Source organism: Narcine bancroftii, chromosome 5 (assembly GCF_036971445.1).
Source record: "Narcine bancroftii isolate sNarBan1 chromosome 5, sNarBan1.hap1, whole genome shotgun sequence".
In the NCBI taxonomy this organism is placed as follows: Eukaryota; Metazoa; Chordata; class Chondrichthyes; order Torpediniformes; family Narcinidae; genus Narcine; species Narcine bancroftii.
In genome coordinates, this window is record NC_091473.1 from 146,280,404 (window position 1) to 146,352,492 (window position 72,089).

The following is a 72,089-nucleotide window of genomic DNA, read 5'->3' on the forward strand; positions in this document are numbered from 1 at the left end:
GAACATGAATGCCACTGCACGCTGGTCAGTGAGGAGGGTGAACCTTCTGCCTGCCAGGTAGTAATGCCAGTGGCGGACCGCTTCCACGATCGCTTGGGCCTCCTTTCAATGGTGGAGTGCCCGAGTTCGGAACCATGGAGGGTTCTTGAGAAGAAGGTGACGGGCCATCCCTCCTGGTTAAGGGTAGCAGCAAGGACCACATCAGAGGCGTCGCACTCTACCTGGAACAGGGAGTCCTCGTCCATGGTATGCATTGTGGCATCTGCGATGTCCTGCCTGATGCGGGTAAAAGCTGCCTGCACCTTGGGTGGAAGGGGAAAATTGGTGGCCTGGGCCAGTGGGTGGACCTTGTCCGAGGAACGGGGAACCCACTGGGAGTAGTAAGAAAAGAGGCCGAGGCATCTGCAGAGGGCCTTGAGCGTGTGTGGGAGGGGTAGTTCCATTAATGGGCACATCTGTTCTGGATCCGGGCAGATGACACTTTGTGCCACAATGTACCCCAGGATGGTGAGGCGGTTCAGCTCCTCAGCTGTTTGGAGAAATCTCTCCAGGTTGCCATCGTGGTCCTGCTAGTCGTGGCTGCAGATGGTGACATTGTCCAGATATAGGAAGGTCGCTCTCAGCTTGTGCTGGTCTACCATGCAGTCCATTTTGCTCTGGAAGACAGAGACCCCGTTAGTGACCCTGAACTGAACTTGGCGGAACTGGTAGAGATGCTTGTCTGCCTCAAAGGTGGTATAGGGCTTATCCCGCTCGTGGATCGGGAACTGATGATAGGCCAATTTCAGGTCGATTGTGGAGAAGGCCCTGTAGCGGGCTATCTCATTGACCATGTTGGCTATTCTGGGTAAGGGGTAGGCATCCAGCTGGGTGTACCGGTTAATGGTCTGACTGTAGTCTATGACCATTCTTGGTTTTCTGTCCCTTTTGACCACCAGGACTTGGGCTCTCCATGGGCTGGTGCTGGGTTCTATGACACCCTCTGCCGGGAGCCGCTTTACTTCCGCTTTAATGAATTCTCTGTCAGCTGCGCAATAGCACCTGCTTCTGGCGGCTGTCAGTTTGCAGTCTGGTGTGAGGTAGGAGAAGAGGGCGGGAGGGGTGATGCTCAGTGTGGAGAGGCCACAGGTGGGCTGGGGGTGGTCGGATGGTGCGCTGTGGAGCATGAGCGGGGGTAGGGCCCCACTGAAAGTGATGGTGATGAAGTAGGTGGCACTGGAAATCTAAGCCTAAGAGGACCGGGGCACAGAGAGTCTGGGCATGACCAGGAGCCTGAACCCATTGTATGTCTCCCTCCCCACCCCAACAGTCAGATTAACGGAGGGTTGTTATGGAGTGGTCCTGGGCAGCAAAATTGATAGCAAAGCTCGTTGGGTAGATTTTAAGTCTGAAAGTTTGGTCCACATTTGGGTGAATGAAGCTCTTGGTGCTGCTGCTATCGAAGTTGACCATTAATAACAACGTCCATCATGGAGCACCCGAGGCCGTGTGGGATTTCTCCCTTCAGTGTAGTGGCCACTAGGACCATCTCAGTGTTCAAGTCGCTACTCCCCGACGGTTGAGGTGAGTGGCAGCCGGTGGCATCCTTTGCAGGTGTGGGGTGCGTCGATTGAGGTGAGTGGTGGTCAGTGGCGTCCGCAGGCTTGGGGTGGTTCGCGAGATAATTCTGGTCAGTGCCCGTGTTGACCACATCGTCATCATCTTCATCCTGTTCTAGGTGGGAGGTAGGGTTGTGCGCTGGATCGGCCCGATAGGCCTAAGATGGTGGTGGTGCACGGCCGACGCAAGATAGCGGCACCTCGTGGGTGCACGTGGCAGTGACATGGCTGGCTCTACCCGTCGGTCATGCTGCCTGCTCTGGGGGTGGTGACATCATCGCACTCACGTAGGAGGAAGTGACATCTTCGCCGGCCTTGGCTGGCGAGGCTTTGGGTATGGCGGCACTCATGACGAGCACGCGGCAGTCGTACCCGTCGGGGCTGGAAGTGGGCTGGTGAGGAAGATGGAAGTCGCTGGGCAACTAATGGCAGCGGGGTAGCGAGGTGATCGTTGAGGGCCGCTGAACTGCTGGTGATCCTCAAGAGGCATACTTTTCCGTATTGGCCTTTCTTGCCACATAGCAAACAGAACTGGTTTCTTACCAGGCAGTTTTGACCCACACCGGGACCCACAGCACTTACATGGGCGTGGGGTCCCTGCGGCAGAGATGCGCTCATCTACTAGCAGTCCCTGAGTCACGGCTGCTGTCCGGGCTGAGGCCTGGGGGAGTCAGGAGTTGAAGGCTTTGGCATGGAGGGCTGCAGCCTCTAGCAGTGGACTACCTCTATAGTTCAGGCCAGAGAGTAGATATTATATTCTAGTAACTTCTGGCGGGCTGCTCTCGAGCACAGATCTCAAACACTGGTGTCCCTGACCAATCTCTCGACTTCCCCTTCGTTCACCCCGGGCTTTGTCAGACACAGATGAGCTAGCTCTCGCAGGGCTCCCCAGGTAGGCATCGGCTGTCTCACCTGGCTGCTGGGCCCAAATACTCAGGAGGTATCTGGCATAGACCATGTTCGTTGGGGGCTTGTACATGGCGTCCATGTAGCCATCGGTTCCAGGTCCTCTGTACAGTCTTTGAGGGCCTGGAAGGCACGGGAACCCAACTTTGTGTGGAGCACCACGAGTTTCTTCCGAACCATGTTTATCACATGACTGCCTCGACCGCGTGCCTCCAGATTTCAAAGTGTGCTTGGGCTTCTGGGTGGCGAGGGTCAATCTCTAGGCTCCCGACGGTTAGGAGCTTTTCCATAGCAGGTCTAAATTTTTAACTGAATAAATTGTGATGCACGGCTGCAGTAGGAAGAAGACACAAAACTCAAGAAAGACTGTACAATGGGCTTTATTCAGTTAAAAGTGTCTGCTACAGTGGTAGCTGAACTGGTGGCTCCCGAGAGACTCTCTCGGGAGGGGCCGGCTCTTGATTATATTGAATTTAAAACTGAATATGAAAATAGGCAGTGAACCTCCTGCAGGTACAGAGATCGCCCCCTGAAGTAGGCTAGTGGTGGATCACCATTATCCCCAGGCAAGCAAGGATAGAGGTCCAGAAGAAGGGGTGAAACACGGAAATCTGCAGATGCTGTGACTGTGGTTAAAAGCACGGAAATGCTGGAGGAAATTAGCAGGTCTCAAGGTGTCTATAGCAGGAAAAGATATATAACCAACATTTCAAACCTGAGCCTTTCTTCATACCTTGAAGAAGGGCTCAGGCCTGAATTGTTGCTTGTATATCTTTACCTGCTATAGACACTTTCATCCATAACCCAAGGCATCATAATGTTGTATGCTTCTATCAAATCTCCCTAAAGCCCTAACCTGTTTAACCTTTCCCTGTATCTTAGCTCCTCAAATCCCAGCAACATTCTGTAAAAACTCTTTTCTACACTCTTTCTATCTTATTGATATCTTTCCTGAAGTTGGGTGACTAAAACTGCACCCCAAACTCAAATTTGGCCTCACCAATGTCTTGTACAACTTTACCAGAACATCCCAGCTCCTGTACTCAGTTCTTTGATTTATGAAGGCCAATATGCCAAAAGCTCTCTTTATGACCCGATTTAACTGTGGCCACCTACTAAACTCCTGATCAGAACTTTAATTTTATTTGTTTACTTGCTCAGTAGAAGTCTCTTGTTATTGATAAACACATCCTCTAGCAAAACCAATCGTTTATCCGACCAAGCAATGGAGAAGCATAATGTTTTCCCATCCAATTTTGCACCATTGTCAAAGGATACAAAATGAAACCAGCTTTAGACACACCACTGTCCTTTTCCCTCCACAGATGCTGTCCGTCCTGCTGAGCTCCACCAGTACCACCCAGCTTTGGCAGTCCCTTGTGCGCCAGCTTTGGAAGTAGGTTGGATGATTCGTGAAACAGCATCTCATTATCTGGAAAATTTGCTTGTGCAGAACCGCCATATCCTTCAGCTTACCAGATCGGTAGGGTTTTTACTGTTGATCACCTCTTCTTGACCTTAGGGTGACCCAACTTCGACTCTACTCTCAGAAGCAGCCACTGGCCTGATCTTATTTTTTTCTGATGACCTAGAAGAGGGCCATTTGGCCCATCTCATCTCTGCTGTCACCCTGTAACCTATCACATCATAGCATGTCACTGGGATCCTTGCGTACTGTGGTGGTACACCGCTAGCCTACTGCAGTGGGCAACCTCTGTACCTGCAGAAGAGCATGGGGACAAGACAACACCTGGCCGGCTGTCAATCAGCCGACCTGAATGGACCAAGCCCCACTCGGTCGGATGTCAATCACCCTCCGGGATATAAACCTAAGTCAGCCCTTCGAAGACACTCTCAAAGTTTACAGCAGCTCTCCTCACAGCTGGCTGTGTGGAAGTTTATGTCGAATAAAGCTTAATGTACAATCTTTTGGTTTTGTGTGTTTGCTTCTGACCAACAGCGCACCACACGTACAAAGACCAGCTCGGCAAAAAACTTCCACCGTGCGTCCATATTCAATCACAGACACGTCCCCTGATTAGTCCACCACCATCCCGTTCCTCTGGGAAGTGGGAGGAAGGTGGAGCACCTGTGGCTAATCCATGCTGGCAACGAAGAGAGCATGCAAACACCACATGGACATCGTCTGAGGTCAGGGTTGAGCCTGGGTAATTGGAGCTGTGAGGCAATGGGACTGGGTCATTCATTCCTGCTCTGCGAATAGTGTCTTCATTGAACATGCAAATGGTTTACCGGAAGGACTGGGTGAGGGGCTGCATTCAGGCTGGTAACGCCCGCCAAGGTTCAACAGCTCCTGAACAATCTCGATCCATCTCTTGACCATACAGTCTCATTCTGGACCCGGTTGGTTTCCAAGAGGGACTTTGATAGTCATAGAATGTAGCCTTGACGTACAGTTGGACCTTAGGGTACATGTTGAAATGGTAACAGGTAGAAAATAGGAGAAAGTGAGGAGGCGTCTGTGGTTCATTGTCCATTCAGGAATCTGATGGTGGGGTGGGGGGAAGAAGCTGTTCTTGTGCCGCTGAGTGCTTGTCTTTAGGCTCCTGTACCTCCTTCCCGATGGTAGCAGAATGAAGAGGGTGCGGCCTGGGTGGTGGGGTCCTTGAGGATAGAGGCTGCTTTCTTAAGATACCGCCTCAGTTAGATATCCTCGATGGAGTGAAGTCCGGTGTCTGTGATGGCACAGGCTGAGTTCACAATTCTCAGGAGTTTTTTTCCCCCTTCTCCGTGCATTGGCCCCTCCAGACAGTGATGCGACAGATAGAAGGAGAGAGGGGGAAAAAGTTAAGGAAACTCTGAGTGACAACAGAGGGTGGTGGTACATGGAATAAGCTGCTTAAGCAAGTGGTAAGGACTATTATAGCATTTAGAACAGTATAGTGGACCGATGCTCTGCTGACCTATGTAAACATACTCCCTCCCTCACACATATAACATCAGTTTCAAATTTCTTGTCAGAGTATACAACCCTGAGATTCCTTTTCTCTGCGGGTGTGGCAAAATTACCACTAATTAGTAGTGCAAAAAATAAACTGTACACAATGTAAACATGCAAACAAATAAACCATATATAACCATATAACCGTTTACAGCGTGGAAACAGAGCATGTTGGCCCTTCGAGTCCGCGTCGGTGTACTTGAGCAATTCCACGGGCTCCCCCTTCCCGCTCTCCGCCCATAAACCTCTAACCCCCTCACATCCACGTACACATCCAACCATTTCTTCAATGACAGAAAGGACCCTACCTCAACTATCTCCTCTGAAAGATCATTCTGTTCTGCGACCACTCTCTGAGTGAAGAAGCATCCTCTAACATTTCTCCTAAAGTTTTGCACCCTTACCCTTATGCCCTCTTGTTCCAACCTCCCCTGCCCTCAGGTGAAAGAGCCTATTCACATTTAGTCTATCTATTCCCTTCATAATTTTAAATACCTCTATCAAATCTACGTTCCAATGAATAATCTTTCTCTGTACTCTAGATGTTGTAAGCCAGGCAACATCCTGGTAAATCTTCTCTGCACCCTCTCCACCTTATCTATATCCTTTCTATAATTTGGAGACCAGAACTGAGCACAGTACTCCAAACCAGGCCTCACCAACGCCTTAAACAGTCGCAGCATCTCTTCCCAGCTCCTATACTCTATGCTATGATTTATGAAGGGCCTTCTTAACCACCCTGTCTACATGGGAACAGATAACGAATGTAAACCAACTGACTGTGCAGAGAGAACAAAAGAAAATCAATAAAGTGCAAGCTGTTAAACCTTCCACTTTGCTTACATGTGCCCATCTAAGATTTTTTTGGAATGCTTCTATTGTACCAGATTCCACCAGCACGCTTGGCAATGTATTCCAGGCACCCACCGCTCTTTGAGTAAAAAACCCTCCCTATATTTCCCTATACTCACTTTAAAGAGATGTCCTGGGAAATTTGTTTCTAGGGGGTGACATGCTGGGGATTGATCCCAATGCCAAAACCCTGCCAGCATGTCATTGTGACCTTTCTGAACAAAGGCTGGAGTTCTGCAAAAGAGAAAGATTAAATCTGGGCATTGCAACCAGTATATTTCCACCTGTTGAAACTTCCACTGAGCTTACAAAAGAGCGATTGAATGAGAAAAGAATTCTGGATTTACATCTTGCCTTTCTATCTGTATCCAATTCTCTTTCACCTCCACGACCAGGCCAAGTACCGGAGTACCTGTGATTAAGAACTGCCGACAGACACTGCTATCTGTGCATTGTCAGCGATCTCCATTCTGTGCACACCCCCCAACTCCCAAATCAAATATTTTCTTGGGAGCACAAGTCATCCTGTGCTTTAGAATGTCTGCAATCTGATTCAAAACTCACCAGCAGTTTGTTCGCATGACACCCTCACAAAGCCAGCGATCAAGACCGGACCGGGGTTAGAATCCCATGCTGTCTGTAAGGAGTTTGTACGTTCTCCCCGTGACTGTGCTTGTTTTCCTCAGGGGCTTCCGGTTTTCTTCCACCCTTCAAAATTAACTGGGGGTTAATTGTGTGTAAGTTGGGCGGCACGGACTCTTGGGCCAAAATGACCTGTTACCGTGCTGTATGTCTAAATTTAAAAATTTTAAATTTTAAACTGAGAAGAAATAACTTAAATTCTCGGTGTGCACCTTTGCCTATTGTCTTCTGAGATAATGAGTTTATGTGTACTAGGATGTTCCCGTGACTTCAGGAACTGAGTTACAGGGAAAGGTTAAACAGGTTAGGACTTTTATCACAGGAGTGTAGATGAATGAGAGGAGATTTGTTGGAGGGATTTAAAATTATGAGGGGGGACAGACAGAGTAAATGTAGATGGGCTTTTTCCACTGAGGGTCGGTGAAATACAAACTAGAGGATATGAGTTAAGGTGAAAGGGGAAAAGTTTAAGGCGAACATAATGGGGAACTTCTCACAGAGAGGGGTGGGAGTGTGGAACGAGCTGCCAGCTGAGGTGGTGAACGCGGGCTCAATTTTAACATTTGAGAAGAATTTGGACGGGCCCATGGATAGGAGAGGGATGGAGGGCTATGGGGAATAGGTGCAGGTCAGTTTTGGCACAGACTAGAAGGGCCGAAGGGGTCTGTTTTCTGTGCTGTAATGTTCTATGGTTCCAAGTGCAGCAAAATTCTTCGTTGCTGCAGCCAAATGTTACTTTGTAAGTAAACAACTACAATAGTCGCTTGAATTAAAAAGAGACCAAAAAGACAAAAGATAGATCGAAAATAAATATTCACAATTATCCCTAGTGCTAAAAAGTGATGTGCAATAGTGCAGACAGTCCTTTTATGCTGTTGCGGTATTCCACGATAAGTGTAACAAGGGGAGGTTCAAGAGCCTGATGAGTGTTGGAAAGAAACTCTTCTTGAACCTAGAGGTGCTGCTCTTCAGGCTTCTGTACCTTCATCCTGAAGGGAGCCCTGAGAAGAAATTGTGACCGGGGGGTGTGGTCCTTTATGATGTTGTCTGCCTTCTTGAGGCCGTACCTCACATGGATGTCTGTAATGGATGGGAGGTCGGATTCTTTCATAGACCTGGTTTTAAATTTAGACATACAGCATGGTAACAGGCCATTTTGGCCCACGATTCCATGCCACCTAATTAACACCACATTAATCTACACCCCTGATACATTTTGAAGGGTGAGAAGAAACCAAAGCCATGCAGACATGGGGAGAATGTACAATCTCCTTACAGACAGCACGGGGCTCAAGTCCTGGTCCAGTCCTGATCACCGGTGCTGTAAAGGCGTTGTGTTAAACACGACGCCATTTGTGCCGCCCGTAGGTTTGCCACCTTCTACAGCCTTCTGCGTTCCTAGGCAATCAAATTCCCAAACCAGGTTGTGATGCAACCAGTCAATGTTCTTTCCACAATGCACCTGTAGAAGTTTGATTGAAGATTCAACGCCATGCCAAAATCACTTGAGATTTCTTCGAAAGTGAAGTCGTTGGTGTGCTGCCTTCTTCAAAGTTGCCTCAGTGCAGTGGCTCCAGGAGGGATCTTCTGAAATATGAACTCCCAGAAACTTGAAGATTTGATCCCTCCACCTCTGTCCCATCAATGTGGAGCATACAAGGTTGAGGGGGGCTTTGATGGAGGGATATAAAATTATTAGGGGGATAGACAGGGTAGATGTGAATAGGCTCTTCCCCTTGAGGGTAGGTGAGATTGGAATGAAGGGTCATGTTAAGGGTTGTGAGCAAAGGTTTAGAAGTAACATGAGAGGAGTCTTCTTCACTCAGAGGGTGGTGGCTGAGTGGAATGAACTTCCGGAAGAGGTGGTTGCAGCAGGGTCAATTTTGTCATTTAAGAAGAGGTTGGATGAGTACATGGATGTGAGATGGTTGGAGGGTTATGGACGGGGAGCAAGCAGGTGGGACTAGAGGAGATCACTTAAATTGGTGAGGACTAGAGGGGCTGAGATGGCCTGTTTCTGTACTGTAATTGTTATATGGTTATATGTTATGTGGCACTTTACTTAAATGTATATTTTCTTTTGGTAAAGTGAGATGAACTCAATCAACGGTTGTATCTATTATGGATATGAAAGGTTTAGAGGGATTTATTTTCCAATCTAGGCAACAAACTGGTAAATCTCCCCTTCATAGCTTCCTCATTCTTCCTACAATGAGGTGACCAGAACTGAATACAATATTTTAAATGTGGTTTCACCAGATTTTCAGACATGAATTGCAAGCTCGATTGCAACATGACATCTCAACACTTAAACTCAATCCCCTGACTAATTAAGCCAAGCATCCCATGGGCATTCTTAGGCATTCTACCAACCTGTGCGGCAACCTTGAGGGATGTATGGAGCTGGACCCCAAGGTCCCTCTACTCCTTCACAGTTAAATATCCACCCATTGACTCTGTACTCAGCCTTCAGCTTTGACTTGCCAGAATGCAACACCTCACAATTATCCAGATTTGACACCTGCCACTTCTCTGCCCAACTCTGCATCCTGTCTTTATCCTTTTGTAACCACCGACACCCTTCAGCTCCATCCACAACTTCTCCAACCTTCGTATCATCCGCAAACTTACTGACCCATCCTTCCACTTCTTCGTCTAGATCATTTATAAAAAAAATTACAAAGGTCAGGGGTCCCAGAACAGATCCCCTGCTGAATGAGGATTTCTCGATTTAAGTTTGGACATACGGAACGGTTACAGGCCATTTTGGCCCATGGGTCTGTGCCGCCCAATTTACACCTAATCAACCTACACCTCCGGTACGTTTTGAACAGTGGGAGGAAACTGGAGCCCACAGGGAAAACTCACGCAGACACGGGGAGAACATACAAACTCCTTATAGTTAGCACAGGATTCGAACCCTAGTCCCGATCGCCAGTGCTGCAAGGGAGTTGTGCTAACTATTGCACCAACCGTGCCACTCCCCCACCACCCCCCTCCGTGACAAGGATTTCTCAAGTTGCTTTGAAACCTATGCACAATGTATTTTGCAGAATACATTGATCTGGGGGTCCAATTATGAGATTTTACTGTGAGTAATATCCAGATTCTCTCTCCTGGAAATGAACAGCAAAGGGTTGCAGCTAATTCGCAGATGTTCATATAAAGCAGACAATCCTATTGTTAAGCAAACAATGAGTAGCCGGAGAATTGGTCAGAAGCGTCCAAGGGTTAGTCAATGTTTTGGATTGGGGTCCTTCATTGGGATTGAATACGTGTCCTCAAATCTTATTTGTAAAAAACATTGGATTTTTCTGCCCTCTGGAACAGTGAATTTCTTCAAGGACTCATTTGTATAAACTGCTGTCAATGTATTGTGAGGTTTTCAACAGCTATTCAGAATCGGAATCAGGATTTATTGTCAGGAACATATAACAAAATTCATTGTCTTGCGGTAGCCTCACAGTGTAAATCTTGTGGTAAAAATAAAAATAAATAAATTCAAGCAAAAATGAAAAAAAGTGTCTGTGGTTCGTTGTCCATTCAGGAATCTGATGGCAGAGGTAAGAAGCTCTCCTTGTGCCGCTGGGCGCTTGTCTTCCCAGTGGTAGCAGTGAGAAGAGGATGTGGCCTGGGTGGTGGGGGTCCTTGATGGAGTGGAGACTGACGTCCGTGATAGGGCAGGCCGAGTTCACAACTCTCAGTAGTTTTTTCTTGTCATGTGCATTGGCCCCTCTGTACCAGACAGTGATGCAACCAATAAGAATGGTCTCCACAGTGCACCTGTAGAAATTTGCAAGAGTCTTTGATGACATACTAAATCTCCTCAAATTCTCCATGAAGCATAGTCGCTGGCGAGCCTTCTTCGTGATCACCTCGACATGGAGGCCACAGGACAGCTCCTCAGAGATGTTGACACCCAAGAATTTGAAGTTCTTAACCTTTCCACTGCTGACCCCTCAATGAGGACTGGTTCATATTCTCCTGATTTCCCCCTCCTGAAGTCCGCAGTCAGCTCCTTGGTTTTGCTAACATTGAGTGTAAGGTCGTTGTGGCACCACTCAACTAGCTGATCTACCTCACTCCTGGTTCGCTTCCTCATTGCCGTCTGTGATTCTGCCAACCACCAAAATGTGCCTGGCCACATAGTCATGGGTGTAGAGTGAGTCGAGCCGTGGTCTAAGCACGCATCCTTGGGGTGCGCCTGTGTTGATCATCAGTGAGGAGGTGACAAAGTTTGAAAACCAACTGATTCAAGTCTTGTTGCCATTGGTGAACAGATAGACTTATGATGTTTTGACTTATGATATTTCTAAGTTATAATGGCCAGAATCCGTACTTTCAATTTAGATTTCTGATGTTACACCGCACTTGCGATAAGCAGTGCAGTGACGTGACCCTCTCACGATGCTGGGCAATTGCAGTATCGTGCGAGTGCAGCACTCAGCAAACGCTGTGACACAATCACATTAGCAGTCTCTGCAGCTTTTGTATAGTGTAAAGGTTTTCAGCGTCCTCTCCCCGGTCGCCTGCACATCCGAGCATCCGCTCCCCGGCCGCCCGCGCATTGGAGCTCCTGACCACGGGTCCTCTCCCCGGCCGCTGTGTACATTACAGTGGTGGTTTTTTCCTAGGGTAAATATTTTTTCAATAAAGATTTTCAATGTCTAATTCCAAAATAATGGTAGAGAGCAGTATTTTTTCGATTTCCGATACTTTTGATTTACGATGGGAGTCCCGGAACCGAACCCCATTGTAAGTCCTGTAGTGTTAGGAAATGGGGCCTGTTTCTTCCCACAAGCGGGTCTCTGACATTGACCAGATGATCAATTAATGTTCAATGAGATATGTATTATCGTGTTCGTGAGGACAACGTGGAGATGCCCCAAAATTCTTCCTTGCTACAACTCTACCCCAGATGTTTCTTTTTACCAAAGACAAACATTATTCACTATTATCTACAATAGGAGAACTGTACAAAGTCTATTCCCACCCTTAGTTTGTATCCATATATTCCCATCATTGTACATTGTTACATCCATTTTCTATTTGGCAGCATTCCCACCACCGTGACACCTTGTCATTGCTCCCCCCTCTGTTGTTTAAGGTACTTCCCCTTGGTCACAGCCCCTCAATGCCCAGTAATGGGAGGGCTCTAGACTGTGGTCCTTGCCCGCAGTGCCCTCATGTTGTCTGCACCGAGCCTCAGTGCATCCCTCAGCACGTACTCCCACAGCCTGGAATGTGCCAATCCGCAGTATTCCCTCACCAACATCCCCGTGCTCTGAAAGACCAATGAACTTTGAGCAGGCGAAAGGATGTCTTTCACCAAGTTGATGGCCTTCCAGCAGTTCTAGAACAGCCCGTAATTCGACTGCTGGAAACGAACCGTGACCAGGATTCTTCCATCCTTCTCCACACACTCATAGTGAATCTGCATTCTGCAAAGAGGTGGGCAACTGTCTCCACTCCACCGCAGACATCTCGGGGACAACATGTGTTGTGGGTGATGATCTTAGTGGGAGGGTTCCTCTCACTACCAACCAGGAATATATACACATGTAAAGAAATATTAAAAAATGAATGTCTATAAATGTTTTGGTATGATTTATTTGGTTATAGGATACTGTTGATCAATCCAGAATGTATTTCTTACTCTAGAATACATTGTGGGAGATGCTGTTTCCCAGCCTAGCAGTTCTGATATTCATGATCCTGCATCTCCTTTCTGAAGGGTCATGGTTCAAAGATCCTGGGGGCCATGTGACAGGGATCATTCATGTATATTTTAAAAACTTTAAAAAGATCGAGCAAATATATCCAAACATATAAGACATTTTCTTATCACACAATATAATATTCATCCACTAAACCCCCAGCCTGACACCCATACCCACGCCCACCCACACACACACCCACACACATACCCATACACCCCCCCACACACACACCTACCTACACACACCCACCCACCCAGACACCCATACCCACACCCACCCACACACACACCCACACACATACCCATACACCCCCACACACCCACACCCACATCCACACACCCACGCACACCCACACACACACCCACACAGACCCACACACCCACACACACCCACACAATATATATATAATAAAAATATTTTCCCCCTTCCTCAGATATTAAATAAACCATAAAGGCAAAGGAAAAATAAACTAAAAATTAAAATTAAAAACTAAAAATTTAATCACGTCGTTTGTACCACAACCTTAATTAAATCTCTTCTTTATTTATCTGTCAGGATGTTTTGTATCTTTATTTTTTTCTTAAGGAGGGGATTAGATCATATTTGTGCCCCTCCGTGCCTCAGGTACAGCTGCCACACTTCAGTGAACGTGTCATACTTCTTTCTCAAGTTATAAGTGATTTTATCCAGGAGGATGCAGCTCTGTATCTCCGTACTCCATCGTGCAATACTGAATTGGGGGTCGGACTTCCACACAACCGCCATACACTCCCTAGCCACCAATGAAGGAATCTTCACAAATTGAATTTGGTGTTTGGATAATCTGAACTGTACTTCTCCAATATCTCCCAGAAGGAACAAATCTTGGTCTGTGGAAACTCCGTAATGTTTTTTAAGATGTCCCCCAGGTCTCTCCAGAAGGATCCATAGCCAGGTGGAGTGGATAAAGGTTCCAATCTCTACACCACATCTGAAATTTCTGACTTTGATTTCTGTAATTTTTGCTGTGTGAGGTACACCTGATGCCGGAAATTGACCTGCACCAGCATGTACCTGGCACTGACAATTTCTGTCATGCTTTATAGACACAAGTCTTCCCACCAATTTTCATTAATCGTTGAACCCACATCCGACTCCCATCTCTCCCTCGACTGGTATAATCCCGGTTTTGGGCCCTCACTTTGGAGTACGAAATACATACTAGAAATAAATGTAAATGCATTGCCCTGTCAAATTAGAATCTCCATGGTGCTACCCTCCGGCAGAATCATTGTTTGTCCTAATTTGTCTTTTTAAAAAGATCTCAACTGTAGGAAGCAGAAGAATTTTCTATTAGATCATCCAAATTTAATTCTCAATTGTTCAAATGACATGAGTTGCCCTTGATCACAACAGTCCTCGATTGACCTGATCCATTTCTGGCATCAGGCATCCAGGATCTTGTTGTCCAGTGTCAGGGGTATTAAATTGTTCTGGAACAAGGGTGTATGTGGAGACAGTCCCACCCTCAGTCCAATACATTGATGTTTTTTTTTGCCATATTTGGTGTATATGTGTAAATATGGGGTTATTTGTCTTTTTGAAAATTAATTTGGTGTTTCATTTATATATAAATTCTCCTGCTAGCCTTTCCCCCTATTGAGTGTAGTCGATCCTTGACAACCTTTTGAGCTCTATTTAAACAATGATCCCAGTGAATCTCGACAATAGAGGAAAAGGTGGCTCTAGGGAGGCTTCATGTAATGAGGTGACCAGAACTGAACACTATATTCCAAGTGTGGTTCAACCAGATTCTTATAGAGCTGCAACATTACCTCGCTGCTCTTGTACTCAATTCCCTGACTAACGAAGGCTAAAGCATCACCATAAACCTTCTTAACTCCCCAAGATCCCACTGTTCCTCCACACTGCTCAGAATCCTGCCATTTACCATTTACTCTTAACCTTCCAGAGTGCATCATTTCACACTTATCTGGATTGAACCCCTTCTGCCAATTTTCACCCAACTCTGCATCTGGTCTGTATCCTGTTGCAACCTTCAACACTGTTCTACACTATCCACGCCACCCTCAACCTTCATTTCTCAGCAAAAGTACTGACTCACCCTTCCACTTCCTTATCTAAGCAATTTATAAAAATTACAAAGAGCAGGGGCTCCTGAACAGACCCTTGCAGAATGTCACTAGTTACCTCCGGCAGAATATCTTTCATCTACTCTCACCTCTGGCTTCTGTGCTGCCAAGTTTCCATGGATCTCCTTGCTCATGACTTTCTGAATGAGCCTACCATGGGAAAGGTTGACAAACATACCAAACATTTTTTTTGGTACAACTTGTACAATTGGTACAAACCTTTCTTCACAGTCAGTGTACCACCAATTTACAATGTGTTAATGTCACACACATTAGGAGGCACATTTTTTGTTTCTTTCAACCCCAAACGTTATTCAGTTAGTGCAAGCAGTACATACCCTTGTCTACATCAGTGGCCTTCAAACTTTTTCATTCCACTCACATACCACTTTGCCATCAGTGATTAGTAAGGGATGGCTTAAGGTGGGATGTGGGTGGGAGGGAAGGTTGAGAATCACTGCTCTAGACTCAATTATTACCGAAATATTTGGCTTGAGAAAAATAGTTATTGGCCCATTTCCTAAGAAGTTCTGAAACCCTGCACATAACGGGTCAATAAGGGATGATTAAAGCAGTGGTCTTCAACCATTTTCTTTCCACCCACATCCCACCTTAAGCAATCCCTTTCTAATCACAGAGCACCGATGGCGTAGGGATCACTTAACGTGGGTTGTGAGTGGAGAGAAAAAGGTTGAAACCCACTCTTTTAATCGTCCCTCATTGGCTCGTTATGTGCACGGTTTCAGAACTCCAAAGGAAATGGGTCAATGACAATTTTTCTCAAGCCAAATATTATGTGCACGGTATTGGACAATGTTCCTGTGTGAAATGTTGACAACTCTAAGGATCTCTTTCTGCATGAAGTTTCCTCAGCATAGCCACCAGTTGTAGTACATGGGTAGTAGCCTACAGGTGTCACCCTCTTCATGCAGATAGACTCGTTGGAATCTCTGTCAAAATATACTTCTACACATCTGTGTGTGTGTGTGTGTGTGTGTGTGTGTGTGTGTGTGTGTGTATGTGTGTGTATACAGTAGTCCCCCCTTATCTGCAGGGGATATGATCCAAGACCCCCAGCAGATGTCTGAAACTGCAGATAGTACCAAACTCTCTATATGGTATGTTTTTTCCTATGCAGACATACCTATGATAAAGTTTAATTTATAAATTAGGCACAGTGAGAGATAACAACAATAACTAATAATAAAAATAGAAGAATTATAGCAATATTCTGTGTACATTCCGTAAATATCTAAGGGTTACTTGAACACAAATACTGCAGCTACCGCAACAGTCGATCTGATAACGGAGACAACTACTAAGTAACTAACGGGCAGGTAGCGTATACTGTGTGGATATGCTGGATAAAGAGATGATTCATGTCCCGGGCAGGATGGTATGAGATTTCATCCCGCTACTCAGAATGGGGTGCAATTTAAACCTTTTATTTCTGGAATTTTCCATTTAATATTTTCAGACTGTGGTTGACTGTGGGTAACATGTACAGAACCACTGTACATGTTTGTGTTTGTGTGTGTGTGAGCATGCACATTGTGTGAAGTTGTGTTTGTGTATGGTTGCGAGAGTTTTTGAGTGCTACTGTGGGGGTGTACTTGTGTGTATATATGTGCTTACATTAATACATGTGCTTGTCTGTGTATGAGGGAGAGTGTGCCTATGTGTGAGTGTATGTGCATGTGAGGGTGTACATTTGTGTATGCAGGTGTGATATTCATGTCCGCGCGTGCGTGCACATGTATGTATATGCGTGTGTGTTGATGTCCGTGCTTGTGTCCGTGCGCGCGCATGTGTATATGCGTAAGTGTGTGTTAATGTGTGTACATGCATGTGCATGTGGACATGTTGGCAGTGCATTGCTCCCTTTTACTCATTTGATAACAGGGTGTCATCTATTCAGCTTTACGACTGAAAATGTGCCTTTGGAGGAGAAAATCTAAGCGCCAGTGTGGTGGTATACCATCGGCCTACTGCAGGGGGCAACCTCTGTACCTGCAAGAGTGTAAGGGGACAGGACAACACCTGGCCGCCTGTCAATCAGTCGGCCTGAAAGGATCAAGCCCCAACCTGTCGGGTGTCAATCACCCTCCGGGATATCAGCCTGCGCTGGCCTCCCGAGGCCTCCCTCAGAGTTGCTGCAGCCTGGCTCTGTGTAAAGCCTGTTGCACAGTCTTTACCTTTGTGTGTGTCTGATTCTGGCTGACAGTGCACCACAGCCAGCATTATGAATCACTTGACTGAACTCCAATCTACCCACCTCGGCATCTATCCATCAGTAAGGCATGATGCTTAGGCTTTCGTTCTGGTAATTAGCTCCAGCCAACTTAAAGCAGCCACCCACACACTTCAAGCCCAATTACATCGGACTCCAACTTTTCCAAAGCAATATTGACTCCAACATCTCAGAATCAGAATTTATTGTCATAAAAAAGTCATGAAATTTGTTGTTTTGTAGCAGCGTCACAGGGCGAACATTCATATAAACCACCTCACAAAATAAATAAAAATAGTGCAGGAAAACGTCATAAAAAAGGCAGTGTCTATGGTTCATTTTTCATTCAGAAATCTAGTGGTGGAGGGGAAGAAGCTGTCCTTGTGCCACTGAGAGCACGAGAAATACGGCAGGGTCTTGGTTCATTGATAGGCTCCTGTACCTTTTTTCCCCAATGGTAGCAGAGTGAATAGGGAGTGGCCTGAGTGGTGGGGGTCCTTGAGGATAGAGGCTGGTTTCTTAAGACACCGCCTCTTGTAGACGACCTCGATGGAGTGAAAACTGGCGCCCTTGATGACACTGGCCGAGGTTGCAACCCTCTGGATCTTTTTTCCTGTCCTGAGCATTGGCACCTACGTACTAGACAGTGATGCCACCAGCCAGAATGCTCCCCGTGGTACAGCTGCAGAAGATTTCGAGAGTCTTTGCTGACATACCGAATCTCCTCAGACACCTCACAAAGTATAGCCGCTGGCGAGCCTTCTTCATGATTGCATTGACATGGAGGCTCCAGGACAGATCCTCAGAGATGTTTGCACCCAGGAATTTGAAGTTCTTCAGCCTCTCCACTGCTGAGCCCTTGATGAGGACTGGGTCACGTTCCCCTCACTTCCTCAATCATCTTGGTTTTGCTAACGTTGAGTGCAAGCCTGTTGTTGTGACAGCACTCAACCTAGCTGATCTATCTCCCTCCTGTACACTTCCTCATTGTCACCCGTGATTCTGCCGACAACTATGGTGTCATTGGTAAATTTGTAGATAGCTTTGGAATTGTGCCTGGCCACACAGTCATGGGTGTAGAGTGAGTAGAGCAGTGGGCATAGGATCCAGTTGTGGTGGGGCCCAGGATTTGGAGCTTGTTGACCAGCATTAAAGGAACATTAGTGTTGTAGTCTATGAAATTCAGCTGTATGAATGAGTTGCCGTATTCTTGGTGATCAAGAGGAATCCGACCGTCGTTCCTCTCCAAGTGTGTCTCCTGAGATCAGGTGCAGCTCTATGGAGTCCAGCAGGGAAGTGTCTGACTTACACCCAAACGTAGGGTTGGACATCACCCAATGCTTCGTGCATTTGCAAGAGAGTCTGGGACTTCTGGTTTACAAGCAAGATGCCAGGTGCATTATGGTGCAGTGTGTTTACTGTAGAGAAGGTACGGCCAAAAGTTGTGGGCCACAGACAGAAAAATAAAAGAAGCCATAGGCCAAACAATATTAAATTTTCAACCAGGTATACTGCAAGGAAAAAGGTTTTTAGACTAGAAACTGCTGTGCTATTGAATAACAATGTGACACTACTGATCAGCTTAACTGTTGATATAACAGTGCTCACATTTTATATTCAGAATTTCTGTATTTGGTGCTCTGAATTTAATTTAAATGAATACAAGTAAACCTCCCATTCAAAAAGCAGTGCAAAGTAAAAGCTGGGGGTAAAATAAGAACAGGAGAAAAGATCAAGAAAGGGACAAGGCCGTCTCCAACATTCCTTCGCAACTCTCAGTGAATGCAGTTCATGGCCCGAGTGTCTGCCTTAATGATAATGATGTAATCTGCGATTCGACAATAGGCTGCTAAAGACAGGGTCTTAAAGTTAACAGATCCCATGCAAATCAAACACACACACTTCCCCTTGACTTCTGTGAAAAAGTATTCATTTTCGCCACTGTGACTGAAATTTACGGCACTCCCTTGCTATTTTCTGTCTTTTCAGTTCCACCGCATTTAATCAACTGAGGTAAACATTTTTTTTTTAACTGAGGTAAATTTCTTTTTGTAATTGAGGTAAGCGTTTTCCATTGATGAGTAACATTGTAACGGTCGGTCGAGTGGTTGTTCAAAATGGCAGCAACATCTAGTGTTAAAAATAAGAAGTGTAATTTATTGTTAGAGATTATATTCTAATGGGCCATGTTCCATTTTATTTTTGAAATTCATTCTGGGCCACTTAAAAGTGGGCCAAGGGCCACAGTTGTCCTGGAGTCTAGTTTGGCCACTCCTGATCTAAATGAATATTTTGTTCACCAGGGAGAGGGGCCTTGATGAATGTGAGGTCAGTGTAGAATGGGCAAGTGTGCAGGAGCAAGTTGAAGTTAAGAAAGGGGGAGTTTTAGAGCACCTTAAAACAAAGATATGGATTTTAGTAGGGTGTTTTACCAGCTTTGTTATGGTCGGTTCATCCAGGAAGTCATGACCCATGGGATCTATGGACAATTAGCTGCATGGATTCAGAATTGTCATGCCTGTCGAAGAAAGAGGGTGGCAGTAGATGGGACTTATTAAGTCCTGGATGTTGGTAACTAGCGATGGAAGTAGTTTGGCCACCACTATTGTAGAGCATCAGGTCAGAGGCCAGCCCACAAATTGGAGGCCATTCCACAGGACCATAAAAGCGGCAGAGAGGATCACTGGGGTTGCTCTCCCTCCAAATTATGGGATTTACCATTGATTATAGAGAGCTCGGAAAATCAGGGAGGGCTCCTACCACCATCTTCCAGCTGCTCCCGTCAGAGACGAGACACAGGAGGAGCAGAGACAGAACCACCAGGCTGAGGGACAACCTCTTCCCGTAGGCAGTTTGAATGCTGAACAACTGCTCCAATAACTCTCTGTGACTCTACTATTTATTAAGAATATTTATTTTTATAACCATATAACATATAACCATATAACAATTATAGCATGGAAACAGGCCAATTTGGCCCTTCTAGTCCACACTGATCCAAGTACCCTCCTCTAATCTGCCCATATCCCTCCATCTCCCTCCCATCCATATATTTATCCAACTCTTTCTTAAATGACAAAATTGACCCTGACTCCACCACCTTTCCCGCAAGCCCATTCCACACAGTAACCACCCTCTGAGTAAAGAAGTTCCCCCTCATGTTACTCCTAAACCTTTGCCCGTCAACTCTCAACCCATGACCTCTTGTATCCTTCTCTCCTCCTCTCAATGGGAAAAGCCTTTCCACATCAACTCTTATCTACCCCTCTCATTATCTCAAACACCTCTATCAAATCCCCTCTCAGCCTTCTACGTTCCAAGGAATAAAGACCTAATTTGCTCAATCTCTCCTTGTATTCCTGATGCTGAAACCCAGGCAACATTTTTGTAAATCTTCTCTGCACTCTCTCTATCTTGTTAATATCCTTCCTATAAATCGGTGACCAGAACTGCACACAGTACTCTAAATTTGGCCTCAACAATGCCTTGTACAGTTTCATCATTACTTCCCAACTCCTATATTCTATGCACTGACTTATATAGGCAAGCATACTAAAGGCCTTCTTCACCACCCTGTCCGCATGCGCTCCTACCTTCAGGGAATAATACACTGTTATTCCTAGATCTTTCTGCTCCACTGCATCCTTCAACGCCCTCCTATTTACCATACAGGTCTTGCTTTGATTATTCTTTCCAAAATGAAGCACCTCACACTTGTGTATATATGTGTATATATGTACTGTGTTTTTATATCTTTGTCTGTATGCATGTTATATTTGTGCTGTGTGTTTTGCACTTTCTGTGCTGTGTACCGTGTACCGGGGATCATTGTTTCTTGGGTTGTATGGGTAAAATTGTGTGGCAAATAAACTTGAACTTGGACATTGTGAATGTTTGTCACAATCTCTCTCTCTTTCTCTCTCTCTCTCTCTCTCTCTCTCTCTCTCTCTTTTCTTAAAATAAATCTCAACCCTCTCAAAGCAACAATGGCAAGGTTAAAAAAAAGCACAAATGCCAAAACAGCAGATTGAGTGACAACTTGAATAGTCCACAATACCATTGTGAACAATAACAGCATTTCAGGGAGGGAATTGGATAGCCCTTGCTTTTTAATTTTGTACTTTCTGTGTTGCGGCAGAAGCAGAAACCTGCAGATCTACACCCATTAATGGCATCGAACACACTGATGGCATCATGAAGAAAGCACGTCAGCGCCTCTACTTCTTCAGGAGTTTTCGGAGGTTTGGTACGACATCAGAAACCCTGGGAAATTTCTACAGAGGAGTGGTGGAAAGTGCGCTGACCGGCTGCATCACAGTCTGGTACGGGGACACCAACACCCCTGAGCATAAAGCCCTGCAGAAGGTAGTGGACACAGCCTAGGACATCACAGGCAAAACCCTCCCCACCATCGAGAACATCTATCGGGAATGCTTCTGTCGGAGAGCCGCAGCAATCATCAAGGTCCCACACCACCCAGTACAGGGTGAATCAGAGATGGTGAATCAGAGGCGGGGAATCAGAGGCGGGGAATCAGAGATGGGGAATCAGAGGCGGGGAATCAGGAAAGAGATCTAGGTGCTACTAAATATGCCCCACCAGGTTCAGGAACAGCTGCTCCCCTCCACCATCAGACTCCTCAATGACAAATTCAATCAGGGACTCATCTAAGGACTCTTAATTGGGAACTTTATTGATTTTTATAAATTCTCTCTGTATTTGACTGTCAGTTGTATACATTCGTTATCTGTATACATTTCTTTACTTGTTTACATGTGTAGGTTGTGTACAGTTTTTTGGCACTGTTTAATAAATGGGAATTCTGCCTGGTCTACAGGAAAAGAATCTCAGGGCCGAGTGTGATGTCATGTATGTGTTCTGACAATAAATCTGAAATCTGAATCGTTCTCAATGCTGGTATTGGTGTTGTCAACCAACTTCGCTGCCTGTTGATAATGAATACACAAAATTATTAAGGGTATAGAAAGAGTAAATGCGAGCAGACTCTTTCCACTGGGGCCAGGTGAGATAAAGATCAGAGGAAGTGTGAAGGGTGAGAGTTTAGGGGGAACATCTTCACACAGAGAGTAGAGGGAGTGTGGAACGAGCTGCCCGCTGAAATGGTGAATGCGGCCTCAATTTGGACTTTTAAGGAAAAATTGGGCAGGTTCGTGGATGGCAGGAGTATGACGGGATATGGGCGGAATGCGGTTCAGCGGAACGAGGCGCAGACTAAAAGGGCTGAATGGCCTGTTTCTGTGCTGCAGTGTTCTACGGTCATATACTTTGTACAGTTTCCATTTGCACCAAAATTCTTACTTGCTGAAGTCACGCAGATACGCCGTAAAGAAAAGAAAATGATGGATCGCTAATAAATAATCTTAGTTACTAATCTGCATGAAAAAAGGTGGCACCTCAATAACAGTTATAATTTCTTGCATTCATACTGTTGAAGCTGCTAAAACAATTGTGACTTTATTTAATAATAATATTTATTTTATTAAATTTTACATTTAAATTTAGACATACAGAAGAGTAACAGGGCCATTTTGGCTCACATGTCCGTGCCGCCCAATTTACACCCAATTAACCTACACCCCCGGTACGTTTTTGAACGGTGGGAGGAAACCTGTGCCCCCGGGGAAAACCCATGCCGACGCAGGATGAACATACCAATGCCGTACAGACAGCGTTGGATTCGAACCCTAGCCCCGATCGCTGGCGTTGCACTAACCACTATACCAACCGTGCCATCAAATGTGCATATGTGCTGTGTATCTGTATCATTTATATGTGTGCTATGTCTTGTACACGTGTTTTGCACTGAGCTGACCGGAAAACGCTGTTTCGTCGGGTTGAACTGGTACATTCAGATGACAAATGAATTTAAACTTGCCAAACAAGCCAAACAGGTACTGTGTTTAAAAAAAAAACAAGATTATGCCTTAAATTAAATTAAAAAGAGATAAAAATGTAGAGGAACAAGAACAGTTGGCCATAGTGAAGAAAAAAAAAGTAATGAATCAATGGTGCAGACGGTCCTTTCATGATGTCCCTAATCAGTGTAATAAGGGACGGTTCGAGAGCTGTTGGAAAGAACCTGGAGGTGCTGGTCGTCAGGTTTCTGTACCTTCTGCCCGAAGGGAGCGGCGAGAAGAGGTTGTGACCAGGGTGACGGGATTTCTTTATTGTCACAAAAGATACCAAATTTATTTTCCTGTCAAGGTACACAATGTACACCAACTAAAATCATATAAATTACCACAATATGCCAGGAGGCAGAAAAAGGGATTGTACATTTAAAGAACAGATAGGTAGATAAGTAAATATTCACAATTGGAGAGAATGAAAAATAAAAATTGATGTTTCAACAGTGCAGACAAGCCTTTTGGAGGGGACAGGGTAGTAGGGGGAGGTTCAAGAGCCTGATAGCTGTTGGATTAAAAAACACTTCTTGAACCTGGAGGTGCTGGTCTTCAGGCTTCTGTACCCTCTGCCTGAAGGGAGCAGTGAGAAGAGGTTGTGACCAGGGAGGTGGGGGTCCTTTACGTGGTTGGGGCTGGGGAGTGGTTAAAACAGTCACTCCCAACTGGGGCCACAGACTGAAATCATGAATAATTTTTTTCGGATTTTTTTTAACATAGTCGGTAGGAGAGAAATAGGGAAGAAACCAAATAAAGTTGACTGTTTCATGGGGAAAGGGGCCCATAAAATTCGTGCAGCATTCTAAGGTGGACATAGTCACAAAAAGATTTGCGAGTGGCTGGATTAACAGACCAATAGTCTTGCCCATGCAGATATGGAGTGATTGATGTAGAAATGGGACTCGACAAGTTGCACACTCAGTGATACCCCCTATTGAAAAGTTGGATCTCTCTTTTTCATATCCACAGTGAAGCCCTGTGACAGTGATGGAAGAGGGATGTCGGTTCCAGCCAACGGAATCTTTTTCCTCTCTCTCACTCTGCAGTCCTGCATCTCCATCAATCATTCCTGGGCCACAGGGTTAGATTACGGTTCAGAGGTCCCTCTGGATGGTCTCGGAGGTGCCTTTAAACCCGGAGCACTAGAATAGCTTGCAGGAACGTCTCCCACTCCATCAATGTGACAGCGTGCGTGCCCAGACATCAACCACCTTACGCGTCAGAGATTGCCACCTCAATGCCAATTAATTCTGAACTACAGGCCGTTCTGCAGGCTTTATCACCGCTGGGAATCTCAGTTGGCTGAAGCTAATTCCGCTTGGAAGCATCCATCAGCAAAATGCCTTTTATCGCATCCACCTGAGATTGTTTGGAAATGAGTTCTTTGGGTGAGAGTGCAGAATCTCGGCAAAAGGCTGAATTAAATTCAACGCATTTAACTGAGGCCCTCTCTCTCTCCAACACCCTGGCTAACAGGCTGAGCGATTATCCTCTGGAAGCTCCTGTAATTGCAAGGCACGGCCCGGTGTGCTTACAGTGGGCCGAGACCATGCTCCACACATCAAGCTTTCACACAGACAAGCGACGTTCCATCCTTTGTTAAGTACTGAAGCCACTACTATGTCTAAGAGAATTAGCAACCTTTGGTAAAATAACAGGCTCTGCATCTTTACCCAAATCTGTTGCCGGTGTCGCACAATCCACCGATTCCACTTCTGTGCAGTTTCCTCTGATCTCCAAGACCAGAGTCACAAAGAATTAGTCCCTTCATTCAGATAGGAATGAAAGGGTTAGTACGTGGGGAATGATTGTTGGCTCTTGGACTGTACTTACTTAAGGATGAGGGAGGAAATCATAGATGCATTTTGAATGCTGAAATGCCTGGATGGAGTAGATGTGGCAAGGATGTTTCTCATGGTCGGGGAGTCTAGGAAAAGAGGGCACAACTTCAGGATGAAATTGCGTCAATTTAAAACAGAGATGTAGAAAAAAATTCTTTGCAAGATACAGGAGCAGAAGTAGGCCCATTGACCCATCGAGCCTGTTCCGCCATTCTCATCATGGTCTGATCCATCCTCCTCCTCAACCTCATTTCCTGGCATTCTTCCCATAACCTTTGATGCCCTGACTAATCAAGTACCTGTCAACCCAGTGATTCTCAACCATTTTCCTTCCACTCACATATCACTTTAATTATTCCCTAGGCTATCGGTGCTCTGTGATTAGTGAGAGATTGGTTAAGGTGGGATGTGAGTGTGAAGGGAAGGTTGAGAATCACTGCTCTAGACCCAATTGTTACTGAAATATTTTGCTTGAGAAAAATGGTCATTGGCCCATTTCCTTTGGAGTTCTGAAACCGTGCACATAACGAGTCAATGAGGGACAATTGAAACAGTGGTTTTCAAACTTTTTCTTTCCACCCACATCCCACCTTAAGCAATCCCTTACTAATCACAGAACATCGATGGCACGGGGATTACTTAAAGTGGGATGTGAGTGGAAAGAAAAAGGTTGAGAATCACTGTGTCATCTCCTGCCTTGAATACACTCAACGACCTAGGTGGAGTCACGTGATAGAGTAGTAGCTGGTAGGGAAATACCAGCCCTCTCCAGAAAAGAAGAAATTAAGTGAAGAAAATACAAAGTTCAAAACATAACAAATAAAAGATAAAGTTGTAGAGAAAAGAAAGAAAATGGCACCCAAGAAGGTAAAAGTAAAAACAACGGGAAAAAAAGAAGAAAAGACAGCGGAAGAGAAAGGAGAAGGCCTTACCTGCATGAAGAATCAGGGAGCCGAGGTTGGTGACGACACCGCAGAGTCGTGACTCCCCAACCGCTGGACTGCAAAAATGGGTCTCTGAGCCAAACAAAAGTGCGCAGTGCGCTTACTAAGGAGAAGGAGAACACCGACGGGAGGGGGGGCTCAGCTGAGGAGCGGGCAAACACAACTCGACCAGCTGAGGGATGCCTGACACCTGGGATTTCAGCTGGAAGAAGAGGAAAGTGACAGGAAAGGGTGTGAAAGGAAAGAACAGCAGCAACAGGAGGCCCAACAGATGAGTAGCCCAGAAGAAGAGGACCAACAGCAAGAAGCCCAGCAAGAAGAAGTCCAGCAAAGTGAGGCAAGCAGCTCAACGAGAAAGTCAGAAGAGACACAGATACAAGGAAGAGAAGAAGAAGACACAAACATTGCAGACACAGAAGAAGAGAAAGAAGGAGACCAAGATCTGCACAGAGAAATAGAAGGTAAAGCAGATGGACAGAATATAGATAAAGATTTTTTTCAAGAACAAATGAGAGCATTAAAAGAATGGCTGTCATTAGAATTTAGTGAAATGAAAAGGACAGATGAAAAAGTGAATAGAATAGAGCTGGTCATGACAGATGTAGGGAAAGGATTAGAAAATGTGGAAGAACGAGAAACGTCTGTAGAAATGGAAGTGAATGACTTAAGAGGAAAATTGGAAGAAAGTGATAAAAAAGTTAGAGACACAAGAATTGTTACCTCAGAAAATTGATATGTTGGAAAATTATAGTAGGTGAAACAACATAAAAATAGAGGGCCTAAAGGAGGGTGAAGAAGGCACAGACATGAAGGAATTTATAAAAGAATGGATCCCAAAGGTCCTGGGAATGACAGAAATACAGGAAGGAATGGAAATAGAAAGGGCACATGGAGCATTAGGCCCAAAACCACAGACATCAAAAACCAAGATCCATTTAGTAACATTTTTGAGATACACGACAAGAGAAAATATACTGGAGAAGGCAATGAATAAAATTAGAGAAGACAAAAAACCATTGGAATACAAGGGTAAAAAAATATTTTTTTATCCAGACATAAGTTTTGAACTCTTAAAGAAGAGGAAGGATTTTAATACAGCAAAATCGATCCTATGGAAAAAAAAGTTATAAATTTATGTTAAAATATCCAGCTGTGCTTAAAATATTTATCCCTGGGGAGCAAAACAGACTATTCTTGGATCCGGAGGAAGCACGAGAATTTGCAGAATGCCTGCAGGACAGAAGGAGAGATGAAGAGATGTAACAAGAATGAAGAATGGTGATAAAAAATATATATATAAAGATGTAAAAATAATGTACATATAAGAACTAAAGAAGGGAAAGAGAAGGGAAGAAAGGAAGTAAGGGGAATAAAAGAGGGTGAACTTTGTTATATGTGTAAAAAAAGTTATTTTCTGGGGGGGTGTTGGGTGGGAGAGAATAACCGTCACTGCGAAATCAGTTGATGCTTGCGAGCGGGTTCGCGATCCAAATGGAGAGGGGAGTTGTGGTTGCCCAGCAAGGGATAAGGGGAAACTCATTTGGGGTTAAGGGAATATTGGATGTGGGAGTTGTTGAAGTATTTTATGTTTTAAATGTGTTGTCATACATTGAGTTTAAAAAGGGAAAACTGAGAGATGAAAATGGGGAAAAGGGGGATGGTGGTGGTGAGGAAGCGGAAATGTGGTGTAAACAGGGTATGAGATGGCCGTTGAATTATATGACTATAAATATTAATGGAATACATAACCAAATTAAATGGAAGAGGCTATTAAATTTATTGAAAAAAGAAAAAAATAAACATAGCATTTGTGCAGGAAATGCATCTAACTGAAGTGAAACATAATAAATTAAAGAGAGACTGGGTAGGACATGTGTCTTGGGTAAACTTATACCTCTCATTTTGTTCATTTTAGATTGGTCACAGTGTTTGAGCTACCGAAAGAAAATAGACACACACACCGAGAGCAGTTCAGTTTATACAAATGTTTATTACTAATTCAAAAGCTGATTTCACACTACAACATGCAAGCCCTTCCCAACTATACTTATCAACGCTTGGACTGGTCCCAACTGCCGAAGCGAGGCAACAACTGCACACTTGTAGTAGGTTGTCAGGGCGCTGGTAGCAGCTTCTCCACCTCCCCCGACCGGGACGTTGCTCGGACTCTGGCTGTTCTTCCTTCTTGACAAGGGGTGTTCCCACCCCTCGGAGAGTCTAAACTTCAGCAGCAGGACCACAGACTTTTATACCCCAAAAACAATTAATCATGCACCCACTCCCTCTAACATTTGTCAGTCAAAATCAAAGCTGAGCATACTATTCTACAATTTAGAAGATTAATTATTATGGAGCAGGATGCTATGATATCCTGGTTTATCTCGTAGATACAAGGACTCATTAAAACTTCTTGAGCAAGACAGGTTGTGACCAATACGTCAATTTCAGAGTGTCGTATTTGACAACTGCTTTCCCTGGGCCTCACGGTGGAATTCCATTTCAAAGTGTATCTTCAGATAAGTCCCCATGGCTGAGTTTAATTACATCTGCTAGTTCTGAAAGTAAGGTGACCTGTGTGTGGACCCAGTGTCGTCAGTTCCACATAAGCAAAAAGCATCTGAGTACATGGTTTTAATCCTCCATTACAACATGTAACGGCAGCATCATATAATTCAAATGCTAGAGGTGTAGCTTTATTAATTAATAAAAATGTACCAATCAAGATAGAGGAGGAAATAACAGATCCAGCAGGGAGGTATGTAATGATAAAGTCTCAGATATATTTAGAATTTTGGAATTTGCTCAATGTATACGCACCTAATGAAGAGGATCAAAAGTTTATGCAAGATATTTTTTTGAAGATTGTAGATACACAAGGGAATATATTGATAGGAGGGGATTTTAACCTTAATTTGGATCCAATGTTGATAAAACTGGACAAAAGACAAGTAAAAAGAATAAAGTAGCCAAATTTATGGTTAAATCAATGCAGGAAATGAAACTTATGGATATATGGAGGAGGTAACACCCAAGAGAGAAGGAATATTCATATTATTCAAGTAGGCATAAAACATACTCAAGGATTGATATGTTTTTGTTTTGGCCCATATTCAAGGGAGAGTTAGGAAAACTGAATATAAAGCTAGATTACTATCTGATCATTCACCCCTGTTATTAGCAATAGAACTGGAGGACATCCCACCAAGAACATACAGATGGAGGTTAAACTCCATGCTACTTAAAAGGCAGGAATTTAAAGGGTTTATTGAACGCCAAATTAAAACATACTTTGAAATAAATATGGAATCAGTGAAAGATAAATTTATATTATGTGATGCAATGAAAGCCTTCATTACAGGGCAGATAATAAGTTATGTAACTAAGTTGAAAAAGGATTAGAATTGGGAAATAGAACAGCTGGAAAGGGAAATAGTAAGTACAGAAAAGGAACTAGCAACAAGGGATGATATAACAAAAAGAGAATTGGTGGACAAAAAAAAAATACGAAACACTACAAACATATAAGGTGAAGAACATAATGAAAATAAAGCAAAAGTATTATGAACTAGGAGAAAAAACACACAAAATATTAGCCTGGGATCTTAAAACAGAACAAGCTAAAAGAACTGTATTGGCATCAAGGAAAAAGGACAAACAAATTACATATATTCCAATGGAGATGAATGAGAACTTTAAGGAATTTTATGAACAATTTATACAAAACTGAGAACGAGGGGAAAGAAGACAAAATAGAAGAGTTTTTAGCTAAAATTGAACTGCCGAAATTGCAAGAGGAACAAAACAAACTGATAAAACCATTTGAAATAGAGGAAATACAGAATATATTAAAAAAGCTACCAAACAATACAATGCCTGGAAAGGACAGACTCCCAATAGAATTCTATAAAGCATTTAAAGACTTATTAATTCTTCCTCTCCTGGAAGTAATGAACCAGATAGAAGAAACACAAAACTTGCCAGATTCATGCAAGACAGCAATAATTACAGTAATACCAAAGACGGGGAAGGATCCACTAACACCAGCATCATATAGATCAATATCTCTACTTAATTCAGATTATAAGATAATAGCAAAATTATTAGCAAACAGATTGGCCGACTGTGTACCTAAAATAGTAAAACAAGATCAAACTGGATTTATTAAGAAAAGATGAGCAGTGGATAATGTCTGTAAATTTATTAATTTAATTCATGCAGTTTAAGGAAATAAGATGCCAACAGTGGCTGTTGCTTTAGAGGCAGAAAAAGCCTTTGACAGGGTAGAATGGAATTATTTATTCAAAGTATTACAATCTACCTGAAAAATATATTAATTGGATTAAAGCATTATATTGGACCATTGGCGAAGGTAACAGTAAATGGATATGTATCAAACCAATTTAAATTAAGTAGGTCCACTAGGCAGGGATGTCCATTATCTCTCTCACTGTTTGCTTTAGCAATAGAACCATTGGCAGAACTGATAAGAAAAGAGAATAAAATAAAGGGGATAAAAATAAAGGAGAAGGAGTATAAAATCAGTTTATTTGCAGATGACATCATAGTATTCTTAACAGAACCAGAAATATCAATAAAAGAATTACATAAGAAATTGAAGGAATATGGAGAAATATCGGGGTACAAGATCAACGCAAATAAAAGTGAAGTGATGCCAATGAGTAATGTGGATTACACAGAATTTAAAAAAAGAATCACCATTTAAATGGCAAACACAAGCAATCTGATACCTAGGGATCAGGTTAGATAATAATTTAAGCCACTGGTACAAATTAAATTATCAGCCACTAATAAAGAAATAGCATGAAGACTTAGAACATTGGAAAGAATTACTGCTAACGTTGATAGGGAGGGTAAATTGCATTAAAATGAATGTCTTCCCAAGGATACAATACTTATTTCAATCGTTAACAGAGAAATTCTTTAATGAACTAAAGAGAATAATAAGGAAATTTTTATGGAAAGAGGGGAAACCGAGGATAGTGTTAGATAAATTAACAGAGAGATACAACCAAGGTGGTTTGCAGTTACCAAACTTTAAAAATTATTATAGAACAGCACAATTAAGGTATTTATCAGATTTTTATCAGACAAAGGAAAAACCAGATTGGACTATGATAGAACTAGATAAAATAGGGGAGTAGGTACCGGAACATATACTTTATAAGCGGGATGAAAAGCTGTATGATATAAAAGCTCACCAGTACTGCATCATTTACTCAATATATGGAAGAAGATTCACTTAGAAAGGAAAAAAAAAATTGCCAAATATCAAAATTATTATTGACACAAAATCCTCTAATCCCTTTTACAATAGATAACCTTTCCTTCAGAGAATGGGAAAGAAAAGGAATTAAAAGAATAGAAAATTGTTTTTCGGGAAATAATTTTTGAGAGCAATTGAAGTACAAATATGGTATAACTCACGGTACAATGTTTGCATATCATCAACTGAAAACCTACTTGAAGGACAAATTGGGAAGCAGGCTGAGGTTACCAGAAGGAAGCAGCTTTGAATATGTGATTACAGACACAATGTTAATTAAAAAATTTATAACAAACATGTACATCAAACTGCAAGAGAAGGAAAATTATGAAATAAGCTATAAACCCAAACAAAAGTGGGAAAAGGATTTAAACATAAAGATAAAAAATGAAACATGGGAAAAGTTATGTTCTGGAACTATGAAGAATATAATAAACACAAGGTTACGCATGATACAGTATAATTGGTTACACAGGTTATACATCACACCCCAAATGTTAAAAAAATGGGACCCAACAGTATCAGACCGATGTTTTCGCTGTAAGAAGGAAACGGGAACAACAGTATGTGCAATTTGGGCATGTGAGAAAGTGGAAAAGTTTGGGAAGATCTAAATCAGGTATTAAATAAAATCACATAAAGCAAAATACCAAAAAATCCAGAGATCGTTCTTCTAAGTAATATAAGAAATAAGGAATTAGGCCTCAAACTGGATGAAGCGCAAAAAAGATTTATTATGATAGTCTTAGCTGTAGCAAAAAAATGTATAATGTCAACTTGTAAATCGGAAGAGAGCCTGAGAATACAGCAATGGTACATAGAAATGAATAAATGTATTCCATTGGAATGCAGCAGGTATTCAGCAGGTCATGTAGCATCCATGAGAAGTAAAGGGCGACCAATGTTCTGGGTATGGGCCCTTTGTCAGGAGTGTTAAAAGTCAAGCAGGTGGCTGAATGGCAAGTGGAGAGGAGCAGAGATTGACAGGAACAGGGCTTCTGCAGGCAGCACTCCCTCTGGGACTCTGTTCACTTATCCTTTCTGACAGACCACCACCGCCCCCCCCCCCTTCAGTTCTGACCATTCTGACTGCAAGAAATGCCCACATCTCCTCCCTCACTGCCAAACAGCTCTTCCAAGTGAAGAAATGCTTCATTTGTGGATTTTCAGTGGCCATCTACTGAATCCAGTGCTCCCGATGTGGGTTCCTCTACATCGGGGTGGCTGGAGACAGATTGGGAGATCGTTAGGTTGAGCACCTTCGCTCTGCCTGCTGCCACAGCAAGGACCTCCCAACCACTTCAATTCCATACCCCATTGCCACACTGACTGTCCTCATGCAGGGCCAAATCGAGGCCACCTGCAAACTGGGGAGCAACGTCTGGGCACTCTCCAGCTGGGTGGAATTAACATTGACTTCTCAATATCTGTTGAATCTGGTGCTGACTGTAAGGAGTTTGTATGTTCTCTTCATGTTTGCGTGGGATTTCTCCGGGCACTCTGGTTTCCTCCCAGAATGTTTGGGGGTTTGAAGGATAATTTGGGTATTTGGGCGGCATGGGGTCGTGGGCCAGTGGGGCCTGTTACTGTGTTGAATGTCTCAACTTGTCTAAATAGTGAGGAGTCCATGACCAGAGGGCATGTTATCAGAATAAAAGGGCATCCCTTGAGAACAGACTTGAGGAGAAATTTCATCAGCCAGAGGGTGGCCAATCTGTGGAACAGGTTGCCACAGACGGCTTGGAGGCATGTTATTGGGTGGATTTAAACCTGACGTTGATAGGTTCTTGATCAGTGTCAAAGGTTATGGGGAGAAGGCAGGAGAATGGGGTTGAGAGGAAAAATATATCAGGCATGATTTGAAAGGTGGAGCAGACTCAATGGGCCGAATGCCCTAATATTGCTTCTGTCTTATGGTCTTAATAAAATAGGGCAATTATTGATGGCTAGCATGGGAATGATAGGCTGAATGGTCTGCTTCCATGCTCTCTGACTCCCACTTCAAGTGCTGGCTGTCGTGCACAGATACTGCATTGTGTGACTAGCAGAGGAAAACCAAGGGCAAACGTCGCTGTTTTACAAGCTGAATGGGGCAGATAATTGGATTCATACAGGGTTACTGCCGTTTTTAGATAAACTTTGGCAAACTAGATTTCAGAACGCATTAAAAAAAATTACAGATGATTTGTTTTCGACGTACTAGAGAGGGGCTTTGCGGGTGAAGACACAGGGGATGGGGTGTTGGTGACTTGAGACAAGGAACCCTCGCAGACTGTGGGCTGCTGGCGACTGGCTCGAGACTAGCTGAAATGGTACTAGGCTCCGGAGCTGCTGATGGAGTGAATCCGTGGACAAAGGAGAATGGAAACACAGTGCTCTGTGAGGTCCAACTACTCAGTCCGTCTGCCATTGGCTCCATACAGGGTTTAAGGAGCCTGTCAATGGAGCTGACAGTGGATTTCTTTAAAAATGCTGCAACGCGGGGTCTGTGTCAAAGATGATTGGCAGCAGCCACAAGAAGTGGCAGGCTCTGGGGAAGCAGAGGACTGGCGCAGGGCACCAGAAAATGGGGAGACCACCCCGCATTTGAGATGAAGAAATAGAAGAGATGACCCATGGGACGGTGACCACAGCAGCGGACCAGTGAGGGGCTCTGAGGCCTAAGAACGCACAGGTGGTGACTCAAGGCGAGGAACTTCTGCGGGCTGCGGGCGACTGTGGCTGAGGGATTCGTACCAGGCTGTGGGCTGCTGGGGACTGGCTCGAGACTGGCTGAAGGGGTACCAGGTATCGGAACCAGGATGCGAGAGGGAGCCGAGGGCGCTGGAGGTTTCCTGGTCATGTCGGGGGTACAGATCCAGAGCTCAGGCTGCTGACGGTTTGGACTGGACTCTGTGTGGCTACGGGGGCTGCGGGGCTGCTGGAGGCAAATACTCGGACACTCGGTGTCTCTGGGGGGGACTCTCTTTTGCTTCTCTTTCTCTGACCATAAGTGGTGCTTCTGGCAATTTCTGTCGATGGCAAATCTGCCTGCATTATGGCAGATGAAAACAAATTATGTGCAATATTTATTGCACTGTCTTTATTACATGAAGATAATAACCGGGATGTGAGAGGGTCCCGAGGGCAGGAGGGGCCCTCGAGGGGCCTCAGGCGTTGAAGGTTCCTGATGGTTTCGGAGGTCTGGATCTGGAGCACGTGTTGCCAGTGGTTTGGACTGAGGTCTGTGTGACTGCAGAGGCTGCGGGAGGGATTGAGGTGAATCATCCTCCTCCACAATCTCCATCAGTACTGGAGCACCACAGGGCTGTGCTCTTCACCCCCTGCTGTACTCACTTTGCACCTATGACTGTGTGGCTTGGTACGACAACCATCTATAAAGTTACTGATGATACCATGGTAGAGAGTCATGTAAAAAGGGGTGATTGAAAACGTGGCTGAATGGTGCACCAACAACAACCTTGCACTCAATGTCACCAAAATCAAGGAGGTAATTATTGATTTCAGGAAAGGAAAGCCAGAGGTTTACAATCCAGTGATCATTGTGGGGTCAGAGGTGGAGAGAGTGAGCAAATTCAAATTCTTGGGAGCCACTATCTCGGTGGATCTTTCCTGGACCCAACACGTCAATGGCATTGTGAAGAAAGCATATCAGCGCCTCTACTTCCTCAGGAGTTTGTGGTTTGGCACAACACCAGAAACCCTTGCAAATTTCTACAGAGGTATGGTGCAAAGTGTGCTGACTGGCTGCATCATGGTCTGGCCTGGAGACACCAATACCCCTGAGTGTAAAGCCAGGCAAAAGGTAGTGGACACAGCCCAGAACATCACAGGCAAAACCCTCCTCACCATCGAGAACATCTACAGGGAACGCTGTCGTCGGAGAGCAGCAGCAATCATCAAGGATCCACATCACTCAGCACTTGCTCTGTTCTCGCTGCTACCATTAAGAAAGAGGTCTAGGTGCCACAAGACTCGCACCACCATTTTCAGGAACAGATGCTCCCCCTCCACCATTAGACCCCTCAACAACAAACTCAATCAGGGACTCATTTAAGGACTCTTACTTGTGCAATTTATTGATTCTTTTCTCTTTTCTGTATTGCACAGTCAGTTTGTTTACATCAAATTATTTGTTTACATGTGTTGGCTGAGATTGGTACTGTTTTTGCACTACTAATTCTGCCTTGCGCCTAGGAAAATAAATCTCAGGGTTCTCTATGTGATGTCGCATACATACTCCAACAATAAATTTGAAAAATACCGGGCTTGATTACTGTTCACTGGAAGGGTGACACTTTGTGATGTAATTCATGCAGACTATCCCCTCATTGAGAAAGATAAAAGCAAAAATCAAGGATGCTTGTGGGAATCTTAAAACAGACAGATCTGCCGGTTCAAAGTCTTGGAATTTCAAGAGCCTATTGACTCAGCTTGATGTTGAGAAAAAAAGGGCATAAAGATCCACAGGTGACTGTGATAGATATGCAGCTTTTAAAGAGATGTTTCCTGCAAATGTTTATTTGATAAATATGTTTGTGCGTGTGACAAAGCTTAAGCAAGCCTTTGTTTTTCAAAGGGCATCAGGGGAAGTGGCAGCTGATGCTCGGAGGGCCAGTGTTATAATTTGCATTTCAAAGTGCAACCAGGCAGCCATCATCGAGAGATAACGAGATGTTCAAACTGACTGCAGATGGCAGCCAACCTCACTGCAGCAACTCTACCTTCTCCTAATGAAGAGAGAGAGATGGGAGCACACACCAGTTGATGTCAGTGCTGGAACCAGAGAATAAACTTCAGCAGGGGACAATGCCACTGGATGGCATTAACATCGGCGTCCTATTTCTTCCCCCCCTACATGACTCCTTTCCTGCAGCTCTGTCTCTCTCTTCCCTTTTCCCTCTGTCTCCTTTACCTCAGCTCTGGATCCCCTTATCAATTCTCACCTTTCCTTTCTCCTGGCTTCTTCTCCATATCCAAATTCCACCAGTTACCCACTGGTCTGTATTCCTTCCCCTGCCAATTCTTTGGTTCAGCTTGCCTGCTTTGTCTCATACCTTGAAGAAGGGCTCAGGCCCGAAACGTTGGTTATATATCTCTATCTGTGGGCTCTGCTAGACTGGTTGAGTTCCTCTAGCATTTCTGTGTTTTTATGATCAAATAATGAAATAATGGCGGATGGAATTTAGTGCAGACAAGTGTGAGGTGTTGCATTTTGGAAAGACAAACAAAGAAAGGACATACACGGTAAATGGTCAGGCACTGAGGAGTGTGGTAGGACAGAGGGATCTAGGAACACAGATACATAATTCCCTGGAAGTGGTGTCACAGGTAGATAGGGTTGTAAAGAAAGCTTTTGGCATATTGGCCTTCATAAATTAAAATAGTGAGTATAGGAGTTGGGATGTTATGATAACATTGTACAAGAGATTGTTGAAGCCAATTTTGGAGCATTGTGTGCAGTTTTGGTTACCGAACTACAGGAAGGATATCAATAAAATAAAAAAGATTTACTAGGATGTCACCTGTTCTTCAGGTACTGATTTAGGAGAAAGGTTAAACAGATTAAGACTTTATTCCCTGGAGTGTAGAAGTATTTAAAATTATGAGGGGATAGACAGAGTAAATGTAGGCTTTTTCCACTGAGGGTAGGTGAGATACAAACTCGAGGACATGGGTTAAGAGGGAAAGGGGAAAAGTTTAGTGGGGGGGACATGATGGGGAACTTCTCCACACAGAGGGTGGTGGGAGTGTGGAATGAGCTGCCAGATGAGGTGGTGAATGTGGGCTCATTTTTAACATTTAAGAAGAATTTGGACAGGTACATGGATGGGAGAGGTACGGTGGACTATGGACTGGGTGCAGATCAGTGGGACTAGGCAAAAAAATGTTCAGCACAGACTGGAAGGGCCGAAAGGGCCTGTTTCCGTGCTGTAATATTCTATGAAGATACGGAATACATGCCTCATGGCATGGTGCCAAGATAGCAACGTCTCTCGCAATGTGAATAAGAGGAAGGAGATGATCATTGAATTTAGGAGAGAAATTGGAGATTGCATTCCTGACCACATCAATGAAGCTGTAAGTGTAGATGGTCTCATGTTCTAATCTAGGCAGCAAATATCTCCAGTATATCACTGATCAATTTTTGGATGATAAGATGGTAAATTGGATCAGCAAATATGAAGATGACACAAGATTGGAGTGAGGAAAGCTCTCAAAGCTGACAAAGGGATCTTGATCAGCTGTAAAAATGGGCTGCAAAATGGCGGATGGAATGTAATGCAGACAGGGGTGTCATGGTTGGCTAAGCCGCTCGCGAAATGCATTTACTGCGCCATCATTCAGGACGATGGTTCGAATCCCGCGCTGTCCGTAAGGAGTTTGTACGTTCTCCGCGTGTCTGTATGGGTTTTCCCAGGGGCCACAGTTTCCTTCCATCATTCAAAACATACCAGGGGTGTAGGTCAATTGGGTGGCATGTACGCTTGGGACGAAATGGCTTGTTACTGTGCTGTATGTGTAAAGAAAAAGTGTGAGCTGTCGCATTTTGGAAGGACAAACCCAGGTAATGTAGCGTGCGCGCTGCACGAAGTGTGGAGTAAGAACGACACACACACACAGTTGAGCCGAGGTCAAAGACTGATTTTTTTGCACTGTTTATATTCTCTGCCTGCCTCTGGCCACAGGAGTGACGCCATTGCCGCGCTGGCCTCCGACTGGCTGGCGTTCCCGCCTTTGCCCACTGTTTCCTGCCATGCGGGAGGTCACGCGGGATGACAGCCATTAGTCCTGCGGGGCACTCATGATTGGTATGTTCTCCGGCTATTTTGTGAGCCAGGTCATGACTTGGTTCACGGGCCAGTACAGTAGGACACATAGGGTAAACGGGAGGGCACTGAGGAGTGCGGTAGAACAAATGGATCTGGGAATACAGATACGCAATTCCCTGAAAAGTGGAATCGCAGGTGGTAACTAGAGCATTGAGCACATTGTCCTACATCAATCAAAGTACTGCATATGGGAGCAGGGATGTTATAGTACTCGTTCTCTGAATTTGGAGATTGTGTGCAGCTTTGGGCACCAAACTACAGGAAAGGTATGAATAAGATAGAAAGATTAAACAGATTAGGACTTTATTCCCTGGAGTGTAAAAGAATTAGGGGAGCTTTGAAAGCGGAGTACAAAATTATGAGGGGGATAGATAGAATAAATGCAAGTAGGCTTTTTCCTCTGACGTTAGTTGAGATGCAAACCAGAGATCATGGGTGAAGGGTGAAAGGGGAGAAGTTTAGGTGCAACATTAGGGGAAACTTTTTCACATCGAGAGTGGTGGGAGTGTTGAACCATCTGACAGTTGAAGTGGTGAAAATGCGGGCTTAATTTTAACATTTAAGAAGAATTTGGACAGGTTCATGGATGGGACAGATATGGAGGACTCTGGACTGAGTGCAGGTCAGTGGGACTAGCCAGAATAATAGTCCAGCAGAGATTAGAAGGATGGAAGGGTCTGTTTCTGTGCTGCAATGTTCTATGGTTTGACTGTTCTATGTCCTGACCTGTATCAGGCACATTGATGGGACGGCCAAGAAAACCCCTTGACTTTTTTAAAAGACAAAAGAAGTTTGACATTTACCCCCCCCGTCCCCTCAACATCTTCTGCAGGTACGGAGGCTGCTCTGCCCATGATTGGAATGGTGTCAAGGAATTTATCGTCATAAACATTGTACAATTTACACGTGCACCGAAATCCTTGCATGCTGCCGCCAAACAAGCACGTAAACATAAACAACGAAAGTAGTAAATGTTGAATTCAATATAAAAGAGATGTTGAATATATATTGAATGATAGGTAGGTAATAAATATTCACAGTTACAATAGTATTTAAAGGATGTGGACACTTTTTAACGCATATAGTTGACAGGATATTGCCTGGATTCATAATGATAATAAATTTATTGTCATACACATGAGTACAATGGACAGATGCAATGACATTCTTGCTGCAGTTGAACAGGTAGAGGTGAAAAAAAATAAACTCCAGTATAATACTTTAAATTATCCAGAATGGAAAAAGATAATAAATATAAAAGATAGATTGTTAATAAATATTTATTGTCACATTTACTGTTAGGAATAAAATTGCATTTCAATTGCACCCTATAGTCTTGTGGTGTGGGCGTTTATGGTTAAGTTCATGCAGGGAGGTTCAAGACCCTAATAGCTGTTGGGAAAAACACTATTCTCGACCCAGAGGTGCTGGTTTTCAGGCTTCTGTAGTTCTGCGGCTACGGAGGTTATAGGGGGGTCACGGGAGGGGGCCGCAAGAGGGGAAGACCATCCACGGGCACTTGACACTTCTGAGGGGACTCTTGTTTGCATCTCTTGAGAAATGACAGTAGTGCTGGAACCAATGGCACCTTTTTGTGTGTCTTTACTGGGCAAATAGAGGTAAAGAGGTTTTGTGTATTTGTGTACATGCTAATAAAGGAACCTTGTAATGGAAAAATTACCATTAAAATGACCTTGTGCCCTTAATATATCTGCTGTGAGAAAATCTAAAATCTCTTATTAAAAATATCTAAATGCCGAGCTATTTGATATGATGTTGGCACAGATATTGTGGGCATGTTATGAACTAACAACCCTTTTAATTGTTTTTGGGACTAAAGGGACTTTGTTAGCATTAACACAGGAACAGAAAATTCATAACATAACATTTTTTACTTATCATTAAACTTAAATCAAACTTTAATCCCACTATGTGCAAATGTAAAAGTGTGTGTGCATTAAAGTCCCATCCTGAAAAATCCATTTTAAAATTTCAGATCATTTGGACTTGCTTGAAGGTCTTAAATTTTCAATTCAGAAATAATTACAAAGTCTCTTTAAACTCACAATTCTTTCAATGAGTTGTCCTTGAGAGATAATCTTCAAGCAGAAGTGACCATCTTCTGGCCATATAGGTATCTGTTGCGAAGTCCTGTCTTTCTAGGATGAAGTCCTCTTCTTTTGAATGAAGACTTTTGGAATCTGTTTTCCAAACTCTTTATCTTAAAGAGACAGTCAGAGTAGGCTTCTCTTTTTGAATCTATTTATTCATTGTCCCCCTTTTGTTAGGAGTAACACACAGGCAGCTTTTCCCCTTGTTATACTAATTATAGTCTGCTTTAACACCATTACAAGTCACTATGAACATTTATGATCTAATTTTTGATTTTATTGTGTTACAAGCCCAAAGTGTGCCCAAACCCAGCAGCAATAGATATTCAACATGACAAATAGTGACTTTAAAACGTTGTTTTTAATTATCTTTAAACATGAAAACAGAATCAAACTTTAACTTATCACTATGAACTAAACTAACCCAACTGTACAGAATTTAACATGTATAAAATTCACCAGACTTTGGTGCTCGAAAAGTAAATGGTTACCGCTCAGGAAGGTTCTTGTTGGTTTGCAGAGAGAGATGTGTTGTTCCAGGATTTCCACAACTGAGGTACCACCATTAGTCACCTCAATGTCTCGCTGATGAAACTTGCCCCATCAGGGTTCTCCAGATGATAACCTCTTTCTTTCAGGCTACCACATAGTTCCTTTCTGTTCCTCTTCATGCAAGAGAAACATCAGATAGATAGCACTTCCAGCCATCCGCCACTCTGGAACTTTTGTTTCAGTTCCAACAAGCTTCTCCTGGCTTGTTACAGTTTTCTGTGTCACACATAGTCAAAGAGTCCCTTCTATCTGTCTGTCTGTCTGTCTGTCTGTCTGTCTCTGTCTCTCTCTGTCTCTCTCTATCTGAGATTTAAACTGCCAGCAACATGTCCTTCTCACTCTCACTTGCAAAATCCCTGAGCTTCTCCAGCAAACAATTGGAGTTAGTCTTCTGCTCCCTTCTGTTGTTTTAGGTAAACAAGAGCCTCTCAATGACCTCTGAATGAGCACTTTGCAGAGAGGTCAAAAGCCTTGAAAAAAGGTCCAAAACAAACAACTTGGCTCTGGTTGTGCTTCCAAGACAATAGTCTATTCATTTCATGACATAATTTCAATTAGCACCTACTTGTGAAATGTCCATAGCATTCTCCATAGTTTCTGTAAAGTCACTGAATATGAATTCTTCAGTATTTCAAATAAGATCTGTTTTAAAGTGTGTATATGTAACCTACTCTAAATTTTACCAGTTTATCTCCCAAAAACATTCCCAAATATTCCATCACAGTTGTCTCTTTTAATTAAATTCAATTTGTTTACTTTCATGGTTTACTTTTGCCTGTTCGGTTACAGCAAGAATTTCTGTACATTGTACAATAAACTCATGATGACTGTTATCATCTATTCCTAAGAACAGAAGTTATTCTGTAAGCAGGCCACATCTGTGTCCCCAGGGGCATGGTTCAAGCGACAGTGTCAGAAATGCCAGTAAGAACATGTCCTTCAGGACCCGCTGTATAATGTTTAAGTGCTTATAAGATGTTGAATCCGTCAGTGGGTTAGCAGGGGAGGGGAACGTGTAAGGATGCTGGGCTGGGCCACTGAGCGATTCCTTGGGCTGAGTTATACTGGCTGTGCTCGGATCTGCTGAAAGTATACAACATTATGCTCCAGGCAGGCTGCAGGTCAAAATCCACGAGGAAGGGCATCATCACACGCTTCTTCAAACAGAAGGAAGATCTTAGGAATTGGAGACCCATATCATTGTTAACACAAAACCCTGTCCAAGGCCATCACCAGTTGAATGAAGTCTGCCATGGGGCAGGTGATCCATCCAAACCAAACATGCATGGTTCTGGGGAGCAACATTTCATTTTATTTACACAGTCTCGTGCTGCTCAGGGATACCATCGCCTATGTTCAGGACAGGTTGGGGGGGGAGGGGGGATTGGTGGTGTACACCTGCCTGGTCAGCTTAGAGCAGGAAAGACCTTCAACTGGAAATTACACACATGCCTAATGGATGTGCTCTCCAAAATGGCCTTTGGCGAGGCAATCTGAAATTGATTTAAAACAGTCTACAAGCGTGCCTCTCTCTCCTCTGCACTCTCTCAGTCTTATTGATATCTTTCCTAATCTAAACACAGTACTTCAAATTTGGCCTCAGCAATATCACGATAGCATCCCACGTTGATTTACGAAGGCCAACGTGTCAAAATGCTGACTTTCCAACCCTATCCACCTGTGACTCCCCTTTTAGGGAATTATGTGTCTGTATTCCCAGATCTCTCTGTTCTACCGCACTCTTTAATGCCTGACCATTTACCTTGTACCTTAGTTTCTCCTGCCAAAATGCAACATGTCACACTTGTCTGCATTACATTCCAGAGGACCCCCAAAACCCAGCAGCCATAGAAATTCACCAAGACAAATGGTTACTTAGACAAAAGTTGCTTTTAATTATCTTTAAACATGAAAACAGGATCAAACTTTAACATGACTATCAACTTACTTAACTCCCTTCTAATTCTAAGCGCACGTGTATGTAATGTGCATATAAGATCAGAAAAATTCTTTGATTCACTGTCTAATCTCATTTCTCAGTGAAGCAGGCAATTCTTAGACTGTGCACAGAATTTAACATTTATGAATTTCACCAGGCTTTGGTGCTTGAAAGGTAAATGGTTACCACTCAATGGGTTCTTGATGGTCTTCAGAGAGAGATTTGTTGTACGGTGGACACAAATTTATTCCTTCTGATCAGCCACTTCAGTATCTTGCTGAAGAAACTTGCCCCATCAGAGTTTTCCAGATGAAAACCACTCTCTTTCAGGTCGCCACAGAGTTCCTTTCTGTTTTCTTTATTTCAAGAGGAACATTAGACAGCCAACCTCTCCTCTTGTATGAACCACAGGGGCTTTGACCAGGCTGAACTAAGAACTCACAATCTGTCTTCAAAATGGGGTTTTCCCACAAGTTTGCCAGCTTGTCCTTTTCTAGTCCCAGCTGCTGCTGCTGACGGTAGAACTGAATTCTCTTTCTCTCTTTCAGAGAAACCCATATGACCCTCTTAGAACAGCCAAATGCACTCAGACAGACTGCGGCACCGGACCCAATCTTCCGAGTCCATTCATCTATTGCCTTCCAAAACAATAATCCATTACTCCATAGCATGTCCAATTAGTATGTACTTGTGAAGTCCTTATAGACATCCTTCAAAGTTTGTGCAAAGGCACTCGGAGTCTGGACTGTCTGGCTTGAGCAGAGCTCTGGCATTTTAAATGAGATCTATGAGGGGACCGAGACCTAGAGGAGCAAATCTGTAGGGAGATAGTAGATATTTGTGATAAGCACAGGGTTGTAATTATGGGAGATTTTAATTTTCCACATATAGATTGGGAAACACATTCTGTGAAAGGACTGGATAGGTTAGAGTTTTTGAAATGTGTGCAAGATAGTTTTTTACAACAATATGTAGAGGTGCTGACCAGAGAAGGAGCAGTGTTAGATCTACTGTTGGCAAATGGGATGGGTCAAGTGACGGAGGTTAGTGTTGGCGAGCACTTCGGGTCCAGTGATCATAATGCCATCAGCTTCAATGTCATGATGGAAAGAGAGAAATCAGGGCCAAGGATTGAGGTTTTTGATTGGGGAAAAGCTAGATTTGAGGAGATGCGAAAGGACTTGCAGGGTGTGCATTGGGACAATTTGTTTTATGGGCAGGATGTAGTAGAGAGATGGAAGTCTTTTAAAGATCAGATTTTGAGAGTGCAAAAGCTTTATGTTCCTGTTAGGTTAAAAGGAGGGACATAAGGTTTGAGAGAGCCGTGGTTTTCAAGGAATATTGGAAACTTGGTTTGAAGAAAAAGGGAGGCGTACATTAGATATAAGAAGCATGGAGTTAAGGAGATGTTTGAAAGATACATTGAATGTAAGAGGAATCTTAAGAGAGGAATTAGGAAAGCTAAAAGAAGGTATGAGAAAACTATGGCAAGCAGGGTGAAAACTAATCCAAAAGAGTTCTACAAATATGTTAATGGTAAGAGGAAAGCAAGAGACAAAATTGGTCCCTTAGAAAATCAGAGCAGAAAACTGTGTGTGGAGCCTAGAGAAATGGGGGAGATATTGAACAGTTTATTTTCTTCGGTATTCACTAAGGAGAAGGATATTGGGAGATGTGAGATAAAAAAAGCAAATTGGGTAAATATGGGGAATATAGAGATTACAAAAGGTGTAGTTTTAAGGCTTTTGAAGAATATAAAGGTGGATAAGTCTCCGGGATCAGACGGGATCTTCCCCAGGACATTGAGAGAAGTGAAGGAGGAAATAGCAGAGGCTCTGGTGGTAATTTTCCAAATGTCATTAGATATGGGGATAGTGCCGGAGGATTGGCGCATTGCGCATGTGGTTCCGTTATTTAAAAAGGGTTCAAGGAGGAAGCCTGGAAACTATCGGCCTGTAAGTTTGACGTCAGTGGTAGGTAAATTAATGGAGAAAATTCTTAGAGATAGTACTTATAAACATCTGGATAGACAGGGTCTGATCAGGAGCACTCAACATGGATTTGTGGGAGGAAGGTCATGTTTGACCAATCTGATTGAATTTTTTGAAGAGGTGACTAGGAATGTGGATGAGGGTAGCGCAGTGGATGTTGTCTATATGGACTTCAGTAAGGCCTTCGATAAGGTACCACTGGAAGGTTAGTTAGGAAGGTGCAGTCTTTAGGTATAAATTTTAAGATAGTCAAATGGAGTGAACATTGGCTGAAAGGGAGAGGCCAGAGAGTGGTAGTGGATAATTGTCTGTCAGGTTGGAGGCCGGTGACCAGTGGTGTGCCTCAAGGATCTGTATTGGGCCCATTGTTGTTCTTTATATACATTAATGATCTAGATGATGGGGTGGTGAATTGGATTAGTAAATATGCAGACGATACTAAGATAGGTGGAATAGTGGATAATGAAGAAGGTTTTCAAGGATTGCAGAGGGATTTGGGCTGCTTAGAAAAGTGGGCTGAAAAATGGCAGATGGAATTTAATGATGCTGATAAGTGTGAGGTGCTTCATTTTGGTAAGATGAATCAGAACAGGACATACGTGGTAAATGGGAGAGCATTGAGGAATACAGAAGAGCAGAAAGATTTAGGAGTAACGGTACATCATTCCCTGAAGGTAGAAACTCACGTGAATAGGGTGGTGAAGAAGGCTTTTAGTATGCTGGCCTTTATCAATCATTGCATGGAATATAGGAGTTGGGAGGTGATGTTGAAATTGTATAAGACGTTGGTGCGGCCTAATTTGGAGTTCTGTGTGCAGTTCTGGTCACCTAATTATAGGAAGGATATAAACAGAGTGGAGAGAGTGCAGAGAAGGTTTACCAGAATGTTACCTGGAGTATAGGGAGAGATATCTAGAGTATAGGGAGAGATTGGACAGATTAGGTCTTTATTCTTTGGAGCGTAGAAGGTTGAGAGGGGATTTGATAGAAGTATTTAAGATTATGAAAGGGATAGACAGAGTGGATGTGGATAGACTATTTCTGTTAAGAGGAGGAAAGATTAAAACAAGAGGACATGAGTTAAGAATTAAGGGGCAGAGGTTTAGAGGTAACATGAGGGGGAACTTCTTTACTCAGAGAGTGGTAGCCGTGTGGAATGATCTTCCAGGAGAAATAGTGGCGGCGGAGTCAATTGTATTATTTAGGAAAAGGTTGGACAGGTCTATGGATGAGAAGAAGATGGAGGGTTATGGGCATTGTGCAGGGAGGTGGGACTAGAAAGGGGTGTTTGGTTCGGTGCGGATTAGAAGGGCCTAATGGCCTGTTTCCGTGCTGTAATTGTTATGTTATGTGGTGTGTTTGTGACCTACACTAAAAAACTGCCACAATTTATCTCCTTTAAAATATATCTATAAACAATATAAAATATAACATAATCTGTCACAATACTCCTTGGTTTTTGGGGGATTGAGGAGGAATCTCACAGGAACGTATAAAATTATACAAGAACTAGATATGATAGAAGTAGGGAGGCAGGTTCCACTGGTGGGTGAGTCTGGAACTAGGGGGAAAGATTAAGACAGAGATTAGAATGAGTTAAACAAGAAAGCCGGAGACTCTGGGGTTGAGACCATTAAACAAAGGCGTTGGAGAAACACAGCACATCACGCAGCACCCATCAGAAGTAAAGGGTAACCAACATTTCAGTCCTGAGTCCTTCATCAGGAATCCTTACTTCCTCTGGATGCTGCGTGACCTGTTGAGTTTCACCAGCACCTTGGGGTACTGGAGATGAGGAGGAACTGCTTCTCTCAGAGTGTAGTGAACCTGTGGAATTCTTAGCCCAATTCAATAGAAGAGCTTCCCTATTGAATGTATTTTGCACACAGTTAGATGTTTGATTAGGGGAGTTAAGGATTTATGATTTATAGGGACTGGGTGGATGAGTAGTTCTGAGTCCACAGTCAGATCAGCCAGAACCTTTCGAATGGTGGAGCGGGTTCAGTGCGTCCAGATTTTAGATTTATTTTCAAAGTATATGCTTGACATCACAAACAACCCTGAGATTCCTCTTTCCTGCGGATACAGCAGAATTACTTCTAATTGGTAGCGCAAAAAATAAACTGTTGTGGTGGCTCGCCCACACAACAGGTGAACCGGCTCACAGAGTCATGAGCAAATCTGCAGCAGATCTGACTGTGAGAGCTCTGGGTGTGGGGCATAAAGATCCCGGGAGTCGCAAGCGTCAATGGGTTCCGAGGGATTTAAGTGCACGCGAGTGTTCTATTAAAGTCAAAACTCATGTTTGACTCTGTTTGGTTCTTTTGCTCGGTGAGTGCCTAGAGCGATTACACTCTACAGAGCATAAAATGTAAGCAAAGAACTGTAAACGGATAACAAGTGTAAACAAACTGACTGTGCAATACAGAGAGAACAAAAAGAAAATCAATAAAATGCACAAGAAAGAGTCCTTAAATGAGCCTCTGAGCGTTCCCTGAGGATGTTCTCATTAGCTCATTAGTGGGGAGGGTTTTGCCTGTGATGTACTGGGCTGTGTCCACTACCTTTTGGATGGCTTTATTCTCAGGGGTGCTGGTGTCCCCGTACCAGAACATGATGGAACCGGCCAGCGCACTTTCCACCATCTGTAGAAATTTGCTGGGGTTTCTGGTGTCAGATGGCTGACCCCTGCTCTTATTTCTTATGTTCTAACCCACCCAATCATGAATATCTAATTCACTCCTGAGTTTTATAAAACACTGAACTGTTTGGGTTCCTTGTGGATTAATCGCTGCCCATTTTCCACTGTCACTCAATGGTCAGAAGATAGGTTATTTTAGAACAATTTTCATGACTTATTCATGGCTTCTTTGTGTGAGGGTACTGGGGATGCTCTGTAAAGTGTGGCCCTCATGATAATCACTGACATTTAATATATATATTGCTATGTGTGATTATATATATATTTATCTATGGAAAACCATGAGATTTTAATGTTTAATCAGTCATTTGTAGGCATTACAAGGGGTAAGACTGCCAAATTCAGGTGTGTACTTCACAAACACAGCACAGAGCAGAATATTTGTGAAAAGGAATTAACTTTTTTATGAGATAAACTTAGATCAATCCATATTTTAGTGGCACTGAGGGCATGAGGCTAATGGCATAATTTCAGATAAAATATTCACTTGAAAGTGAAATTCTTTCAATACTGCAGATCATACAAATTCCTACGGAATTATTTTTAGAATCAGAAACAGAATCGATTGTCACGAACATGTCGTGAAGTTCGGTGTTTTGTGGCAGCGTCACAGGGCAAACGTTCATATTAGAACCATCTTGAACATTGGCTGAAAGGGAGAGGCCAGAGAGTGGTAGTGGATAATTGTCTGTCAGGTTGGAGGCCGGTGACCAGTGGTGTGCCTCAAGGATCTGTATTGGGCCCATTGTTGTTCGTTATATACATTAATGATCTAGATGATGGGGTGGTGAATTGGATTAGTAAATATGCAGACGATACTAAGATAGGTGGAATAGTGGATAATGAAGAAGGTTTTCAAGGATTGCAGAAGGATTTGGGCTGCTTAGAAAAGTGGGCTGAAAAATGGCAGATGGAATTTAATGCTGATAAGTGTGAGGTTCTTCATTTTGGTAAGAAGAATCAGAACAGGACATACGTGGTAAATGGGAGAGCATTGAGGAATACAGAAGAGCAGAAAGATTTAGGAGTAATGATACATCATTCCCTGAAGGTAGAAACTCACGTGAATAGGGTGGTGAAGAAGGCTTTTAGTATGCTGGCCTTTATCAATCATTGCATGGAATATAGGAGTTGGGAGGTGATGTTGAGGCTGTATAAGACGTTGGTGCAGCCTAATTTGGAGTTCTGTGTGCAGTTCTGGTCACCTAATTATAGGAAGGATATAAACAGAGTGGAGAGAGTGCAGAGAAGGTTTACCAGAATGTTACCTGGGTTTAAGCATCTAGAGTATAGGGAGAGATTGGACAGATTAGGTCTTTATTCTTTGGAGCGTAGAAGGTTGAGAGGGGATTTGATAGAAGTATTTAAGATTATGAAAGGGATAGACAGAGTGGATGTGGATAGACTATTTCCGTTAAGAGGAGGAAAGATTAAAACAAGAGGACATGAGTTAAGAATTAAGGGGCAGAGATTTAGAGGTAACATGAGGGGGAACTTCTTTACTCAGAGAGTGGTAGCCGTGTGAAATGAGCTTCCGGGAGAAATAGTGGCGGCGGAGTCAATTGTATTATTTAAGAAAAGGTTGGACAGGTATATGGATGAGAAGAAGATGGAGGGTTATGGGCATTGTGCAGGGAGGTGGGACTAGAAAGGGGTGTTTGGTTCGGTGTGGACTAGAAGGGCCTAATGGCCTGTTTCCGTGCTGTAATTGTTATGTTATGTTTATATGTTATGAAAGGTAAGGCAGTGTCTGTGGTTTATTGGTTATTCAGGAATCTGATGGCAGCGGGGAAGAAGCTGTCCTTGTGCCACTGAGTGCTCATCTTCGGGCTTCTGTACCTTTTTCCCGATGGTAGCAGAGTGAAGAGGGCACGGCCTGAGTGGTGGGGGTCTTTGAGGATTGTGGGCTGTTTTTTTAAGACACCTCATGTAGATGTCCTCGATGGAGGATATCATGGTACAACCCTCTGTAGTTTATTCTTGTCCTGAGAGTTTGCACCTTCATTCTAGCCAGAATGCTCCCCACAGTACACCTTTAGAAGTTTCTGAGAGTTTTTAATGACATACTGAATCTCCTCAGACACCTCACAAAGTACAGCCGTTGGCGAGCCTGCTTTGTGATTGCGTCAACATATCCATGGAGATGTTAATACCCAGGAATTTGAAGTTCTTGACCCTCTCCACTACGGAGCCCTCGATGAGGACTAGGTCATGTTCCCCTGGCTTCCTTCTTAAGATGTGCTGTCGTTGAGTGCAAGATCGTTGGCGTATCACCACTCAACGAGCTGATCCATCTCCCTCCTGTAGGCTTCCTCATTGCCATTTGTGATTCTGCCAACAACTGTGGCGTCATCACCAAACTTGTAGATAGCATTGGAATTGTGCCTGGCCACACAGTCATGGGTGTGTAATGAGTAGAGTAGTGGGCTAAGCCCACATCCTTGGGGTGCGCCAGTGTTGATGATCAGTGAGAATGTGACGTTTCCAATTCTTACTGACTGTGGTCTTCCGATGATCCAGAGTGGGATACAGAGGCCTAGAGTTTGTAGCTTCTTGACCAGCACTGAGGGAATAATGGTGTTGAAGGCCGAGCTGTAGTCGACGAAGAGCAACGTATGTATGAATTGCTGTTTTCGAGGTGATCCAGAGCTGAGTGGAGAGCCAGAGATGTTGCATCTGCCATGGAGCGATTGTAACAATGGGTGGATTGCAGCGGGTCCAGATCTTTGCTTCGGAACGTGTTAATTTTGGCCATGACCAGCCTTCAGTTCTTAACCAAAAGCGATTCCAATTCATCCATTTGCCCAGCTCAAAGTTTACTTTGACTGGTCCGCGAGGAGAGAGTGAACCACTAAAGGATTGCAGGTAAAAACCAACTGCTGGAGGAAGTCAATAAAAAAGGGCTTTGATCCAGAAATTTGACTGACCCTGTCTATCCCTGGATGCTGCCTGACCTGCTAAGCTCCTCCAGCAGTTCCTTGCCTGCTCAAGGTTTACGGCAACTGCAGACTCTCCTGAGGGAACTCAGCAGGTCAGGCATCATCTGCGGCTCTCCACCCTGATGAGGGACTCGACCCGAAATGTCGACTGTCCATCTCCCTCCACAGATGCTGCCTGATCCACGGAGTTCCTCCAGCAGTTTCCATTTCGCTCCAGATCCCTGCATCTGCAGCGTAATGGAGTTGAAGAAGAAAATCAACGTTTCAGGGGTGGAAGGGGTCCTCAATGATTTTGCGTGCCCTCTTTCTTCAGACAACGATCTCAGTAGATAGCGTCAATAGTGGGGTTGGGGGTGGGGTGGGTTAGGGGGTGGAGGGAGACTCCAGTGATCCTCCGTGTCGCTCTTATGGTCCTGTGGTTATGAGGCATCCAAAGGAAGTTAGAGTCAGTTAATGTTTCAGGCCTGAGGCCTTTCATCAGATTTCAAATTTATTGTCCGATACATACGTGACATCACATACAACCCTGAGATTCCTTTTTCCTCTGAGCACAGCAGAATTACCACTAACTGGTAGTGCAAAAATAAACTGTAAACATCGTAAATATGTAAACAAAAAAAGAACTCTAAACAGATAACAAATGTTTAGAAACTGACTGTGCAATAAGGAGAGAACAAAAAGAAAATCAACAAAGTGCACAAGTCCTTAATGAGACCCTGATTGAGTTTGCCGTTGAGGAGTCTGATGGTGGACGGGGGAACCGCAGTTCCTGAACCTGGTGGCGCAAGGCCTGTAGCACTTGTGCCACTTTCCTGATGGCAGCAGCGAGAACAGAGCGTGTGCTGGTTGGTGAGGGTCTTTGATGATCACTGCTGCTCTCCGACGGAAGTGTTCCCTGTAGATGTTCTTGATGGTGGGAAGGATTTTACTTGTGATGTCCTGGGCTGTGACCACTACCTTTTGGAGGGCTTTATGCTCAGGGGTATTGGTGACCCCATACCAGACCGTGATGCAGCCGGTCAGCACACTTTCCACCACACCTCTGTAGAAATTTGCCAGGGTTTCTGGTGTCGAACCAATTCTCCGCAAACTCCTGAGGAAGTAGAGGCGCCGATGAGCTTTCTTCATGATGCCATTAGTGTGAAAGATCCTCTGAGATAGTGACTCCCAAGAACTTCAACTTTCTCACCCTTTCCACCTCTGATCCCCCAATGATCGCCGGATTGTAAACCTCTGGCTTTACTTTCCTGAAGACAACAATCAGCTCCTTCGTTTTGTTGATGAGTGCAAGATCGTTGTTGGTGTACCATTCAGCCATGTTTTCGGGAATCTGGAAAACAGGTGGATGTCTTTTTGAAAAAGTTGGGGAAGGATGAGGAGAGGAGAGGAAGGACAGGCCAACAGGTAAAAGGTGAAAACAGGTGGGAGGATAGAGGAGAAAGATGGGGAAGAAGGAAAAGGGTAAAGAAAGGGTAACTCTGATTGAAGATTGGAGGGAAGGGGATGCGGTCTTTTTTACTGATCCCTTGTGTAGTCTTCAAGGCACATCGCTTCTCTTTGGCGGACATTCTGTGAGTGTCTCTCTCTTGGCTGCCACATTGCAGTCTTTAATTCTCTTCTGTGTTCAGTTTTGGTCACTTGCTGCAGTAAAGATGTTTCCTGGCAGGAAAAATGCAGAGAAGATTTACGAGGATGCTGCCAGGACTCAGGGCCCTGAGCTATAGGGAGAAGTGAAAAAAAAGCTGTGGGCTTTATTCCTTCGAGCGCAGTAGGATGAGGGGTGATCTAATAGAGGTGGACGAAATAATGAGAGGAATGTTTCGGGTGAAATCATAGAGACTTCTGTCCACAGTAGGGGAATCAGTAACCAGAGTACACAGTGAGGGGGGAGATATTTAACAGGAACCGAAGTGGTAAATCTTTTACACAGAGGGTAGTGGGTGTGTGGAACGGGGTGCCAGAGGTGGTGGAGGCAAATGGGAACTGGAAGTACTCATCAGCGACGATGAACAAGTAGGCGTTTCAGTTCGTGGAGCGCAGGGGCCCTTTGGAACCCATGTGCAGACATTGAAAGGAGCAGGTAGCCTTGATCAGGTGTGGCTTGTCAGGCCAGTAGAAGCACGGTTTGCACCCAGCACAGACCTGGTTTCTGATCAGCATCCTGATGTCATCGATGGAATAGGGAAGATTCCAGGCTTTGACAAAGTGAAAAAGCCTGGTGACCCTGGGGTGGCAGAGGTCATCATGGAGGGCTTGGAGTCAGTTGGACTGTGTGCTGGCACATGTCTCCCGGGACAGGGCATCTGGAGGCTCGTTGAGCTTCCCAGACCGGCACAAGATTTGATAGTTATAGGTGGAGAGTTAAATTCTTGATTTTACCCTGCTGTTTATTGCACATTGGTCAGTCAGCAGGGTAAATAGTTTATCAGCCTGAGCCTCCTTCTCGATGGAGGAGTGCCTGATCTCAGGGCCACAGAGGGTTTGAGAGAACAATTCTATGGATCTGCCTGCTTGATTAAGGGTGGCAGCTAGGGAAAGTCGGAGGCATTGCTCTCCACTTGGAATGGGGTGAATTCATCTGCAGCATGCATTGTAACCCGTGGCGACGCCTCCTTTGATCCAGTTGAAGGTCGCCCGAGCCTCTGCCGACAGGGGGAAGGAGGTGGCTTTACCAGGAGTTAGGCCTTGTCCGCGTAGTTGGGAATCCACTGAGTGTAATACGAAAAGAACCCCAGGCACCTTTTCAGGGTGTTTGGGCTGTGGCGAGGTGAGAGTTCCAACAGGGGATGCTTACGGTCGGGGTCAGGACCAATGACTCCATGTTGCACAATGCAGGCGAGGATGGCCAGGCATCATGTGCGGAACACACATTTGTTTTTACTACAGGTGAGGTTGAGTGCCTTGGCTGTTTTGAGGAATATTTCTAAGTTTACGTCGTTGTCCTCCAAGTCATGGCCGCTGTTGGTGACATTGTCCAAATAGGGAAACGTGGCCTTGAGCCCCTGTTGGTCCACCATTCAGTCCATTTCCCTCTGAAAAGCGAAGACTCCGTTGGTGACTGTGAAGGGGACCCTTAGAAAGTGGTAGAGGCGTCCGTATGCCTTGAACGTGGTGTAATGGCGGTTCTCTGGGCGAATAGGGAGCTGGTGCTATGCCGACTTTAGGTTGATAGTGGTGAATACCTGGTATTGGGCTATCTGATTCACCACATCAGCAAAGCAGGGAAGGTGGAAGCATCCAGCTGTTTGAAGTGGTTGATAGTTTGACTGTTGTCAATCATCATTCGGGGTTTTCCCATTTTTGACCACCACGACCTGAGCTCTCCAGGCACTAGTACTAAGTTCACTGATCCCCTCAGCCAGAAGCAGTTTCACCTCTGACTTGATAAATGCCCTGTCTCCCGTACTGTATCATTCTCTTAGTAGCGACAGGCTTATAGTTGGGGATGAAATTGACAAACAGGGGTGGGTGAGATATCAGAGGGTGGACAGCCCACAGGTAGGGTATGGTGGGTGAATCGCGGTTTTCCACTTGGATACATGCAGCTGGGAGGGCGAGCGGTTTAAAAACTGATGGTTGCAGACCGTGAGGGGAGGTTGCGGCCCGTCAAATTCCATAGTAATGCTCTTGACTTGGAACTGGAAGTTCAATCCCAGTATCACAGGCGCACAGAGCTGTGGCTTTACAAGCAGCTTAAAGATTTTACACTTCGTGCCTCATACGGTCAGTGTCACTACGCAGTAGCCGCAGACCTCTGCCGAGTGGGATATGGAGGCCATGGAGATCTTGCAAGTTGCAGGGTTCACCATGAGAAAATAATTCTGCCCGCTATCAAACAGACAGTTCGTTAAGCGACCATTAACCTCCACGTCCATCATCGGACAGGTGAGCTGAGGGCTATCCTGGTTGAGTGCGATTGATGCCAGTACTAGACAGTTGTCCGAGACATTCTCCGATCTGGACAGGGTAAGATGGCGGCCTCCGTGGCACGCACATGATGATGTTGCTCGTGGGTGGAAGTGATACCAGAAGTGACGCTGGCCAAGATGATGACTGCCCACAGTTGGCACTGCAAGGGAAAGGCGAAGGTCTGGACTTACAAACTTTTGTGTAGTGTCCTTTCTTTCCACATCCTAAGCATACTGCTTACTTGTCTGGGCAGCGCCGGTGGCTGAAGTGGCGTCAGGGCTCCCCTATGTGTCAGCGATCTGTGATCCCAATGTCCCAAGATGGTCATGCCCACATCCTCTACGAGGCGGCCGCGTCGGAGGAGGAGAACGTCTGTGTTACAGAGGGCTACATCCAACATCGTGGGTATCTCGACAGCCCTCTGCAAGGTCCGTTTGTCCTGTACTAGCAGCCAGTAATGAATATAGTCTGACCGGATGAACTCATCTGCATAGACATCTGCAGTAACATCCCCGGAGCCACAGGCTTGCCTGGGTTCGCGCGGGACCTGAAAGTGTTCTTCGAGGGGCTCACCAGGTTGCTGCTTGCAAGTGGCCAAGAGCTGTCTCGCGTAGACTTCATTCGTCCTAGGCCTGTAATCGTTTTGGAGTTTGTTCATTGCCCTCTGAAACTTGTCCACAGCGATAAAAAATTATGGTAATAAAAATGATACACAATCAATAACTTCAAAAGACTGGTAGTTACCAGACGACAGGCTTTTATTCCCATTAGACTGAACGTGAACTCATGTTGCTGGGCTGATTCCAGGGTTCGTACTGGAGGATGGTCTGGGAGTAACTGCCTTTATTAGGGAATTCCAAGCTAAGAGGAGTCAGCTAAGAGGCAGGCACAGAGACAGTACAAATAGAACAAATGGTATTACCAAGGTATCACTACAAAGAAGTGAAAGATAAATATGGTGTCGAGGCATGAACTCTTCTTCAAGGTATGACCATAAAGCAGGCAGGCACCATAAAGCATGCAGGCACCATAAAGCAGGCAGGCACCATAAAGCAGACAGGCACCTGATTCAAATGTTACAAGGGAGGAAAGGAGAGGAAGGAGGAAGGGGCAAGAGGAGGAGAACAGCAACTAACAGCCTGAATACGCCTAGGATTGTCTGACCTTGAAAGCTCAGGACTGGTCAGTACTTGGAGGGGAGACTGTCTGGGAACACCCGGAGCTGCTGGCTTCGGGGAGGGGAGCCGGACAAAGTGGCGACTCTCTGTCTGCCTTAAGATGGACAAAAGTTAAAGAATTTCATGTCTCTCATATTCTAAATGTCGTATTTCGTGCCGATAATGGAACATTTACCTCTACCGGCTAATAGGAAAGAGGTCATAGGTGAATACAGATGGGGTGGGAGAAGAGATAAAAGCTGAGAAGTGATTGGGGGAGGGGGTGGCTCTCTGAATGGAGAGGGGCTGGAGGAGAATAGGCAGAGAGATAGGGAAGGAGGGATTGATGGAATTGGAGAAGTCGATGTTAATGCCGTCTGGTTGGAGACTGCCTTAACATTGCCTTATAAGGCTCAGATCAAATTAATTTAGCAACAGACTTGACAAGTATTTTATTGTATTAGATGCTCTAAATATAATTAGTTAAAAACAAATGCACACTTAATGAATAACATGAAAGTCGATCCCTGCTAAAATGGAGGGTAATGTGGTGATGAAATTGTGCAGGTAGAGGACAATAATTAGATCAGTGGTCATCAACCCTTTTCTTTCCACTCACATACAAATTTGCGGATGACACCATGGTCATCAGCAGATTCACAGACGGCAATGAGGAAGCATACAGAAAAAAGTAAGGTAGATCAGCTCGTTGAGTGGCGTCACAACAACCATTCAATGTGAGCAAAACCAAGGAGCTCGTTGTAAAATTCAGGAGGGTGAAATCTGGAAAACACGGGACAGTCCTCATCGAGGAATCAGTCTTGGAAAGAGTCAAGAACTTTGAGTTCCTGGGTGTCAACATCTCTGAAGATCTGTCCTGGTGCCTCCATGTTGATACAGTCAGGAAGAAGGCTCACCGCGACTATACTTCGTGAGGTGTTTGAGGAGATTTGTTTTCTCTCCAAAGACTCTTGCAAATTTCTACAGGTGTAGCGAGGACATTAATCTAACATCACTGTCTGGGATGGAGGTCCCAATGCACAGGACAGGAAAAATCAGCAGAGAGTTGTGAACTCTCTGATGGCCAGAGCCATCATGGGCATCAAACTTCACTCCATTGAGGACGTCTACAAGAAACAGTCTCTTAAGAAAGCAGCCTCTATCCTCAAGGACCCTCAGCACCCAGGCCATGCCCCCTTCGCACTGCTACCATCAAGAAGGAGGTGCAGGAGCCTGAAGATGAACACCCAACGGTCCAAGGACAGCTGCCTTCACTCCGTTGCCATCCATAGACTTGAAGGAATATGCAATAGGTGTCAATGACTTCATCAAGATCTGCTTGGTCAAGTGTGTGCCCACGCGCACATACCAGTTGTTCCCCTTGGATGAATCAGAGGATTCGCAACCTGCTGAAGGCGAGATGAAGGATGTTTAAGGCTGGGGATTGGGATCGGCAGAAGGACATCTCTGAAGCAAGAGGAAGCAAGAGACAGACACAGATACATGCTAACTATGGCAGGGAGTGAAGGTCATTACAGCCTACAAAGCGAGAGTGAACACTATAGATGGCTGTGATGCTTCATTACCAGAGGAGCGGAACACCTTCTATGCCCACTTTGAGAAGAAGAATCAAACAGTGCCAACTAGGATTCCTGCAAAAGCTGCGGACCTTGTGATATCTGTCTTTGAGGGTGGTGAAAACCTCATTCAAGAGGGTGAACCCTTGGTGCACCTGATAGGGAATGGAAAATCTGCACTAACGAACTAGCCGGAGTGTTCATGGACATTTTCAACCTCTCATTGCTGCAGTCAGAGGTTTCCACCTGCTTCAAAAGGGCATCAGTCATCCCGATACCCAAGCAAAGTAGTGTGAGTTGCCTCAACGACTATCAGCCAGTAGCATTAAATTCTGCAGTGATTAAATGAAAGAGAGGCTGGTCATGGCCAGAATTAACATGTACCTAAGCAAAGGTCTGGACCCGCTGCAATTTGCCTATCATTCCAATCCCTCCACAGCAGATGCAATATCGCTGGCTCTCCACTCAGTTCTGGGTCACCTCAAAAACAGCAATTCATTCACTACAGCTCAGCCTTCAACACATTTATTCCCTCAGGGCTAGTCAAGAAGCTACAAAGTCTGGGCCTCTGTATTCCATATAACCATATAACCATATAACCACTTACAGCACAGAACAGGCCAGTTCAGCCCTACTAGTCCATGCCGTAGCAAATCCCCACCCTCCTAGTCCCACTGACCAGCACCCGGTCCATACCCCTCTAGTCCTCTCCTCTCCATGTAACGATCCAGTCTTTCCTTAAATGTAACCAATGATCCCGCCTCAACCACGTCTGCCGGAAGCTCATTCCACATCCCCACCACCCTCTGCGTAAAGAAATTTCCCCTCATGTTCCCTTTATAATTTTCCCCCTTCAATCTTAAACCATGTCCTCTAGTTTGAATCTCCCCTTTCTTAACTGAAAAAGCCTATCCACATTTACTCTGTCTGTCCTTTTTAAAATCTTAAACACCTCTATCAAGTCCCCTCTCAATCTTCTACGCTCCAGAGAAAAAAGCCCCAGTCTGCACAACCTTTCCCTGTAACTCAGACCCTGAAATCCTGTCAACATTCTCGTGAACCTTCTCTGCACTCTCTCTATTTTGTTTATATCTTTCCTATAATTTGGTGACCAAAACTGTACACAGTACTCCAAATTTGGCCTCACCAATGCCTTATACAATTTCATCATAACCTCCCTACTCTTGAATTCAATACTCCGATTTATGAAGGCTAATATTCCAAATGCCTTCTTCACCACACCATCTATCTGAGTATCAGCCTTGAGGGTACTATTTACCATAACTCCTAAATCCCTTTGTTGCTCTGCACTCCTCAATTGTCTACCATTCAATGTATATGACCTATTTAAATTTGCCTTTCCAATCCCTGAGGAACTCCACTAGTCACCGGCCTCCAATTGGACAAACAATTTTCCACCACTACTCTCTGATACCTCCCATCCAACCATTGCTCAATCCATTTCACTACCTCCTCATTTAGACCTAATGCCTCCACCTTTTTTTCCTAACCTCCTGTGGGGAACTTTGTCAAAAGCTTTACTAAAGTCCAAATAGACAACATCCACAGCTTTTCCTTCATCAACCTTTTTTGTAACCCCCTCGAAGAACTCAATCAGGTTTGTCAAGCATGATCTACCCCTGACAAAACCATGCTGATTACTCCCTAGCAATCTTTGTACGTCCAAAAATTTGTAAATAGCATCCCTTAGAACACTTTCCATCAACTTGCCCACCACAGACGTCAGACTTACAGGCCTAAAATTCCCAGGTTTGCATTTGGACCCTTTCTTAAACAGAGGAACCACATGCGCCACCCTCCAATCTTTTGGTACCACCCCCGTGGCCAGTGACGTCCTAAATATCTCTGTTAATGGCCCCACTAACTGTCCACTAGCCTCCCTGAGTGTCCTAGGGAATATTTTATCCGGTCCGGGAGATTTATCCACCTTTATCTTTTTTAACACGGCCATCACTACCACCTCGGTTATCCTTATATGCTTCATGACCTCCCCACTATTTTTCTTTACTTCAACTGGTTCAACATTTTTTTCCCTAGTGAATACCGAGGCAAAGAAATCATTCAAAATTTACCCCATTTCCTCTGACTTCTCACTCAGCCTACTCTCGCTATCTACAAGGGGTCCAATTTTATCTCTCACTAATCTTTTACTTTTAATGTACCTATAGAAACCCTTTGGATTTATTCTTACTCTGTCTGCCAAAGCCTCTTTTTGGCCTTTCTAATTTCTTTCTTAAGGTTCCTTCTACACTCCTTGTAGTCCTCCTTCAACTTCTCAGCTCCCTACTCTTTATACCTCTTGTACTCCTCCCTTTTTCTCCTAACCAAATTTCCAATATTTCTCGAAAACCAAGCCTCCCTATGACTTCCAGCCTTTCCTTTGATCCACACTGGGACATAACTACTCTGTACCCTCAAAATTTCTTTTTTGAATATCCTCCATTTTTCATTAACATCGTTACCTGAAAATATCTTGTCCCACTCAATACTCCCCAAATCCCTTCTTATTCCTTCGAAATTTGCTCTTTTCCAATCCAGAACCTCAACTTTAGGCCTCTCCTTGCTCTTCCCTAAAATTACCCTAAAACTAACAGAATTATGATCACTAGACCCAATTGGTTCTCCAACATTAATGTCCGCTACCTGACCTAGCTCGTTCCCTAACAGGAGATCCAGTATTACACCATCCCGAGTCGGTTCTTCTACTAACTGATTTAGAAAACAATCCTGAACACATTTAACGAACTCCAGCCCATCCAGCCCTCTAACCGTATGGGTATCCCAATCAGTGTGTGGGAAGTTAAATCTCCCATGATCACTACCCTATGATTTTCACACATATACGTTATCTCCCTACAAATTTGTTCCTCTAATTCCCTTGGCCCATTTGGTGGTCTGTAATACACCCCTATTAGCACCCTCTTGCCTCCTCCACCCCTCAATTCCACCCAAACAGCCTCACTGGTCAATCCCTCCATACCATCCTGCCACCTCACGGCAGTAATGTCCTCCCTAACAAGCAGAGCAACTCCTCCTCCTTTTTTACCCCCTGATCTATCACATCTAAAACAAATGTATCCCGGAACATGAAGTTGCCAGTCCTGCCCCTCCTGTAGCCAGGTCTCACTAATTGCCACAATATCGTGACCCCAAGTATCTATCCATGCTCTCAGCTCATCTACCTTGTTCACTATGCTTCTTGCATTAAAATATATGCATCTCAGAGAATGACCCTCACATATATTCTCTTTTTTACCTTCTACCCTAATCTCCATCCTACCTTTGTTATCTTTTTTATTCCTAGCTAGGTGGCCATACTCCCTAGACACTGCTCTCACCCTCTGTTCCCCACCCCCCTGCCAAACTAGTTTAAACCTACCCCCAGAGCTCTAGCAAATCTACTTGCCAGCACATTGGTCCCCCTCCAGTTCAAGTGGAGTTCGTCCCTCTGGATCATCGGAAGACCGCAGTCAGTACAAATTGGAAACAGTACAAATTGGAAACAATGTCCTCCTCCTCATTGACAATCAACCCAGGCACACCCCAAGGATGCGTGCTTAGTCCACTGCTCTACTCATTATTCACCCATGACTGCGTGGCCAGGCACAATTCCAATGCTACAGCTGTTGGCAGAATCACAAACTGCATTGAGGAAGCATCCAGGAGGGAGACAGATCAACTCGTTGAATGGTGTACCAACAACAACCTTGTGCTGAATGTTAGCAAAACCAAGGAGATGATTGTGGACTTCAGGAGAAGTCAGGGGAATATGACCCAAATTCCTGGGTATGAACATCTCCGAGGATCAATCCTGGAGCCTCGATGACAATGCAATCACAAAGAAGGCTTACCAGCAGCTATTCTTTGTGAGGTGTCTGAGGAGATTCAATATGTCACCAAAAACTCTCAAAAATATCTACAGGTGGACCATGGAGAACATTCTGGCTGCTTGCATCACAGCCTGTACGGAGGCGCCAACTCTCAGGAAAAGAATAAACTCCAGAGGGTTAACTCGGCCCGCGACAATAAAAGGCACCAGACCTCACTCCATCGAGGACACCTACTAGAGGTGGTGTCTTAAAAAAAGGAGCCTCTATCTTTCAAGACTCCCACCACCCAGGCCATACCCTCTACACTGCTACCATCGGGGAAAAAGTTACAAGAGCCTAAAGACGAACACCCAGCGGCACAAGGACAGCTTCTTCCCTGCTGCCATCAGATTCCTGAATAATCCATGAACCAAAGACACTGCCTCACTTTTAAAAATTATTGTAAGACGGTTATAGTGTGAATGTTTGCACTACAACGCTGCCTCAAAAACACCGAATTTCGTGACTTGTTCTTGACAATAAATTCTGCTCCTGAATCAGATGTCTGGATGGACAATGAACCACAGATGCTACCTCACTTTCTCTTCTTTTTGGACGAATTTATTTCTTTTTTTGACGTAATCTATAGCAGAATTCACATTATAATTCTGCTGCAAAGCAACAAGTTTCATGAAATGTTCATGACAGTAAATTCTGACTGGGGAGGAGAGGTGGGTGTTGCCCACTCACTGACCCAGTCACCCTTTCAATCTTGCTGCCTCATTAATTATGTAGGCTCTGTCATTATTTCAATGTGTTGAGCTCAAGGAGGTGGAGGGGAATTATTATAACAGTGATGTGTGTAAACTGTGAGTGAAGGTCGGAAAGCTCAGAACAGACACACAAGAACTGCAGATGCTGGAAGCTTGAAAGAATAAAGAGAAGCTGGAGGAAGTCCACGCAACAGGATGGTTTCTAATTCTAGTTCAAGTTCATTGACACATAGTAGCTGCAAGCAGTCTAACAAGTCAACTCTGATATTCACACAGCTGTACCAGGTAGTAGGGAAAGTGCACAGTTACAGAGTAGGGAAACCAAACAGGGGAAGCATGAGAGAACTTTGGTGGGCTTCATTCAGGAGCCTGTTGGCTGTGGGGAAGTAGCTGCCTTTAAGCCTTGTGGTGCAACTTCTGTATGTATGATTGAGCTAGTCTGACCCCCTGGACCTGTGAATCCCTCCCTCTTAGACATCTCTATAAAGTAGTGGTTGTCAACCTTTTTCTTTCCACTCACATACCACCTTATGTATTCCCTATGCCATCGGTGCTCTGTGATTTGTAAGGGATTGCTTAAGGTGGGATGTGGATGGAAATAAAATGTTTGAAAACCACTGTTTTAATCATCCCCAATTGGCTCATTATGTGCATGGTTTCAGAGCTCCAAAGGAAATGGGCCAATGGCAATTTTTCTCTCACAAAATATTTTCTTAACAATTGGGCCAAGAGCAGGGATTCTCAACCTTCTCTTCCCACTCACATTCCACCTTAAGCAATCCCTTACTAATCACAGAGCACCGATGACATAGGAATTACTTAAAATGGGATGTGAGTGGAAAGAAAAAGGTTGACAACCGCTGCTATAAAGGCTGTCATGCCCAATCTCCTCTCTCAGTACCTGCCTTGGAACTGGGCCAACAACATGGGAGATGTGTTGATGCCTTAAGGTGATAAAAGATTATTAATCACAACTTTCTGTTCTAATGAGGTAAGTGCTACAAATCTGGTGGTTACTGATGTCACACTCTTAAGACTTTCTCCCTGATGGGAGGAGGGAGAAGGGAGTGTGTCCATGGTAAGATGGGTCCTTCAGTGTGTTGGCTGCCATTTCTAGGCAGCGGGAGATGTAGATGGAGGGGAGGGAAGTTTGTGTGATGTTCTGCATTCACCACCTTCTGCATCTTGAGTAGAGCAGCCCCTGTCCCGTACACTGATGCATCCAGCAACTCTGCTCTCAATAGTGAATCTGAGAAAGTTGTTGAGGAACAAGTTGGGGACATGCCACATCATCCATGGAGGGAAGCCATCAATTCACGTTTTAGATCAGTTCCCTTTCTCTGGATTCAGTCAAGGCTTTGGAATAGTGAATCGGCAGAGAGAGGGAAAGATACACAAATGTGCTGGAGAAACTTAGCAGGTCATCCACTGAAAGTAAATGGCAGTCAATATTTCAGCCCTGAGCCCTTCGACAGGAGTGGTAGAGACAGAGATAGCCAGGATTTACGATAGAGAGGAGAGAGAAGGGCAAAGAGATAAAGACAGACTGGAGTGAGTAAGAGATGGAAAGACAGAGAGAATGATAGAAAGGAGATGGAGGGGAAAGAGGGAAAGAGAGAGTGGAAAAGATAGAGACGAAAGAGATTGAGAAAGAGAGAGAGAGAAGCACAGAGACACTCAGACACATGGAGAGTAAGTTAGAGAATTTGAAGCTGAGCTGATGTTAGCAGGTGAATGTTTTGCTTTAGTTGCATAGAACATAGAAATTACAGAGCAGTGCAGGCCCTTCAATCCACCATGTTCATTTTTAAAATTTAAATTTAGGCACACAGCACGAGTCCATGCCGCCAAACTTATACCCAATTAACCTACATTTCTAGTACGTTTCAAACAGTGGGAGGAAACCGGAGCCCACACAGACACGGGGAGAACGTACAAACTCCTTTCAGACAGCATGGGATTTGAACCCTGGTCCTGATCAGTGGCGCTGTAAAGGCGTTACACTAACTGTTGCCCTTTGTTGTGCCGACTTATGTAGGCAAACCTACTCTACAATAATCTAACCTTTCCCTATATCACACCCATAACCTTCAATTTCTTTTATTCTGAGAGACGTTTGAATGTCCCGTCACCCACTCTGGCAATACATTTCAGGCACCTGCCATTCTCTTGATATTGTCATCCTAAGAAAAATGTGCTTCCTGTCTTCGTCATCGATGCCCCTGTCATGAGCCCAGAGGACCCCAAAACCCAGCAGCAATAGATACTCACCAAGACAAATGGTCACTTAAACAAAAGTTGATTTTAATTATCTTTAAACATGAAAACAGAATTACACTTTAACTTACTTAACCTAACTTACCCCCCTTCTAGATCTAAGCACATGTGTATGTAATGTGTGTGTAAGTTCAGAAAAGTTCTTTGGTTCACAGTCCAATCTCACTTCTCATTCCTCCAAATTCACTGGTTGCAGGCAATTCTTATACCGTGCACAGAATTTAACATTTATAAACTTCACCAGGCTTTGGTGCTCAAAGGTTCATGTTGGTTTTCAGAGAGAGTCATGTGTTGATCCAGGAAATCCACAACTGATGTATTTCCATCAGTCACCTCAGTGTCTTGCTGACAAAACTTGCCCCTTCAGGATTCTTCAGATGATAACCACTTTCTTTTAGGTCAGCACAGAGTTCCTTTCTGTTTCACTTATTCCAGGTGAAACATTAGACAGCCAGTCCTCTCCTCTTGCATGAACCACAAGGGCTTCGACCAGGCTATCTTCCAAAAGCTTGCCAGCTTGTCCTGTTTCAGTCCCAGCAACTTCTGCTGGCTGACACTGTCAAGTGATCTCTGCTTCTCTTTCTTTCTCTTTCTCTTTCTCTCTCTCTCTCTCTCTCTCTCTCTCCCTCCATCCCTCCCTCTTTCTCTCTCTCTCTCTCTCTCTCTCTCTCTCCCTCCATCCCTCCCTCTTTCTCTCTCTCTCTCTCTCTCTCTCTCTCTCTCTCTCACACACACACACACACACACACACACACACACACACACACACACACACACACACACACACACACACACTGAGAGAAAGCCTGTTTGACTCTCTCTGCATGCAAAATCACATGACCTCTTACAACAGCAAATCTCTCCTGCAGACAATAGTGGAGCCAGCATTCTCTTTCATCTGTTGCTTTTAAACAAGAACCCATCAGTGATGTCTTTTGAGCACTCTTCAGAGCTCTTGCAAAAAGGTGTGAGAAGCCTCTATGTCTCCAGTATTATCAGAGCTCCAACATTTCAAATAAGATCTGTTTTAAAGTGCTTGCATGTAACCTACGCTAACAAACCTTTCCCAAGTTATCTCCCAGAACCATTTCCATATTCTCTGTCACACCTCTCATAATTTTATATACATCTTGTCTTTCATCGTTCCAAAGAGAAAGGCCTTATCTAGGCCCACCTCGTTTCATTCGCCGCTTTCTCCCATCCAGGCCTGATATGTCTCCTCTGCACCCTCTCCAAAGCTTCCATATCCTTCCTGTAGTGAGATGATCAATCTTTCAGAGAAGCTTCTGGTCTCTCCTCACTTTGCACCACACTATGGCTTTCCTCTGGCTGAGCAGTGAGGTAGGTTTCTCCCTCAGTCCTTCGGTTTCCAGGCCCTCATTACTGTGGCTAAGCTTCCTTAAAAAAACATCCATTTAATTGCTTGCGTTTAAATGCCTCAAAGACATTGAATCCCAAGGACCAGCACCAGATATCCATTGATCCAGAAGTGGGGCTATATCTGAGCACTTTCTAACAAGACAGCATTAACATTGGCCTTTCCAATTTCCATTAAACCCCTCCCCCTGAGTTTCTCTCCTTCCCTAACCCTCTATCTCCTCCAGCTCCCCACCTTCTTCCCTCTCCATTCAGAGAGCTACCCCAACCCCCATGACCTCCGCTTCTTTCTCTCCTACCCTCCCACCTGGTTCACCTGTGACCTGTTAGCTTGCATTCCCGCCCCTGCCCCTGCCCCTGCCCCTGCCCCTCCCCCCAACTTTTTACTCAGGCACCTGCTTGCTTTTTGGTCATAGCCTGACAAAGGGCCCAGGCCCGAAACGAGGGCTACCATTCACTTCCTACGGATGCTCTGTGACCTGCTGAATTTCTCCCACACATTTGTGTATTCTGCCAGCTTGTGGATTATTCTCACTTCCAAATTACTAACTGAAGTAATTGGTTTGGAAGGTTTGGATTAGGGGCTGCCCAAGTGGCGTAATGGTTAGAACAATGCCTTTTTTACAGTCCTGGTGATCGGGAATTGGGTTCGAATCCCGCTCTGCCTGTGAAGAGTTTGTACATTCTCCAAGTGTCTGTGTGGGTTTTCCCCTGGGGTCTTCGGTTTCCTCCCACTGTTCAAAACGTGCCAATTGGGTGGCACGGGCTCATGGGCTGAAATGGCCTGTCTAAATTTAAATTTAAATTAAAAATAGTAATATGCTGTATTGTTGCATTTTATATGTACATTTTATATTTTATACATTTTATATGTACAATCACATGACAATAAACTTGAAAGATGAAAGAGATTTACCAGGTTGGGAGAGTATGTATGAAAGGAGAGGTTGGACAAACTTCAGATGGAGACTGAGGAGTCCTGACAGAAGCTTACAAAATTATGAAAGGCATCGATGGGGTAGACCATACGTCCACAGACTTAGAAGTAGATAGAGGTCATTGGCCCATCTGATCTCTTCCTTGCACTGTCATTTCTGTTCACTTTTTAATGTGTTCTGGAATCTAGTTTGCTGAAGTTTATCTAAAGACGGCAGTAACCTTGTATGAATCCAATTATCTTCCCCATTCAGCTTGTAAAACAGCGACATTTGTCCTTGGTTCCCCTCTGCTAGTCACACAATGCAGTATTTGTGCATGGCAGCCTGTGTTTGAAGCAGGAGTCAGAAACCCCTTTTCCACTGGCACCCTGTCCCAGGGTGCCAGTGGAAAAGGATCACCGTCCACATGCTGGCGTCAAATGACATCATTTCACGCTGGGGATTAATCGCCTCAACCCCTACTCATATCCCCGGCGGTGGAAAAGGGACAGCAGAAAAGTCACCCATTTCCATTTAAATGTAGAAAACTCCATTCCCCGGGGATGAGTTGTGTTCAGTGGAAAAGCAATTAGTGTCCCAGTTAAGGATGGCCCGGTGGAAACGGCACAAAGGGCTTCCTATCCCGGGACACGGCACAGGCAATTAACTGGGATGCCAGTAGAAAAGGGGCTAGAGTCAGGCAGCATGGAAACAAGCCATGCAGCCCATCAGTCCCATGCCAGCCATCCACATTTGTCCCATTAAGACTAAAAGACAGGAGCAGAATTAGGCCATTCAGCCCATGGAATCTGCTCCACTATCTGAATCATGGCTGATACATTTTTTCTCTCAACCCAAACCTCCTACCTTCTCCCCATAACCTTTGACACCCAAAAGAATGAAGAATCTATCAACCTCCGCTTTAAATCTGTCCAATGATCTGGCCTCCTCAGCCATCTGTAGCGATGAATTCCACAGATTCACCACCCTCTGTGTGAAGAGACGACTTTTCATTTCTGTTTTTAATTCTGAGGCTGTGCCATCTGAACCTGGACTCCCCCACTCCTGGAAACATCTCCATGTGCATTCTATCCAGCCCTCTCAAAATATTATTTCAATCAGATTTCCCCACTTATCTTTCTAAACTCCAGAGCCATCAAAAGCTCCTCGTACATTAACCCTCTTATCCCCGGGATCATTCTTGTAAACTTCCTCTGGAGCATCTCCAATGCCAGCATATCCTTCCTTAGACAAGGAGCCCAAACCTGCTCCCAGTACTCCAAATACGGTCTGATCAATGCCTTGTGAAGCCTCAGCATTATACCTTTGCTTTAATATTCCACTCTTCTCAAAATAAATGCTAAGTGCAATTGCCTTTCTTACTATTGACTTAACCTGTAAGTTTAGAGGATGCTGCATGAGGACTCGCAAGTCCCATTGGACCTCTGCTTCCTGAACTCTCTCCCCATTTAGAAAACAGTCTACTTCTTTATTCCTTTGACCATCGTCCATTCACCTCCCAATGCTGTATTCCAACTGTTACTTCTTTGCCCATTCTCCCAACCTGCCCAAGTCTCTCTGCAGATCTCCTGCTTCCTCAACGTCGCCTACCCCCCCATCCATCTTTGTACCATCTGCAAACTTGGACACAAAGCCATCGATTTCATCATCTAAATCACGTATGTACAGCACGAAACCCAACACCGACCCCTGTGGAACCCCTCCGGTCACTGGCAGTCAGATTCTTTTTCCCAGGGGTGAAAATCTTTTCCTCAGTGGTGGCACGGTGAGTGTAGCAGGGCAGGATGCTGTTACAGTACCAGCGAATATGACTGGGGTTCGAATACTACGCTGTTTGTAGGAGTTGGTTCTTTACCTCCATGTCTGTGTGAGTTTTCTCGGAGGGGGGGCCTCCAGTTTCCTCCTATCATTCAAAACGTACCAGGGTTATTGGTCAATTGGGTGTGATTGGGTGGCATGGGCTCATGGGCCAAAGGGGCCTGTTACCATGCTGTATGTCTACATTAATGGGAATAAAATCTCATATACTGGGGGACGCAGATTTGAGAATAATGTGAGGAGGAAAAATTTAATGGAGAAGTTTGGGGAGGCATCAGGGGCAAGTTTTATACACAGAGAGGATGGTAGGTGCCTGAAATAGGCTCCCAGGAGTGGTGTTGGAAGCAGATACGAAAGGAACATTGAAGAAAGCTTCTAGCCAGATACATGAAAATGCAGGGAATAGAGGAAATGGTTCTCATGAAGACAGAAGAGATTTAGTTCAATTTGGCATCACATTTGATGCAGAAATTGTGGGCCAAAAGGCCCGTTACTGTGCTGTACTAGAGAACATGATAGAACATAGAACACTACAGCACAGCACAGGCCCTTCGACCCTCGATGTTGTGCCAACCCATACCAAAAAATAGATAAACATTTCCTCCCTCTCAACCCTCTATTTTTCTTTCATCTACATGCCTAAGATTCTCTTAACTGCCCCTAATGTTCCAGCCTCCACCACAATTCCTGGCAAGACATTCCAGGGCCCCACAACTCTGGGTAAAAAAAACTTACCCCTGATGTCTCCCCTAAACTTCCGTCCCTTCACTTTGTACACATACTCTCTGGTGTTTGCCATTCCTGCCCTGGGAAACAGGAGTTGACTGTCTACCTTATCTCCGCCTCTCAGAATCTTCTACATCACTATTAAGTCTCCTCTTGTCCTTCTTCGCTCCAGAGAGAAAAATCCTAGCTCTGCTAACCTTGCTTCATAAGACTTATTTTCCAATCCAAGCAACAACCTGGTAAATCTCCTCTGCCCCCTCCTTCCTATAATGAGGTGACCAGAAATGAACACAATATCCTATGTGTGGTCTCAGTAGAGATTTGTAGAGTTGCTACATGACCTCTCAACTCTTGAACTCAATCCACCAACTAATGAGGCCCAGCATCCCATAGACCTTCTTAACTGTCCTATCAACCTGCACGGCGACCTTGAGAGATGCATGGATTTGGACCCATAGGACCCTCTGTTCTTCCGCACTCTTAAGCATTCGACCATTAATCCTGTACTCATCCTTTTGGCTTGACCATCCAAATTACTGTTCTATGTTCTACAGAATGACAAATTCAGGTTGGGAAAAAAAATTACTTGGCTTTTGCATCCTGAATAACAAATTTGAAGGGGTATTCACAGGGTTATCAGGCAATGTTTGACTGAATTGAATCAGGCGTTATTAGGACAGGTGACTAAAGTCTATTTTGGGGTCATCTATAAGAGAGCAGAAGGAAATGGAAGCTGTGGAGAGCGAGCAGAGAAGATTTACCAGGATGATGCCTGGATTCGGAGAATGCATCATATGAGGTAAGGTTAGCAGAGCTGGGACTTTTCTCTTTGGAGTGTAGAAGGATGAGAGGCGACTTAATAGAGGTCAACATAATTATGAGAGGCATGGATAGGGTAGCACCTGTTTCCCGGGGCAAAACTAGAAAATGCCTCGGGACATCGGTACAAGGCGAGGACAGGAAAGTTTGGATTCAAGATTCCTTAATTGTCATGTAATTAAACATGCATAATATTACACAAAGTTTGCTTTAGTTGACCGAAAAGAGGACTGATTCGTCAAATTGATGGGCATCTCTTATGGTTAGAGAAGAAGAACAAGAGAGTCCCCCCACCAGAGTCACCGAATGTCTGTGAATTCACCTCCACAGCTGTGCTTCAGTTTAAACTATTGGCAACCTGAGCTTCAGATTGAAACCTCTGACACGACCAAGAAGCTTTCAGCACCCTCGGCACTCTCTTGTTTCCCGGTTCCAATACCAGGTACCCCTTCAGCCAGTCTCCAGCAGTCCGCAGCCTGGTGCCAACACCCTCAACCGCAGTCGCCAGCAGCCCTCTATCTGCGTGGGTTCCTCGTCTCGGGTCATCAACAGCCCACACACGCCACCCCACATGCTCTTTGTCATCGGGGCCCCTTGCTGGTCTGTCATCATGGTCACCTTCCCATTGCTTCTCCTCAAAAAGGTGGGGGGGGAAGGAGGGGAAATGGCCTTCCCATTTTCTGGTGCCCTGTGCCTCCTCTTCCTTGCAATCTGAAGCCCCTCGAGGCGCCACCATCTTGGACCCAGACCCCGAGACTGCAGGATTTTAAAATAAACCACCGTTGACTCATTTAAAAGGCCGTTTAAAGGCTGTACGGAGCTGTCAGTAGTTGGACTGGATGAATGAATTTTGTAGAGGAGCACTGTGTCTCTTTCCTTACTCTCTGCAGGTCCGCACCATGGCAATTTTTTTTCAGAAGTAGTTTAGGGTAGATGTCAGGGGTAGGTTTTATACACAGCGAGTAGTGGGTCCCTCAAATGCCTTGCCATGGGTGGTAGTGGAGGCAGGTACAATAGGGCATTTAAAAGACTCTTAGACAGGCACATAGATGAAAGAAAAATTGAGGGTTAAGAGGTAAGGAAGATTTAGTTTTTTGAGTAGGTTTAAATAGGTCAGCACAACATTGTGGGCCTAATGGCCTGTACTGTGCTGTAATGCTCTATATTCTATGATCCATAATTGCTCCATTAGACGTCCTGCAGCCCCCTTGATTTCCAATCACGAGCGCTCTACGATGATGGCAGATAATTTGACCCTCTTAATGAAACATTTCTTTTATTAGAAGCAAATGCCCGCTAAAGTTTTAAATTAAGGACAAATTCAGCATCAATCTTAATATCTATTTTCAATAATTATGCTTAAAGATCCCCTTCAATTTCACCGTAATGTGGAGAATTATACATTGAAAATTCGAAGCCAATTGTGTTCACAATCCAGCACTTGTGCCTTGCATGCAAAATCTTATTGTAATGCTGGGATATCATATGACATTTCTGGAGGTAATCTCTCATTTCAAACTCAAAGCAGATTTACAAGAAACAATAACTAATTATAAAGGTATTTACTGCAGTTTTACATCCTAATCCCTTGCAGTGACACTTTTACCAATGACATTTGAAAGGCACCGAACCAAGTGCAGTTAACACTTTCGTCAAGCTCAAAATATGCTGGTTTTGGAATAGTGTCCAACACTAGTTTGCATGCCTCAAGGATACATCTCTTCCCAGGACAGAGCTTGAGAATTCTTTCCAAATTGTAAGGAGTTAATCAGTTCCTGGATTTAAATTTTAACTTAGAGATACAGTAGAGTAACCTGCCCTTCTGGATCACTAGGCTGATCTGCCCAAATTCATCCATGTGACTCATGTTCCCCTTTGGAACATGGGGAGGAAACCGGAGCACCCGAAAGAAACCCACGCAGGTCAGGGGGTGAAAGTGCAAACTCCTTGTAGATCCAGTGATCATTGGGGCATCGGAGGTGGAGAGGGTGAGCAAATTCAAGTTCTTGGGAGTCACTATCTCGGAGGATCTTTCCTGGACCCAACACACCAATGGCATCGTGAGGAAAGCACGTCAGCGCCTCGACTTCCTCGGGAGTTTGCGGAGGTTTGGTGTGACACCAGAAATCCTGGAAAATTTCGACAGAGGGGTGGTGGAAAGTGTGCTGACCGGCTGCATCACGGCCTGCTACGGGGACACCAATACCCCTGAGCATAAAGCTCTCCAAAAAGTAATGGACTCAGCCCAGGACATCACACGTACAACCCTCCTCACCATTGAGAACATCTATGGGGAATGGTGTGGTCAGAGGGCAGCAGAAATCAAAGTCCCACACCATGCTCTGTTCTCGTAGCTGGCATCAGAAAAGAGGTCTAGGTGCCACAAGACTCCCACCACCAGGTTCAGGAACGGCTGCTACCCCTCCACCATCAGACTCCTCGATGACACTACCAATAAATGGTAATTCTGCCCAGCCCACAAGAAAAATAATTTTAGGGTAGTATGTGATGTCATGTATGTACTCTGACAATAAATCTGATGGTGGCGGGTCGCTGGCACCGAATTAGCGTTGATCTAACCACTACACTAATGTGCTACCTCTATACAGCCTGGAATTAAATTGCATTGAACGAGCAACGAGATGCTGTGAAAAGCCTGTTTCATGTGCTATCTGGGAACGTACACCTGACAATGAATTTATTGTCATATACAGTGTACAAGGAACAGATGCACTGAGATTCTAACTCATGAAATACCTGTTCAGATGCAGAAAGTAAGAATTTTGG